Genomic DNA, 72,089 nt, shown 5'->3' on the forward strand with positions numbered 1-72,089 from the left:
GACATGGTCTGATACTGAACTGGAAGATCACTGTTTCTGCTAAGGTGGCTGGCCAGCAAGTGCCTAGGATTTGCCCATCTCCCCACCCCAGTTGCTCTCTAAGGTGGCTGCTTGGGGTTCAGTATGGGTCGTATGCTAACACAGCAAGTGCTCTTAGCCACTGAGCCGCGTCCCCAGCCCTCCAAACTGATCTCTACGTCTTCACAATTGTGCCTTCCTCCGCCTACAGTCTCTCCACTCTGTGCACCGTTCTATTATGGAACACTGTAACCTGTTGTGTGTAACCAGGTGATGTCTGCACTTGATGCTGGCAACTTATTTTGATTTGATTTATTTTCATAAAGGAATTGAAGTAGTTTCAGATGAGTACTACATGTTAGGTACCAATAAAAGTTCTTTTGCAGGATAAGAACTCATTTTATATGGAAGCCTTGCCTATTAGTCCTGCTGCCCTTCTGGGAGAGTGGGAGGTCACTCACACTGTGCTGAGGATAGTCTGGCTCTCCGAGGAGTAGCCACTCTCGGAGGCAGACCATGCTGGAGCTGCACAGTGCCGAGTTCTTAAGACGGGAGGAGATTGTGAAGTCTAGAGTTTTACTCAATAAATAGAGATATGACTAAAAATAATCTTTAAAGGTAAAGGACACATTTCAGGATTTGATGAAACTTGAGGCCGATTTCGGAAGGTAATTGAATATGTTCATATTATTAGTGTAAGCAATTCAATGGTTTTGAAGGCAGAACGGAGACAATAAAAATAAAGATGAAATAGAAGACTTTTATTTTGTGTGTTGTATTATTGGTGCTTGAACCCAGGACCCTATCCATGGAGGGCAATTGCCCTACAATTGAAACACATATTATTTATCCTTATACTATTTATTTTATTTTTGGGGTGACAAGGACTCTCCTTGAATTCCAGATCCACTTCTCTTAGCCTCCCAAGTACTAGGAGTGTACCGCCATGCCCAGCTCCGTAATTTCAGTTGTGAGCTGTGGGGAGGCAGTTTAAGACAAGACCTTACTATGTAGCCCAGGCTGGTGACCTTGAACAGAAGTGCTCCTACATTTGGATTCAGAATGCTAGGATTGAAGCATGCACTTCCACACTCAGATTTTATCTATCTGTCTGTCTGTCTGTCTATCTATCTATCTATCTATCTATCTATCTACCTATTTATTTATTTGTCAAGGTCTGATTACTTAGATTGGCCTTGAACTTACTATGTATCCCAGGGAGACCTTGACCATGTGATTTCCCCAGCTTCCAAAATAACTGAGATAACAAGTTTGTTCCCCAGCCCTGGCTGTATCTCTCTCTCTCTCTCTCTCTCTCTCTCTCTCTCTCTCTCTCTCTCTCTCTCTCTCTCTGTGTGTGTGTGTGTTTAAAAATGCAAAATGTGGTGGGTTTTTACAATGTCACATAAAAATCAATCCTTCTTGCTTGTCAAGGCAGTGAGCCAGAGTAGGAGATTTTCAAATAATGCCCCACAGACCTGGTTCCAATGGTTTCCAGACTACTGAAGTAAAGAGGGTCCAGCCGTGAGTTTCCACTCCACCGTGATGAATATGAACTTTGGATGACTCCCACCCACTCAGCACTCATCATGTGTCAAGCCAGGCCCATGTTATTAAATCCCCACAGGAGTTCTCAGTGGTGGATACCGTCAGTGTTCAGTTCTACAGATGAGATTTCTGACACACAGGAGGCCCAACAAACCTCCAGAGGGTGTGGTTCCTAAGTGCTATGTAGCCAGAATTTTAAATCTGAACTCTGACCCCGCTGCCAGGGGGTCTCAACTACCCGATATGCTCAGAGGGATCACATCCATGTTTCACCAGTGCCTTGTGGTTCTTATTAATATTCTGCTTACAGCTGGGCATGGTAGTGCCCGCCTGTATCTGCATAGTTAAATAGGTGAACATATATGTGCAGACTTAAGTTATGCCATACAAATGTAAGACTTGAATGTATAGATACAGGCCTGGAGAAAAGCCTTACCCGGAACAAAAGGAGAGGGGCAAAATATCAGTATGGATATTTATGTAGTAAATATGTGTATAATATGACAAATGGCAAGTACAAGCAGGTGAGTGAGTAGAGCTGGAAATGTCCTTTGTGAACAAGGTAACTAAGACCCAGAAAGAGAATACTGAATACTCTTTCTCATATGTGGAGGGTATATTTGAGTTTTTTTGATAAGCACCTTTAAATTGGAGTACCGATGGAAGGCAGGAGTAAGGGTAACTGGGACAAGGTTTTAAGGCAAGGGAGATAGAACTCTGGTGGTATTAAGGCAGTAGGGGAATAATGGAACAGGAAGGGTTAAATGGGGTGAGGTGGGAGGAAAAGGTAGAGAAGGGATTATGGGGGAAAGATAACCAACACTAAAGGCCTTTGAAAATGTCATAAGGGTATTATCTACTGTAGATGCTGCTTAAAAATATTCATACACATACATATATGCATATGTACATACACATACATACACACACATATATACACACACACAAACACATACACACATACATCCACACAGATACACATACACAGTACATATATACATATACACACATAAACATACATATATGTACATATAGATACACACATACATATATACATTTACATACACATACACACATATATATGTATATATACATACACAATACACGTATACACATACATACACACAGATACACATACACGGTATATATACACATATACACACACATATATATACATACATATACACATATATATATGTTTACATACACACATGCATATACATATATACGTACACATATACATACATACATACACACACACATATATATGCATATATATGTCTATAGACATAACATATATATATATATACACATACACACATACATGCACATACACACACACACACACATACATATACAGAGTATTTAAATGGAGTTATCCTGTAACAGGGAGAAAATGCCTCACTCAGATACCACATTCTACCAGACATGGATTACCTCCTTTTAAGTTGTTGGTCACTGGGGTCCCTTAGATGACCCCTTAATATTATAGTGTATTGCCATTTTTCTCAGTTATCCTCCAGAACTTGATGATACTACCCTATTGCTACTTATGTCATAGGGCATGAAGAAATCGAGTTGGGTCCAATAATGGAAACTTCATCCCTACTGGCTAGTTTTCATAGCGTTGGACGGTACCATGTTTGCTACTGCGCAGAAAAATAATCAACCGTCTTACTAACCTGTGGAAAGTGTAAACTGTAGCAATGATTTCCCTGACAAGATAGGCCCACTGGTACACTGATGGCACAGATGTGTGAGAAACTAACCATTCTGACTGGATTTCAGACCTGCTCTACAAGGTGTGACTCACGCTGGTACTGTAAACTGAGCAGAGCCAGGAGAGAAGCTAATACCATTACTCTGCTAAATTAGAATGGTAATGACCTCTCTCCTAAATCTCTATCTTTACAGCCATAGGCTAGTGAATCTGTCAATCCTCACATGAGAAGCTTCTTTTTACAACAGTGAGTGACTAATACGGAGACACACGCAACTAGTGCACGTGCAGAAAGTGAGAGGTGGTGGAGTGCTTAGTTCTAAATAGGGCAGCTGAATCACATCCCTGAGTTCAAGACTCAGGGATCACTGTGGTAGGAGGAGGTGGGCAGAAAGAGTGTAAGAGTCAGGTGTAGTGGACCTTGGCAGTATTTATGGAACGTGACAATACCCCTGCATGCCTGGACTCACAGCAGCTGTGCTTGAATATATAAAACGTGCATAGCATCAAGCCAGTCAAAAGCCCAGCACAGATGGGGGAGGGGCTTGAGCACTTCCTCCTGCTAGCTGAGGAACTGCTCTTAACCGATGGCTTGCTGGGAGAGAGAGAGAGAGAGAGAGAGAGAGAGAGAGAGAGAGAGAGAGAGAGAGAAGGTTTTCTTCAGGCATGTGGCCCCTAAGAGGATACCCATTGCATAGAGGGAACACTCAACAGACTCAGTGGAGTTTTTTTAAAAAAAATAATGTAGCATATGAAGTTTGGAAAAAGTAGTGGCAGCAGAGATAGGGGAAGAATTGGAAAGGATTAAAAGGTGAGTGTATTTGATGGAGACGAATGACATGTGCGCATGAAATTTGTAAAAGATAGAGAGACAAGAGAATAAGCTTATAAACTCAGAGAGATAATCTGTGGGAAAGTAACTACAGAATAATGAATGACCAAAATAGTATAACGATTTAAATCTACATGGAGTGTCTGGAGGTCTCCCCAACACCCCCTGAGTTTTCTGCCAGTTGGGGCAGTGTAAGAAGCTTCAGGAAATTAGCGTGACTAAGTTTCTTAGGCATTTGTTTCCTCGAATTACAGCCAAGGAGACAGTAAAGTTTTGGCTCATTTGTGAATAAGATCATTAGAAGCATGTCATTTTTTTTTCTTTTTTCTTTTTGGATCATAGATTACAAGGTAGAAGCCTTTTGAGCCAGTCATCTGAAATTTTATTTTTTTTTATTAATTTTAAGTTAATCTAGAAATAAGAGTTGCTCTTATCAAGGAGAAAAACTGGTCTGGTCATTACCTGAGTAGTCAGTAGCCTGCAGTTGCTTATGTAACCCTCATGGAGTCAATAAATATCTTCCAGTCTCGGGATAAGAAGTAGCAAGCTTGCCTTTATCCTGATTTATGGTGCTTAGTACTTACCCCCAAATTAACGTGTTCCCCTTACAAGGCTGTAAGAAAGGAGTAGTGGAAGACAGAGCTGCACAGAGAGTCAGCCTGGTTTCTCCTTTTGACCCAATCCTAAGTCTGGACATAGAAGTTCTAGAGGTAGGGGTTGGGGTTTAGCTCAGTGGTAGAGCGCTTGCCTAGGGAGCGCAAGGCCCTGGGTTCGGGTCCCCAGCTCCGAAAAAAAAAAAAAAAAAACAAACAAACAAACAAACAAAAACCCAGAAGTTCTAGAGGTGCAGCTGCAGGAGCTGGGTCCAAAGCCTTGAACTCACTGTCTACACAGCCGGTTCTCAGTCCACAGAACCCATCCAGAGGAGCATTGCTCAACGATCAACACACATTGCCTTCGACACCACTTTTAACCACTCACCTCATTTGAACATTTATTTCAACAACAACAAAAAATCACAGGACAAATTATTTAAAGTAAAACAGCAGTAGTCGCACGTAAACACATAAACATGAAATTTCAGATGTTAGGAATTTGTTAACCGAGAGCAAACTTCTACAGCGGGCAATATTCTACAACAATTCTTCATACAGAACTGTGATACAGATGCATGGTCACAGGGGAAAGTTGTGAAATGTCACCTGTATTTTTCAAAAACAAAATTAGCATGTTTTATTTATCATGTGTGCATATATCTCTGTATGCCTGTGTGCAGTCTACGGCATGAGTCGTAGGACAAGCTTCAGGAATGGTTTCTCTCCTTCCACTGTGTGTCCTGGGGATTAAACTCTGGCTCTCAGGTGCATTTGCTGAGTCATCCTACTAGTCGTAAGCGGTATTAAAAACAAACAAACAAAACCCTAAAATCAATATAACTATCGGCATTCTGCTATTTAAAAGATTGGCCCCAGGGGGTGAAGGTTTAATCCTCTGTGTGGATTCCCATATGTGTCTGATGCTCCTAAAAGAGCAATGACACATTTTTCTGGCCTTACCTCTCTGTGAGTACTGACTCGAGTATGAAGTGGGTTTTCTGGACCATCCGTCTCCTCCCCAGTATCATGTAGCAGCCTCTTGTCTTGGTTTGTGTCTCTTCTGTCTGTGCTGCTCTCTTTCCTTTCAATGATCGTTAAACACTTACTCGGCATCGAGGATATGTGATTAATGGAGTTAAAAACTTGGAACAACTGACTGAGGAAATCTTTCTCACAAGAATTTTACCAACACTACTGATGTCAGGGTAGACGGAGCCCAGGGGATGACGAAGATGTGACTGTGTATTTACATAAACCTTGAGCAAGCAGGAGTGTCTTATTAAGACTTTCTCCCAAGTATACATAATAAAAATGTCCCCTAAGTACTGTGGCATGGAGAAATGAAACGTGTGACCTTGCATTTGAAAGGGAACAGAAGCTCCTTAAGAATTTAGATTTCTGATTGGAAAGGTTAAGACTCACGACACTGTTCATTTACTCACTGAGGAAATAGCATCGCAGAATGTTCTCGGAGGAAATTTCATCTGAGTAGCTTCAACTTGTGTGGGCTTAGTTTCAAGCAGTTACGTTCACTTCCTGTAATAGATCACTGTCTTTAACCCGAGATGAAGAAACGATATGAACATCAGTTTCCATCATTAGCAATTTGTTCAAACCAGCCTGATTTAATGAATGTATCAGGCTTTATTGCAAGTGGGATTCTTATGGGCGGCCTCAAATTGTCTAGGAGTGTCACTGATATGTGTGGACTAACAGAAATGCCCTCTGCTGAAGCAAGTCTTTCTCTGTGAATTTGCGTGCAGTCAAGTAAGCGCCCAACTGGTCTGGTAGGCACAGGAGCCATTGACTGAATTTCACAAAAGCACACATGACTGGAAGTGCACATGCTAAGCATATAGACTTATTTTTGGGACCCCTGTCTACACCGAGGCACAGGAAATTATAGTGGATGGTTCTTTTAAATACATTTGGATATGTCCAGTTCTGTAACTGTTTTGTTATAGCCGCAACTGTTTCTATAATACATCGATATACTTACGTTTGTGTGTATGGGTGTCCACTTCTGTGTATGTGTGTGCACACCACGGTGTGCATGTGGAGGTCAGAGGTCAGCTTCTGGGTTTGATCCTTTCCTCACACCTTGAATTCAGGTCGTTAGGCTTAGCTGCAGAAGCCATTACCTGCAGAAAGCTGTAGCAGGCTGTGTTTTAAGTCTAATTTATGTCCAGATGGTGTTCAAACATACTGAATTCACTCAAAGTCAAGTGAACCTCGCCAAACACCCCTCTCCTCCACCCTCTTGGAGAAGCTCATACCTTAAAAGATGACCTCTGAAGTCTTCCATAGACACTTAGAAAGTTAGCAGTCCAACGATCTCTACGCTACTTGACCTGCCCTCCCTATTTATTTTATATTTATTTTTAGGAAGTCCCTGAAGTTATTGTGTTCTAGATACCTGGTGTCTTTTCTCATCTGTATCCTCCACTTTTCACATTTCTGGAGTGATTACTCCTCAATGCCAGCAAAGCAAAACCCAGAAATATTTGGAAAACTTAGTTTTTTCTAAACTTAAATTCCATGGGGCTTTGAATAGGTCTAAACTTGTTTTTTGTTTTTCTTTTTTTTTTTTTTAAACTGTTTTCTCCTTCTTGCCATCAACTTGTTTTATAGTCATCTGGACTTGATTTCAGAGAACCTGAAGACCAAAATTCAGCGGCACGGTTTGCTGCTAACTCACGACTTTACCGTGGTGCCCATGTGTCCATGGGGCGAGCTCATACATGTGTCTTAAATAAAACAAACTAGGTTAAAACTAGTGAAGCTCAAACCCGGTCTCATGCTCCCACTGCCCTAGTGCTCACTGACCCAGGCACGATGTTTCTACTGTCCCAGTACTCCCACTACCCCAGTGCTCACTGATCTATTCACAGTGCTCCCACTGGTCCAATTTTCACTGACCCAGTCACAGTTCCCCCACTGCCCCAGTGTTCACTGACCCAGTCATTGTCACAGTGCCCCCACTGCCCTAGTGCTCCCCACTCTCCAGTTCTCACTGACCCAGTGCTCACTGACCCAGTCATTGTCATAGTGCTCCCCTGCCCCAGTGCTCCCACTCCCCCTCCCACTACCCCAATGCTCACTGACCCATTCACAGTGCTTCCACTGCTCCAATTTTCACTGACCCAGTCACAATGCCCCTACTGCCCCAGTGCTCACTGACCCAGTCACAGTGCCCCCACTCACTCCAGTGCTCACTGGTCACAGTGTTCCCACTGCCCCAGTGCTCACTGACCCATTCACAGTGTTCACACTCCAGTGCTCACTGCCCCAGTCACAGTGCCCCCACTACTCCAGTGCTCACTGACCCAGTCACAGTGTTCCCACTCTCCCAGTGCTCACTGACCCAGTCACAGTGTTCCCACTACTCCAGTGCTCACTGACCCAGTCACAGTGTTCCCACTCTCCCAGTGCTCACTGACCCAGTCACAGTGCCCCCACTACTCCAGTGCTCACTGACCCAGTCACAGTGCCCCCACTACTCCAGTGCTCACTGACCCAGTCACAGTGTTCCCACTACTCCAGTGCTCACTGACCCAGTCACAGTGTTCCCACTCTCCCAGTGCTCACTGACCCAGTCACAGTGCCCCCACTACCCCAGTGCTCACTGACCCAGTCACAGTGTTCCCACTCTCCCAGTGCTCACTGACCCAGTCACAGTGTTCCCACTCCCCAGTGCTCACTGACCCAGTCACAGTGCCCCCACTACTCCAGTGCTCACTGACCCAGTCACAGTGTTCCCACTCTCCCAGTGCTCACTGACCCCGTCATAGGGCCTCCACTGCCCCAGTGCTCACTGACCCAGTCACAGGGCCCACAATGGGTTTACACTGGAAAGAACAGTATAAAACTGTCAAGAAATAGGTCCAAGCATGTCAGAACTTTTCCTTTTTTGGCATACTTCTGAAGACAGCAATCCATGCAGGAAGTTTATCCCTTCTGATTTCTTGGCCACAGCACCAATACCATTTTCTGTCCAGGTTATATGTACATAATGGAAATTGTATTTTTGATAGGTGCTTTTAGCAAGGACAACCATGATTTAATTTCAATGACATGAATGTTTGCATGAATGGATTCTCTTGTCTGTGAAGCTATTTGGAATTTTCATGACTAAAATAACTTTGAATTCTCTGATGAATAGGCTCTATTATGCATTTTTGTATAAAAATATATTCTTAGTTACTTGTTGATTCCTAAGATCAATTTAATTTTCTTTCTTCTTCTTCTTTTTAAAAAGGTTTATTTTTGTCTGCATTGGTTTTGTTTTTTCCTTCGTGTATGTCTGTGTGAGAGAACCATACCCTCCAGGAGCTGGATTTACAGACAGTTGTGAGCTGCCGTGTGGGTGCTGAGACTCGAACGGGGTTCTCTAGAAGAGCAGCAAGTGCCCTTAACTGTGGAGTCACCCACACCACCAATTTATTTTCTTTAAGAATCTGTTTAAAAGTGTGCCTTAGGTTGGGGATTTAGCTCAGGGGCAGAGCGCTTGCCTAGCAAGCAAAAGGCCCTGGGTTCGGTCCCCAGCTCCGGAAAAAAAAAAAAAAGTATGCCTTAGGATTGACAAAATGGCTCAGTAGATAGAAGTGCCTACATGGACAGGCCTGGGCAACCTGAGCTTGATCCCCAGATGCCAGAAGATATGGGAAAGAACTGACGCCAGACAGTGTCCTTTGACCTCCACACACCCCCTTGCCTTGGCATACCTCCATATATACGCAAACATATACATACGATACTTGATAAAACGAGTAAATAAATAATCTACAAATTATTGGTGAATATTAATTGTACAAAATATTTTGTCTCATTTCAAAAATAATTATAATAATATACAAATGGGTTACTGTATAACGTCATACATGTGTACGGCATGTTCTTCCCAAGTTCTTCGTACTCTCCCTCTTTCCTGACAGTCTTTCTTGTGCTTTGTGTCTTTTAAAAATATTTCTCACTCTTTCTCTAAGGCCTCACTCAGGTCTCTTCTACTCACACTGTAAGTCCAAGTGTTGATATTTAACAATATCTGTACTAGTTAGCTTCTGAAACTGACCCCAGCGATCCCCCAATACCTTTGGTAATCACACCTAATAAAGACTGAACTTTTGTCACCAAGAGATTACGGAAGAAACCATACAGGACTCTCAAAGTTGTTGATGATTTTACATATCCCTTTGATCTCATCTCCCAGCTTCTTTAAACTCCAAGAGAAGCTGCCATATATTATGGGAAGCCACTTGAAAAAGCTCATGTGGAAAGAAACCGAGGCACTAGATGGATCCACCCTGTCAGTGGACACCCAGGTGCCAGTCACCCCAGTCCTAATGTGACTGCAATTCAACAACAGCCCTAAGTGATAACTCACCTCTTCCTGACTCCTAAACCCAGAACTTGTCAGCAGAGCAAGTCATTATCAAACTTTGGGGTAATTTGTCCTGTAGACACAGTAACTAGATTAATATTTTTTGAGTTGAATTCTTGCTCTTAAGAGATTTTGTTTGCTTGCTTCATTAGATCTGGTTTAGTTTTAGTTTTAGTTTTATTTCATTGAGCCAGGGTCTCATGTAACCTAGACCTGTCCTAACTTTGCTATGTAGGTGAAGCTAGCCTTGAACTCTTGATCCAGCTGCCTCAGTCTTCCAAGTGCTGAGATTACAAAAAAGAGCACTATATTGTCTAAAAGTTTTGGAAGCCAGCAGTTTTTTTAAGGTCAAGGACAAGCTCCCTCTTCCAACAAGATTCCATGCAATTTTTCTCCTTAGAAATAGTCCGGTCTTTGAACATGTGATACACATACACACACACACACACACACACACACACACACACACACACACACGTGCGCGCGACTATGGTCAGCAGTGTCCTTTGGGTTTGAAGTCTACATCTGATGAATTCACCTATAAAGGGATAAAACAATAAACAATAAATATATGAAGCAATGGACAAAACTATCAGGTCCTGTTACATGTTTTCATGTGTCAAGCCTTATTTTTCCAGTCTTGTAAGCATTTTGATTCCATGTTCAGAGCCTTTTTATAGTACTTCAAATACATATAATCTTCCTGATTCACTCAATAATTAGGGAAGGGGAACAATCTTATCGACGAAAGGAATTTTATTAATTGTGCTTTTTAAAGAATTTACCATGTTTCTGACATGATTTTCTTGTTAACGATATAATCAGCCTTGGGTTTGTATAAAGAAAACCTACGTGCTACCCCTTGACTGTGACCTCTAACTCCCCAAGAGACATAAGACCTTCATTCAGAGAGCTTCCTTCTTGTGAGAAAGATTGCAATAAGCAGAAAGAAGGAAATTACTCAAGTAAGGCCTGTGCAGAGTCGTAAAATAAGGTTACGTGTTAAACTTGTTGCATGGGTAATTTAGATGACAGATAGAACGAGCTCTAACTCACAGGAGGAAAATGAAACGTGTGTCCCAAGCAGAGAAGAAGCTCAAGGTAGAAAAGGCTATACCAGACTTGTGGCAAAAGGAAGGCGTATAGGAGAAGAGCATCCAATGGTGAAATCATCAGGATGGGGTCAGCAGGTAGAAGACGCTGGCCAGGCATTCCTACAATAAATACAAAATGAAACCGTTTTCCTAAGGGCACTCAGAATACAATGAAAATTTTAAAGCAGTGATTTGACATATTTGTCAACCACCTTCTGGGTGTTCTGTCTCCAGAAAACAGGGTCTTACATGGGGGGCAGAAGTGCAAGCAAGGGATTGTTTTACATCGAGGATAGCAGCACAGGGAGAGGGTTGGTGGCAATAAAGAACAGAAGACGCCAACACATACAAAGCCTGCTTTGGAGGAGGACCCTTGGGAACCTGATGGATTGCATGTGGAAGGAAGGCTTCCTGCCAAACCTCAGCCCGTTTGGCACTGTCACCATCCTGGCCTGCCCTGCATTATGTATGCACTCATTCAAATAGTCATTGGCCTTTCTCTTCACGCTTTGTAAGACAATAAAAAAACTGGAAACGTCCAAACGTTAGTATTAGTGATCAAGTAGAGGTTTCACGAACATGATATCTCAATTCTAGAATGGCTGTACCATTAGGTATGCTTAAAGCAATGAATTCTAACGTGAATTGGTTTCTCAGTTAAATCGAAAGTAGTTAACGGTACATTCAATGTTGTTAGGGGAAGAAAAAATTAAAGATTGGGCATTAACTATAGAAATCTAATAATTAACTACGTAAAAACAAGTTTGAAGCTTGTTTTTAAAAGAAAGCTACATTTAGCATTTTTCTTTTTCCTCCAGATATTTGCTGATGTCAGCTAAGTCTATTGTTAAACTTTACCCCAATCTTGCCACTCTTTGTGGGCCTCTGGCGCCCGGGGCTCTCCACAGCAGCCTCTGGCTAGGTGCGTGGGTTCGGGCAAAGGGGGAGAGAACTCAGGCTTCCACCTCCCCCAGCTGCTGGCCCTTCTCCTTTCCACTGATGCCACTTCAGTTGCTTGTGCTGGGCTGAGCCAGCTTGAGACTGACGAGCTGGCGAGGGGAGCTTCTGGCGGCAATTACGGGAGAGCAGATCTCTTCCCCAAGTGGCGGTGTGGCGGTGTTACAGCTCGTATGACAGAAGCTCTCAGACGATGGAATAATTCATGCACACCTTTAATCCGAACACGACCCTTAAATACAGTTTTTGGATGGGACAGTGTCTGATAGCAGGTACTTCCTGTTGGTTTGGCCTGAGAGCTTGGGAAGACCTCATCTACATATTCAGGGGTGTGGTCCTGTCTCTATGACTGATCTGTCTTGAGCCTACAAGACCTGTGGTCACGTCCTCACCTGTGGAGGAGGGGTTTGGGGCATTGTTCTCTGTGACTGATCTGTCTTGAGCCTGTGTAACCTGTGGTCATGTCCTCACCTGTGGAAGAGGGGCTTGGGGCATTGCTCTACGTGACTGGTCTGTCTCAAACGTCTCTACAGGGATTTGTGGGGGGCTGCAGCTCGTGAGGCCTTGATCTGAGAGACTGGAAATGCACCTGTAGTTCCTATTAGGGTTTCCAGGGATTGGTCCTGTCTTGACCAGGAATTAGGGTACCTTTCACAGCTTGCCATCCCACAACTCTTCATGGCTTTGTGCTTTGAAATGCCACCAGCCCATCGGTACATACTGAGATCTAAAGGACTACATCGTTTATCGCAAAAATGCTTATATGGGCTTTTAAAAATATTTATTTGGTCACACTATATTCTAAGCACTTGCTTTCTGTTTGAGTTATAAAAACTAAGGGATTGGGTCAGATACAGCAGTTGCCTTTTTAGGGTTGATGATCTAGTGAGTGTCCATACATGCAAACAAGGCAACCAACAATAACTCACACAGCTGACGTGAGCCATGCTCAGGCCACTGCAGGGACACTGTTCAGACTAAGCAGGTGGAGGAGGTGGAGTGGGAGAGGGAATTAGAACACTCTCTGGATGGAGAATCCGCAAGCTGAGGTCCAAGCTTGACGTTTCTTTGCCATTGATGAAATCATTGGTAAACGGTGGCTACTTTAATTACAAGGAAATCTGGCTATTTACTCCTCGGGGGGCCACACCTTTTCTCTTTCTTTCTTTCTTTTTTTTTTTTCCCTGCGAGCTGGGGACTGAACCCAGGGCCTTGCGCTTGCTAGGCAAGCACTCTACCACTGAGCTAAATCCCCAACCTCACCTTTTCTCTTTCCAACAGGGCATGTGTCGTAAACCTCACAAAGATAGTAGGATTGTGATTATTTTCAAAACTGAACTCTAGGAAGAAAAGTAAACACTCAGGTCAAACACGGAAGCAAAGTGAGACAGTGTAAGAATAAAAACGGAAGTCTCTGACTCATTGAAAATGGTGTCAAGTTTGGTTTTACCGTGCCTCTCCTTTATGGGAGTGTTACTTATATATCACTATGACCAAAATATCTGAGAGAACAATGTAAAAGTCAGAAGGATTTCTTTGGCTCATGATTTCAGAGGGGTTTGCACATGGCTGCTTGGGTCTAAGCACTCAGACAGAATATTATTAAGGCAAGGAGCAGGTAGTCCATGAGCTTTCTCATTTACCCTATTACTCCAGGAAGAAGATGGGAGGAAAGGGGTGGGGACCAGACAGGCAGGCAGACACATACATAAATACGCATACATTAATACATACATACATACATACATACGTATGTACGTATGTACACACACAGAGACAGAGAGAGACAGAGAGACAAAGAGACTGAGATCAGATAACCCAAGGACTTGTCCCTCAATAACCAACTTCCTCCATCCCATTTAAGACGTTTCCACAACCCCCTTCTACTGATTAATTTTTTCCCCTACTTGACACAAGCAGGAGTCATCTGAGACGTGGGAACCTCGATTGAGAAAATATCTCCATCGTATCGGACTGTGAAGATTTATATGAGAAAGGCCCAACTCACTGTGGGTATTACTAACCCTGGGCAGATGGTCCTGGGTTAGTTGTTCAAGAGACTACATTGAGTAAGCTATGCAGACCAAGCCAGTAAGAGTTCCTCTTCGGCTTCTGTCTCAGTTCTGACTTCCGAGTTCCTCCCTTGAGTTCCTATTCTGGCTTCCATTCATGGTGCTGTATCATTGGGACACACAAGCCAAGCAAACCCTGTCTTCCTACATTGCTTTTGCTCAGAGTCTATCACGGCAATAGATACCAAGTTGAGACATTCCTCAGAGTAACTCCACGAGATTGGGATCAAACAAGCGAATGTGTCAGTGGGCAGGATTCATATTCAGACTGTAACAGTGAGGTAATTTAGCCCCGCTGAATTATATGCTGCATAGAAGCAAGAAAAAACAGGGAGCCAAACAACAGGAATGGCAAAGGCAGGAGCCAGCAACACACTGATTAACTGGGAGAAATAAATCATTGTGTCTGAAGAGGTTCATATGTGTTCTCTTGTGGTTTTGGCTTTAGCTTTGTAGGAACGTGGTGTAATCTGGTGAAATGTAAAAATCTGATCACTCGCAAAGGTCTCAGGATTTCTTCTCCGCAAACACGAAGGCCTGCGTCCCCTCTGAGTGGCTTCTCTAGAGAGACAGGCCTATAGAAAACACTGCGTTTGTATCTCAGGAGCGCTCTCTCACCACATTCTCAGCAAACCTGTCCACCGGTGGCCCTGCTGTTTGCTCCTCTCAAGCTCTGCTTTTCTGCATATGAAATGATAGAAAATCCACAGAGTTAGAAATCAGAAGGCTGATTTGCAAACATCTCAACTGTGAGGCGTGCAGTTAATTTGGTTTGCTCAAGCAATAATGCACACACCTGGCAGCGTTCGTGTTATAAATAGCTTCCAAGTTCATATCGCGCTCCACTTTACCACCATCCCTGTTCCCAGCCTATTGGGCAGGAGCTGGAAGGCTTATAACGGACTCCATACCTCCAGGAACTGTTCTTTTGAAGTTAGAACCTAGTTGCCAACCCGAAAGGGAGAGAGTTGACTGAGGACCAAGTGCAAATGCAGCGTAAATTGTCATCTCCGATGTTCTTCCATGTGCCCACGCTACAAATTTAAATTTCCGGTTCAGACTCCCATCCCTGGAAACTTTCTCTCTGTATTCAATTTACATTCATCACTTTTTTTTTTCAACCGAACACGGAACAGCACACTGTTCAGGAAATGGTTTTCTTTGGTGATTGTCGAAGCTACCACCTCAACGTAGATAGGAAGTGAGATACATATGAACAAGAATCTACTTCAGGACTAGGGTTGGAGCTCTGAGGTAGTATGCCTGCTGATCTTCCCCAATTCCTGGGAAAACCAAAGCTAAACACAATAAAACCCCATGGGAGCTAAATTTGAATCTCCTGGAATAAAGCAAACGAGGAGAATGTTCCACTGATTTCTTCATGAAGGTTGAAAAGTATTTAGCCACATGACAGAATAGAAGTTTCTGCTTTTTAAATGTAGGTATTTTCCTCTCATTTATCATTTGGCTAATGACCTCCTCAATGCTTACAAATTGAGCTGAAGGTGAGTTTGAACCGCTAACATGCCAGCTAGTATAAGTCCAGCTCCATCTTAACTGCTACCAGAAACAACTCAAGTCCTTTGTGTGACTCAGTATTTGACCAAAGGTATCATCTTGGTGACATGCTGCAAACTGAGACAGAACAAATCGAAACCTGATAAATGCATCCGGATAATCAATGCTGTGTGTTTTTGTTTTTTTTAAACGATGTTTTAGTTATTCTAATTACTCATTTATTCGTTTAATTTCATTTAGGTTGGTGGAGAAAAATGATCAGGAAATAAACTCCCCCATCTCCTGGCCCAGCCATGGGAGGTGAACCTTGGTGGACAATGTGTTTTTTAAATACATTTAGCTTAAGTCCCTTAGAACTCTGGCTCTTATCTGTGAAGTTTGGTAGTTGCTACACAAGCAGGATTCTATGTCTTCATCAAATTTTAATTAGGTAACTTCTAATCCCGCTCTTTATATTGTAGTGCAGCTTATAAAAAATGAAGTTATGTGGTACGGTTGTGCCTATCAATGCTGTTCAGGTGATGTCTTCAATGTTGTTAGTTCAGTTAAATCCCAACTGCCTCTTGCTTGCCGAGTGTCCTTTCCTGTGTGCCTTCCAAATTCGTGCAAATTTCAGGAAAATTTAATCCGTATGTTTCTAATTTATTCATTCTTAACTCATCGTATCGATGTTCTCAAAAACAATCTCATATCCAAGAAACTCGAAGACCATTAAGAAATACTTATAATCTGGTTTTGGCCACATTTTTCTTCGATGGGAGCGTATGCAATGTATATTGTTAAGCATTAGAGATTACTTCGCGGCGCCCCGCCCCCACTCCACTTTTAACTTCAAAATATACTGGTAAGAGGGAACTTCCAACTGCAGTCGAATGTAAAATGACTGTGCGTTTCTGCCAGCAGCTGCCTTGCCAAGCCCAGGCTGACTCAATCAGCACGAGTCCATGGAACAAAGCCAACTTCGCCTCTTAATCGACTTCAGTGTACTCGAGTCTCATATAAACTTTCTTCCCTGACTCACCACTTAAAAAAAAGAAGAAGACGAAGAAGAAGTTGCCTTCAAGGATACAAACCTGCTATTTGGTAAAAACTGCGAGGCAAAGCTTCTCTGAGCCCTTCTGGAACAATGAAGTATCACATTTGGCAATTATTTTGTTTGAAAATGGGAACTCCTTTCTTTCAATCTTGTACAACATTGCTTGGTTTGTTATTATTGTTTGTTTTTTTTTTTTTAAACATCATTTTGGGGACATCAAATCTCATTACAGAGGACTTTCAGATCCATTTAAAAAAAAATTACTCCAGATACCTAAGACATTAGCACGTAAATAACAAATACATGTTTATGCGTTGGCTCCTGGTTGAAGCAATCTGGTTGGCATTTTCTCAAGAGGATTATTTAAATTTTAAATGGAACAACATCTCATTTTGATTTCTACAAATATGCTAGGGCACAGAAGTAATTTATATGTACATGAAACTCTTCATTTAAGCACCTGGGTACTTGAGGATAATTAAAATACAAAGTACTCTTATTAGCTTTCTCTTTTAAGTTTCCACCCTTTTGCTTCTTCCTTGAGGACGAGAGGGGGTTTCGAGAATGGATTGCCAAGTACCTAGAGACTCTTTTCCTCCCCACCTATCCCCCCACCCACCCCACGCCCGTTATTGAATTCAGGGCTTTTGCACCTCTTTGCCTTGTATCCTTGGGAACTAAGGCTCCAGTCTTCCCTTACACACCCGTCTTCAATCTTCCTTTACACACCCATTTTCTTCTCAGAGTGTCTTTGTTTCCTAAACTTTCAATCTCATTCATTGCCACTGCCAAAGATGTTAGGCTTATTGACTTGAATGTCCACAGTTTAATTGAGGAAATGAATGCCAGAATGTATCAAAATGATGGACAGTGTTGTAAATCAGAAGGTTCTGTAACAGGTTCAACAGTAAGTGTGGATAATTCCCGCTCTTATGCCATCAGTCATCAATTTCATTCTTACCATCCATCGTTGGTTATCGTATAGGATATAACTAATTAATGGCTCTCAGAATGTCCCAGAAATGCAAACGCTGGACCCACTCTAGGCTTACTGAATTAGAAACTGAGCTGAAGACCTTTGCTCTGTACTTTAACAAGGGTGATTCTAATCTTTAGCCCTGAAGCATGTGTGCTGTATGTATGAGTGTGTTCTTATGTGCATGTGGAGGCCAGAGGTCTATATCAGGACCATGGTCAATGGCTCACCACCTAATGTTTTGCGTCTCTTGCTAAACCTGAAACTCGTTGGTTTAACTCACTTATGAGTAAGCCCTGGGGATCTTCCTGTCTCTGCTTTGCAGAACTGGGATCCTAGGTATGTTTGCCACGCCTGGCTTTTTACAAGGGTGATGGGATGTGAACTCAGGGCCCCGTGTTTACAACCCAAGTACTCTATTGGGTCTGCAGTCTCTGCCTACTACAATCTCCCCTCATTTCTGTTGCTGTTGTCATTGTCAGAGATGCAGTCTCATATGCGCTGGGCTGACCTCAAATTCCGAAGCTAAGGATGACTTTGAACTTCTGATCCTGCTACTTTCTACCTCCCAAGTGTTGGGATTGCAGCCCCTGACAAAATCATGAAGTCACCACCCCACCCCTTTTTATATCCATCATGGTGACATCTGTTCATTCTGTCATAGATATGTGCTTAAAAACTTCTTACAAACCAAAATTCCAACAGATGTCCACAGATGTCCTTTTTCTGTTCCTATTAAAAATTTTCTCATATGCAGATGTCTACTTTTCCCCAAGTTGTCCTATAATGGCCTTTTATTTTGAGCCTGAATCCAACATTCCTGAAGCAAGGGGCCTTCATCCTGTAGCATCTTACCTGTGGTTCATCAGTCTCCCTCTTCAACAAGCAACTCACACATTTTCTTCTTACCCACAGCGCCTTCCTTTTCCTCCCCATCATTCTTTAACCTCTTTCTATTGGAAAACCCAACCCATGTTCCTCAAATCAGGGTTCTAACTTAACAATACTTATTCTTACTCTATGATCACCATATTAGATTTACTCCAACATATTTCTTTTCTTTCCTGACACTATTTCAGGCTTGTATAATATACATACTTTTCTTTAGCCTTTTAAGGTTTGTCTTACTTAAGCTTCCCATTGTTGCAATGTGATAAGACACCATGTGCAAAAGCAATTTGGACAGAAATGGTCTCATGTTACCTTATAGCTTGAACATCTATCATTGAAGGAAGAGAAGGCAGGACCTCAGAGCAGGAACCTAGGTCAGGGACTGGAGCATGCCAGCATTTAGCACTTCTCATGGTCTCTGTATCCGTTTCTTAGCCAACCATAGACTAGGACTCAGCATATGGTCAGCTGACTTATAAATAGGTTAAATGAAATACTAGGTGATCAAATTACAAATTCTTAGTAGTGGCTTAGATTTATCTAGTATGACCTGGATATTCATAATTCATCTTCTATGCCATCAGTTTCTATGCCACTATCTGCATAGAACTACCCCTTACTGTGATTATATTTCTGGACATAATTTGTTGATCAAAATATATAAAATGGTGAGATCAATGTGTGTCCATGTGTGTATGTCTGGAGACATACGTCTTCTCTTTGTTGTACGGAAGTCCATTAACACTATGAACAGAAAAGAAATCCCAACATCGTTATTTCCCTGGCTTCCTGAAATAAAACAATCTATTTATTTTTAACACACACACACACACACACACACACACACACACACACACGATGTAGCAGTGTCCTGTACTTTTGTCTTAATTTTTAAAAGGCAGTGAATAATAGATGTGTAGAAGTCCCTGGAAATGGGACACAGTTTAGTGAGAATCAGTGAAAGTAACAATACCCAGCCAGGCTTCAGAGGCAAAGCTGGCTAGGAGGGACAAAGAACATTGACTGGAATCTATTTGTTCAATCCTGGCAGAAGAACATAGGGGTTTTACAATTTTGTTTCTTTTGGGGAATTTTACGTTGTTAGAGCGATGTCTTTATCCTCACCGCATCATTTAAGATTGCATTTAGAATATAAAGGGAAAGACTTTTGGTAAATTTAATTTAGCCCAATTTACTTGAGCAAAGAAAGATTTATAAAGTGGGCAGCTCTCAGAAGCAGGAGAGATTTGGGGGGCTCCACCCAGCACTGTAAGCAGGCGATATTCACAGATGGGAGAAGGCAGTACAGAACCAAATCAGCTTGATTGGCTGCATGGGCTCTGCCTTATTTTGGAATGGTGTGATGAGACATTTGCCTTATATGGACATGGTCTGATCAGTTGGTAACCTGTGATTGGCTGAAGTTCAGCTCCGGTTTCTAGCTAAAACTCAGCTACTTGTTTCAGAAATATGGTGTTACTTACACACTGAAGCTCACTCACACACTAAGTTGGATGGTAGTTTGCTAAGAACAGAAGCAGCTTTAGGGCAAATTGAAGTGAACAGTTAGATCTTCAAACATCTGCAGATTCTTATGACTAAATCTATACTGGTCCACAATTCCATATCAGTGATTTAAAATCTGAATGTTGTGGGAACTATTTTTATAGCCCTTCCTTATGTACCAGTATATTACCTGATCTTAGCTAATTTGTTGGGAAAACTAAGTTAAGATAAATATTTACAGACTATCCAATTGTGGCAACAGTCATATAGTGTCATGTTTGTAAAATATTTTTTTATTACAGAGTGAAATTCTAGACCCTTATCTATAATAGCATTCAAAATATTCTGACACTAGAATCATACAGGGCCCTAGTGACTTAGTGCTAGTAATTGTGGATCTGAACTCAATTTTCCTCCTTTTATGAGGTAGAAGTTCTCAATTATATACTATTGTCCTGAAAATATTTCTTGGCTATCTGAACTGAAGTTCATGATTGTCAGTAGCACAAAGGAAACAACTAAATTAGCTGTGGTGAAATGACAGAAGACGCAATTCAGAATTTAAACATATGAAGAGTCTTATACATTTTATCCCTTAGCTACCATATTGACTCTCACACAATGAATATGTAATCATCCCATAATGAATACATATGAAATAGATATTCATGCAACACGTGTAATACACAATGCCTATCTTTCATTAATTTAACAGTAAACCTGGACAAAAAAAAATGAAACTGGTGTGTGTGTGTGTGTGTGTGTGTGTGTGTGTGTGTGTGTATGTATGTATGTATATCATATGTGAACGTAAAATAGATCATAGATGTAGTGTGTTAGATAAACTTTTTTCATTGCTGCAACCAAATACCAAACAGGAAAGTTAACCAAATACCAAACAGGAAAGTTAAGGGAGGAAAATTTTATTTTATGGTTTGAGGGGACACAGTCTATCATGGGGAGGAAGATATCTCTAGCATAAATTCCACAGTGGTAGAAATATGAGGCATCTGCGTATAACCAGCAGCAATCGGGGAGCAGAGCAACTCAGGCCAGAACTGGGTCATAAGCCCCAACCCTGTGCCTATCAATTAGATATCAGGTCCCCAAAAGTTCATCTACATCCTCCCTATGGTGATTTGAATAGGGGTGGACCCCATAGATTTGAATACTTGGCTATAGAGTGGCACTATTTGGAGGTGTGGCTTTGTTGGGAGTAGGTGTGGCCTTGTTGGAGGAGGTGTGGCCTTGTTGGAGGAGGTGTGGCCTTGTTGGAGGAAGTGCGTCACTGTGGAGGTGGGTTCTGAGGTCTCCTCTCCTGTGATTTAGCTACTCCCAGTGGGGCATACAGTCTCCTTTTGCTGCCTGCAGATCAAGATGTAGAACTCTCAGCTCCTTCTCTAGTTCCATGTCTGTCTGCCTGGATACTGCCATGTTTCCCACCATGATGACAAGGGACTAAACCTCTGGAACTCTAAGCCAGCCGCAACTAAACGTTGTCCTTTATAAGAGTTGCCTTGGGGTTGGGGATTTAGCTCAGTGGTAGAGCGCTTGCCTAGCAAGCGCAAGGCCCTGGGTTCTGTCCCCAGCTCCGGAAAAAAAGAAAAGAAAAAAAAAAAAAAGAGTTGCCTTGGTTATGGTATCTCTTCACAGCAATAAAACACAAATGAAGACACTCCCTGAAAAACTACCCTCTGGGATTCAAGTCTTCAGACACATTAGCCTGTAGAGGGACAGTTCACATTCACAAGTAGCTCAAATGTAAGCTCAATTGTAGACGTAAGCATACACGCAAAGACCTAAAGTACAGGCCACTCACCACTTAATTTTTCCAATTATATTATGCAAACTTAGTGCTTTAAATATTGCCTTCGGAGACTGACTGAAGACAGATTAAAGTTGATTCCCAATGTATAGTGTCAGCTTCCCAAAAGGGTAGTATAAGGGTGGCTATTATTAACTGAATAATTCAGGTGAAATATGAACTTACTTGAAATGCTCTGGTATATTGGGAAGAAGCAATGAAAAGCTAAGTTTTCACTTTGCTCTTGGCTTAACTTCCAAGAGCGTTACCTGGCTTTATTATTATTATTATTATTATTATTATTATTATTATTATTATTATTATTATCAGAGCAATGGGTTTGAACTGTCCCTGTCAGCAACATCCACTGCAGGCTCGTCCTGTGTCAGAGTCTGAAGCAAGTCCTAAGAGTTGTTCCTGGCAGGCAGAAGAGTAGTATTTGTAAGAATTCACAGTGTTAGTTTAGAAGGAGACGAGTGTAAATTGAAGGAACCGCCTGGTGTACTAATAAAAAGCACTGACAATCTATTTAATGCCTTATGGTATTAAATTTATTAATATGTGCCTGTAAACAAGTCTTTGGACCAAACTCAGGCCCTTACTTATCAGGGCACTCATTGTAAGAGATGCTGTTAATGGCGTTTGAGGTAGCTCAGAATTGGAAAAGGACTGCAAGGCAAAGGTCATTCACCAGTTAAGTCATTACCACTCAAAGGGCAAGGTGATAAGTACCAGCGAATGAAGAATTGCTTCTGAACCCCTGGGACTCCCTGAACCCCAGAACTTCATCTTGGCAGTCAATGAAATACCTGTCTGTTTACCTTTTAACCAACAATGGCCACTGTCTTAAAGCTTCCTCGCGCGGTCAGAATTTTTTTTTTTAATCGTTTACCATAATGTAAAAAGACGAGTGATTTCTTCCTTTAGAACTTCTGTGTCCCTTGAGAAAATGAACCAGAAAGGGCCAGCGAAGCTTCGTCTGGAACAGCAGCGTCCTTTGGAGACAATCTCAAGAAGTCCTAAACGAAACCCATGTTTCTAAATGTAAAGCTTGAACCAGTAATTAATTACCCATCCTGGGGCGTAGGGAGGGGGACCCAGATCCCAGCCTATTCGCAGCCGTCCACAAGCCATCAACATATCTTCCAGATTAGACCAGACTACAGGCGGGACAGTCAGACGGCTAATGTGGATGTTCATTTTGGCACTCGGCAGCGTATGCGGGGCGCACAGATGGTTGCTGTCTCATTTGCTGTAATCCAATCACCCTGCCCGCCTGTGTCACATACTTAGTCTCCGGGAGTCCTTGCAGAACTTCAGCCACGGTTCTTCTTCCAGATGTCGCCTAGACGAGAAGTGTAGCTGCCATCACTCTCTGGACATACGGTGTCCTTATGACTCTTCAAGTCAGAGTTCCTCCAAACAAGGTAAAGAGATGACCCCTTTTTTGTTGTTGTTGTTTTAATTGGATTTATTTTTTACGAACAAGGTTTGACGCTGCACCGGTCAAGGCAGCCCCAGTGTCGGTCAATGCAGGAGCTCCCTGGATCGATGAAGACTTCCTCCATGTCCTCCACAGAACTAAGCTGTTTCTGAGGCCTCAGCGCATGCTACCATCAAGGCCTGAGGTGGGCGAGGGGGCTGCCTAATCGTCCTTCTTAAACTTGCCATTGATGTACAGCACCCAGTCCAGGACCAGCCGCCAGTCCGTGACCCACACCAGTCCCACGGCACCCACAGTGCTCCACATGCCGGCTGTGGGGATCCAGTTTTTGGCCAGTTCTCGGTAGCGCGGGCCTAGAAATCTGCTCAGCATCGCTGCGGGGTCTCAACACTCAGGGTCACCCTGTTCCGCTGCCCTGGAGCACTCTAAATTTGATTTTTTAATTTACATTTTAAATTTATCCCCCTTTTCGGTTTCTCGTCCAGAATCCCCCATTTCCATCACCTCTCCCTGCTTCTGAGGGTCCTCCCCCTCCCACCAACCCACCTCTTTTCAACTCCCCACCCTGACGTCTCCCACCCTGGGGGGGGGGTGGTGTCCAGACTTGGCAGGGCCAAGGGCTTCTTCTCCCATTGGTGCCCAACAAGGCCATCCTCTGCTACATATGTAACTGGAGCCATGGGTCTGTCCATGTGTACTCTTGGGTAGTGATTTAGTTCCTAGGAGCTCTGGTTGGTTGGTATTGTTGTTCTTATGGGGTTGCAAGCCCCTTCAGTTCCTTCACTCCTTTCTATAACTCCTCCAATGGGGACCCCATTCTTAGTTCAATGGTTGGCTGCGAGGGTCTGCCTTTGTATTTGTCAGACTCTGGCAAAGTCTCTCAGGAGACAGCTATATCAGGCTCCTGTCAGCATGCACTTCTTGGCATCAGCAATATTGTCTGGATTTGGAGACTGTATGTATATGTGCTAGATCCTCAGGTGGGGCAGGCTCTGTATGGCCTTTCCTTCAGTCTCTGCTCCACACTTTGTCTCCATATCTCCTCCTATGAATGTTTTCATTCCCCCTTCTAAGAAGAACTGAAGCATTTGCACTTTGGTCATCCTTTTCCTTGAGCTTCATGTGGTCTATAGATTGTATCTTGGGTAATTCAAGCTTTTGAGCTAATATCCACTTATCGGTGAGTGCATACCATGTGTGGGTTTTGTGTGTTTGGGTTACCTCACTCAGGACGATATTTTCTAGTTCCATCCATTTGCCTATGAATTTCATGAATGGCTCAGTGGTTAAGAACACTGCTCTTCCAGAGGTCCTGAGTTCAATTCACCAACAACCAGCTGCAGTGTACTCGTATAAATAAAAATAAAGAGATGACATCTTAACACTGCCTCTTGCTTTGCCTAGAGGTACTGAAAATGACCGTGTCTCAGAAATGGCCTCTTTGTCAGGAGGTAACTTGTTTCTCTTTTGGCTAGGTACTTTTGCACTGCACAGTCATTATGGCAAGGTAGAGAGGCCTGAGCCCAAGGAAAGATCATGAAACATTTCACTATGGCTGTTTCCAAGGCACCGCGCTACTCAGAAGCTGGCTTTTAGTAGTAACACCTGCACTTCTGTTACCATTTTTTGAAATCTTGACGATTTGTCCTCAATCTTTTTCTCGTGCATGGGTGGCCTTTATTTTTGTCCCTTCTAAAGGATGTGCAAGATTTTAAAGGCAGAGCATTGAAGCATTTTAAGCTGTAGGGTTGAGAGTTTTTCAAGGCTAGTAATAGTTATGTTTTATTTTAGTGTAAAAAAATCTCCTGCTAAAAATCAAAAAGCGTAAAAAACAAGAAAATATGCGAAGCCTCAAAAGCAGCTGTGTAAATGTACAGAGGTTTGTGGACTATAAAAAGCCAGGCTTGAAGGGATGGCAATGGGGAGAAATCAGAGTTTATTTAGAAATAAGTTATGATTTTAAGTTATTGCTCTATTCTTAGTAAAATATCAACACCGTGTGTATTTCCTCAGGCTTTTTTCTGCTCACTGCCATCAGCGCCATATAGATCATCAAAATTATGGGGAGTATGGCAATGGTGAAGAAAAGTTCTAGCTCGTTAAAAAAAATGATTTTGGGAAGAATATTTCTAATAAACTTGTTTTAAAGAATTTTTTTAAAAAACTGTTCCTAATTTATACATACCTTTGAATCACTTCTCTGCCTTTTGGCTAAGATCAAGTGTAGTATACAGACCTCTGAAGTGAAACTAGCAATAACAACTTTTGCAGGTGAGATTAAAGAAAATGAAAAGATTATGTTCTTTCCGTTGAGTAGCTTAACGCAAAGAATAAAGATCATATATTTAGTCTAGACAAACACACACATACACAAACGCCACCCTTACAGGGGGTGGGTGGGGGAAGAGCATATTTACTGTAGATTACAGAAATGATCTGTAATTACAGAAATAATTTAGAATCTCAGAATTTTTGTGTAGACTAACAACCTTAGAATAGTAAACCAATGTGAAGATGCTCAAAACAGGGAAGTGGACTGTTGGATTCTCAACAATGGATCAGTACAGCTTAAGAGATAAGTCTTTTCTCATTGTCAATCTTATCAACACAAAACCGCCAATGTCTTTGTAAGTTAATAGTCACGAAAATAATAGTTTATCCAAATATAACTCTAAGACGGCACAAAACTCTCCTAAGTGCACATTGATGTGCCAGGCATTGGGTTAATTGAACTCCTCCATCTCTACAATTTAAATGATTAAAAAAAAAAAAAGGACTCTAGGCCAAGTCCTAGCCAAAGGCCATTTAATTAATTTGCTGTCTGGGAAAACAGCACACAAACTGGGAAGAAAGCCCGACCGCTAGGTTGTTGTTCACAGCACAGTGGTTCGTTGCCCAGAATGCATGGCATTCTGCGTTCTCCATCCCTGCATTGAACTGATGCAGCAGGCTGTGTGTCAAGAATTCCTAGCCACTCCGTGGTGTTCATTTCTTTGGCATTGCCACGTCCCCTGGAGTACTTCATCCATGCAGGGACTTTGGGACGGAGATGCTTTGAGTAGGTTACAAGTTCTGTCCCACGAATCCAAACAGGCGAGAGAGTCATATCGTATTATTCCCTGAAAAAGTTGTGTGAACTCGACAATACATCTATGGGCAGCAGTGGGAGAGAAACAATCATCAATTGAGCACATGCAGTACTTAAGGTGAACTTCACATCGTGTTTGTATCAACCTCCATGAAAACTAACCATGATGGCCAGTGTCCTCTGGTTTCTAGGGAGAAACTGAGATAGAAACAGTATCCTGACCGTAGGCTCCCCATTCTTCATTTTTCTTCTTTTAAAATGTGTGTGGTTGTTTTGCCTGCGTGTATATCTGTGTACCACACACTTGCCTGGTGTCGACGGAGGATAGATTTTGGTGTCAGATCCTCTGGAACTGAAGGTATAGATGCTTGTGAGCTGTCATGGCGTGGTAGGAGATCCTTTGGAAGAGTTTCCAGGGATCTTAACCGCTGAGCTTTCTTTCCAGCTCTGACTCCATATTCTTCCTTAAGACACTATGATTCTCATTGGACCTGGCTTTCACTTTTCTTCTTTTCTCCATTATTATTCAAAATATATTTATTAGGTATTTACTCAGTAAATTTGAATGCTAGAGAATTAACCATGACTAAAGAAGTATGTGGAGACTGAGAAATGAGCGCCTCACATATCAGAAGATATGATACGAATGTGAGCAGATTTGAAATCTATCAGTAGTATGAATTGTCACATAACGTCTGGAGCAGCTGTGAGGCGAGATCTCGAACATACATATCATGTTCTAACACAGCTGCTCTCAACCTGTGTATCATGACCCATTTGGAGTCAACCAACCCTTTCAATGGGATTGCCAAAGAGCATTGGAAAACACAGACATTTACATGATGATTCATAAAATCAGCAAAGATAGTTATGAAAGAGCAACAAAAATGGTTTTATGGTCAGGGGTCACCACAACATGAGGAGCTGTGTTCAATGGTTGCAGCATTGAGAACATTGAGAGCTATTGCTCTAACACGGGGAAAGATATCATCAGCAAGGAGAGCATCTACCCTGCAAAATCACAGAAGGGATTCTGGTTCTCACAGAAGTGAGGAAAGTAATTGTAAAAGGACTATACCAAGATTTCCTGGGGAAATCTCCTAAACCTTTGAGGAACACATGGCCCTGATGCTCCTCAAATTGTTTCTGAGTTTGGAAAAAGAAGAACCATAAGACCTTTCAATGAAACAGGGAGCTCATGACCTCCGTACATGTAAAAGTGAGCTCAACTAGGGAGATCATATTATTTCTGGGTAGCTTGGGCGAGCATAGAGCTAGTATTGATTTGCACCCTAATAATAAAGTTACAGTGGAATAACCACAATAAAAATATTTAGATTGCTTCGTGGAGTCAGCCAACTAGATTGTGATGTTTCTATGTAATAAAATTAAAACTATCAAAAAAGAGTCTGAAAGCAAGGAGGTAAGAAGAAAATAGGTTCATTTAAAAAAAAAGAGAACAGGTTTTATTTATGAAGTTTAACAAGGTATAATTACAAAAATTACACATGCAAATGTTTACTGTTCCACGAGTTTGGAAGGATTCACCTATGAAACTGATAATCTAGACAATAGACTGGCTTGTCCCTTTCTCAAGGGCTGTGTGTGTGTGTGTGTGTGTGTGTGTGTGTGTGTGTGTGTGTGTGTGTATGTGTGTCTGTGTGTCTGTGTGTCTGTGTGTGTGTGGCCAGATCTCCTAAAGTGAATTCAGTCTCCTAATGCATGCCTTACTACATACTAGAACATATGTGAAGCAGCGATAGCTGAGGGTGTGGTGTTGATTCATGCGTTCGTAGAGGGATAAATAAGAGAATAGAGAACTCACAAGTGGAGATGCCACAGGAATATGGCAAAAGGTGTCTTGCTGGAACCATGTGACATGGAGCTAAAAGATGATGTCATGTGTAGAACAATACAGATTACAAACCTGTCGTGTTTAGGATAGTTTAAATCAATAAGGAATGTAGTGTTCTTTTTCTTTTTCTTTTCTTTCCATTTTATTTTTGTGGTGTTGAAGATAAAACCCAGGCCTCACATAAGCTAGACACGCACTTTGTCAGAAAACTCACTACAGCAACAATGTTGATAGGTTGATTGTGACATAAAGAAAATAAAAATTATAGTGTAGCACAAATAAATGAATAAATAATAAACCGGTAACTTAACACCCAGGTAAAGGAAGCCTTTGCGTGGATGAACGCCTACAAACTGAGGCACAAAAGTGAAATATTGTCAGTTTTCAACACCCGAGCCAACAACTGATGCCCCCAAGGTATTTGAATGGTTGCTAAGATCACTGAGTGATACATTTGGAGGGAATTCCACCTCAGCAATGACTTCTTCACAAAGGGTCACAGGGTCTTTAAGTCAGGAAGATTGGGCAGACATTGCCCTTATCAAACCATCAAACCGACCATGGCTAATAATGAGGTAACTGACTGTTTTGTATCTTCCTGCATGCAAAGCTTTTTACAACGGACGGTAGAGGGAACTTGTTTGGTTTATGAAGGTTCACTCCAGCCTGGCAGAGAAGGCACAGGGGAGAGCTCAGTTCACATCCTTGCAATCCAGGGAGCAGCGAGAGGAATTCTGGAGCTCAGCTAGCTCTCTGGCATCTGGGCCCTCAGCCCCTGGTACAGCACCACTCACATTCATGGTGGTCTCTACTCCCATGTTCCCTTGAGCTAATCATCTGCAGAACAACATTCACAGATACCCCATCTCCTAGGTGATTCTAAATCCAGTCAGGTTCTCAAGGTTAACCACCACATTCCTCATGAGATTCAGTGAGAGACACACGGTATCGCCTTTGTTGAGCCCTTTCCAAAGACTCTAACCACAAGGAATCCATCAGAAAAATTCAAGTATGGCATGCAAGGCAATGACAAACAAACGTACATGTTGAGACTTTGATCAATCCTGGGATGCTCAGATTTTGGACAATTGGAGAAATATAAAGTGGACTCTATGCAAATAGCATTTTACATCCACATACAACTGCGTGTGTGAGAATTGCTTTGTGGTTTTCTGGAGTGGTCTTGTTTTTGTGAGACGCTAGGGAAAGTACTTAAGTTCTTTGAGAAATCTGTCTTTATTTTCTGCCATTGAATAATAAATGTGTTCTGTGTTACAATTTCACATAAATATTGTACTGTATACTTTGCCTTTTTCTTTTTGCAAAGACCGTTGTTAAATTTTAAAGCATTTAAAGGAGGAATAAATGCACATCAGGGTAAAAGAGCAGATTTTGAGAGTAAGCATTCTATACCATGAGATGTGTGCACAAACCGATGTTAATCTATGTCCTGGTAGCTGTTTGTTGATATCTAAAATTCTTTCCTTTGAGTGGGTCTTCGGAAAGTTAAGCAATACTGTTATTGAAAACTATACCAGAGTCTTTGTTAATAAACATTTTTAAAAATGCAGTTTTCCCTGATGGAAGGAATTTTGTTCAAAAGGTGCAAAGTTGAGCAGGCTTCATTATCCACACAGGAGTAAAATACAAGAATTCAGAAAGCCCGGTAGCCCGAATACAATGAGAGATGCTCCTTGTTCTTGACCCTTGACCTCCACGTCCTGTTCTCACATAATTTTCTGGAGAGATCTATATCTCAGCTTGTGGAGATGACTGATCTTGACTTCAGGATGCCATTCAGCGTGATCCTGACTTCAGGATGTCCCAGAATAAACCTGACAAACTCAAGGCCATTGTAAAAGTGCCATCAGACAGGGGAGGAGACCTGACCACATTTAAAAAAAAACAAAAAAACCAACAGATTGTGAGAGTAGTTTTGTGCCTGTAATTTAATTTTAAGCAGGACTTAAATATGACAAATTTCACTACAGATTTAAGTAGAATTTGTTAAAACGGTCAAAATGCTTTCTTTTTCTCTCCTTCATTTGGAAGTTGAAAAACCATTTAATGGATGGGAATTATCTGCGACATTAGCATAAAAATACAAGCACGTTTGGGGACTGTATGCCTTACTGGGGTTCTATTTTTGTAGGCGCTGAATTAAGGAAAGCAACAGAGAGTTCCCCCCTCTTATTTCTGGAAGCTCCAGGAGTAGAAAGGAGCCTGAGGGCTGTGTGTCTGTATGTCTGTGTGTCTGTGTGGCTATTGGGGCTGTTTGGGGCTGGTGGAGCTGTGGGGCTGGTGGGGCTGGAGGGACAGTGGGGCGGTGGGGGAGTGGGGCAGTGGGGCTGAGGTTGGTTTGTATAAGGAGCCTAGCTCTGTTGTCTGAGTTGTGAGGTTCTGGAAGGCTTTCATTTTGTCTTTCACACTGTTGTTTTTTCGAAATTTCCACAATGGCTGTTAACTTGACAGTTAGCTGTGTTTCTCTTTCACCTTTAATATGGTACACTGTAGAGACCAAACTTATTTTCTTTCTTTCTTTCTTTCTTTCTTTCTTTCTTTCTTTCTCTCTCTCTCTCTCTCTCTCTCTCTCTCTCTCTCTCTCTCTCTCTCTCTTTCTTTGTAATTTGGAAGATCTAAGAGAAAACTGGATTTCTGAGAGAGAACCTTGCTATGTAGCCTAGGTTGACCTCAAACTCCTTATTCCTCCTGTCTCTGCTCCTAGGCATGTGCTTAATGTTGGGGGATGGAAACAAAACTTCGGAAGTCTGGAATTTACTGATAACTGCTATCCAATAGCTGAAAAGAGGGAAACTAATTTCATTTTGCTCACTTCTCGATGTAATCTAACTTTCAGAACTAGAACAATCATGCCTGTTGCAAGAAAAGCTTATATCTGGCCTGTTGTCCTGATGTGTGTTCACAAAGGTCTAATGAAAGCAATATCCTGAACACAGCCCTATGTTTCCGGCCATTTAAAAAAAATTTTCCGGGCTCTCTCTCTCTCTTGCTTTGCTTACCGTCCTTCTGTGAGTGTCCTTTACGTTGGTAAACCATATGCTGTGTGGGAGAGTCTCCATAAAGTGAACACCTCTGTTCGCTTTAGACAAGTGCATTTAGCTCACAGGCGGCCGCCGGCCATCTTGTCAGCTGCCTAGCAGCACCCATTGACAGAACTACTCCAACGCGATGCCCCGTACAGATCATGGTTGGTTCATGTGCTCCAGTTCCCCCTGCTCATGTATTTGCATAAGAGATGTTGGGTTGTTGCTCGTGGAGTTTAAAGAGAAACCGTAAGAGAAAACCAAACTGGAAAAATTTATTAGTGGGTTACAGGGAACCAGTAACCCATGTACCTAACCACGGAGTTATTGTGTGTCTTGGCCTTCCAGCTCTTTCAAGGCAGGTTCTTACTGCCTTTAGCCACTGTGTATGACAGGCCTGCTGGCCTTCAAGGTTCTAGGGATTCTCTTGTCTCTGCCTACATCTTATGTAGGAGCCCCGTGCATCCAGCTTTTTTGTGCACTCCAGGGATTAGAATTGAGTTGCTTGGTAAACACTTTACCTACTGCACCAGGTTGCCATGCCTTCAAGGTAAGTTTTAAATGGAAACGTATCTTGCTAATTTGATAGGGGAACAATGTTGTAAGGTATGTGGGACCAAGTAACCAGACATGCGTAAGAATGATAGGGTTGAATGAGCTCAAACCTCAGAATTGTGAACAGTAGGAATAGAGCTATTCCCTACCTGCCTCTACCTGATCTGGAACATTTGACCATAACTTCCCACTGAGGACCATGGGCACTGGGTGAGGTAGCTTAAACACTTGGGAGTTTTCCATGTTCCCAGACTCCACTGCTTCTCCTTCCAGTCTGGGGAAGGAGAACATGGACTCTGAACCACCCATTTTGGACTTTATTCTGTCTCCCCTGAGCAGTGTGCCAGCAGCACCCAGCTGCCACCAATAGAGAGGCAGGACATGGTAGGACACAATGCTATACATTTCTGTTTCAGTGTGCACCAGTGGAGTACAATACTGCATTTGTTCATTTCGGATGGACATTTGTTTCTTTCTGTTTTAGTTTAGAAACACTAATCTTCTACTTGTCCATCCAATTCCAGTTTAAAATGTCTGCCTGTTTATCACGTGGATTACCTCCTATGTGTTCAGCAAACGTCACACTGCAGTAATGGAAGAGATTCAGTAAAACAAAGATGCCAGGGTTGAAAATAAAAATAAAGCTTGAGAAAGGACCTGTAGACGGACACCAAATATGACAATCATAGACCAGTGTGACTTCAACTAATAGGCTGGGATCTTGTGGAGTCTAAGTTGCCTCACTTCTTGAAGGTAGTTTTGTCCCTGTTGTTAGAAGTCTAAACCATTATGTGAGCAAAAGAAAAAATGTTTTAAAAAATAGTAGCTCTTCTGACAACCAGCCTCTCGAAAGTCACATACTTTGTGTGAGCCCTGCTTCTTCGCTTAGGAGGGCAAAGTTAACCCTGAAGGCAAGCAGCCTGTCCAGTGTGCTCGACCATGTCATGAAGGGGCTAGCTACAGCTGCTGTTTTACATTGTTTCTTTGTGTGGATATTTGACCCTCTCAACTCTTCCCTCCCAGGAAAGCATGAAACTGCTTTGGGCAAAATGACTTTCTTTTCTTTTCTAATTTTTATTAGTTCTTTGAGAATTTTCTGCAATGTATTTTGGTTATACTCCCCCCCCCCCACATGCTCCTCCCAGATCCTTCCCCTATTTCCAGCCCCACTTGGGTTCATGTACTTTTTTTTAAAAAATTCACCCAGTATAGTCTGTGTTACGTTTACATTCTTGGATATATGATCACCATCAGTGGAGAATAGTCAATCCACCAAGGTTACTTCCTTAAAGAAAACGGACTCTCTCTTCTTCCTGTGACCTTCCCCACTCTTGACTTCAGCCCGTGCATGTCTCGTTCATGCGCTCTCATTGCCATGAGTTCATATGTGCAACTTCCCAGCTGCATCCAGAAAACAGTTTTCTTGTAGCATCCACCACCTCTTGCTCTAAGGGTCTTTGTGCCTCCTCTTTTGTGATTGCCCCCATTTAAAGCTGAGCACTCTCAAGTTTCTTATTCTTTGTACCTTGACCAACGGTGCATCTTGGTGTTAATTTCCATCTACTATGGAGAGAAGGTTTGATGGATGCACTAAAATGGGATTACAGCATATGAGGAAACAACTTTTCTAATGATTTGATTTATTGTGCCATAAAGGTGGCCTTTACCAGGAATGATGTTCTGTGCTCAGGACTCTAACCAGTCACAACGGGTGCTCCTTAACTTGAGTGTCCTGGAAGTCTGTGCTTCTGTCAGTACTGAAACATATACAGCCATCCAATTTGCACTCAGTGAGCACCTACTATGTGCCAGGAATCATATCAGATAACTTAGATATGTCACTGAACCAAATAGGCATATCCCTCCACATCCACTACCTCCTTAGTAAATGCATAACACTTAGGTCTCATATCTTTCAACATGTATTTGAATCACTATAAGGGGAAGACATCTGTGCTGCATTATTAAATCTCACAAGAGAAATTGAAGACATCCATGAAAGAAAAGGTGACTGTTGTAGGAACCATACCCAGTCAAGCCAGGGTAGCCATTGAATTAGAGTGGGTCATACAGTTGGAGTAGTCAGGGTTCCCTAAAGCCTCGTATTGTCAAGTCAGAACATTTGTACATGCTCAGAATTTGTTGGGATTCCAATCCATTGACTTGTTTAGGTTCTGGTGGATTCAGGACTCTCACACTAATGTAATTTCCCTGTAGTCTTTCTCTCTGAAGGTATGGGGATTCCTTAATTCCAACTCAATAAAGATGTGCTATTGTTTGTAGAATGGAAGAATGTTGACATTGAAAGACTTTGATCAGAAAGGATGCAAATAGTCCAAGGTGTAGAAATCAGTAAGCACACTCCTGATTGGGAGGCATGGAGTCTGAACTCCCGCATTCTGTTTTATCCTAGAAAGCCAACTATGTAAGGACTGCCCTCTAGCAGTTTTGTTAAACGTCTTGCAAAGCCCTGACGGTGTCTCAGACTGTCACAAGCTGCAGACTGGTACATACTTACCCCACTTTTGGAAGAGTTTTACAATAGTATGAAAGGAAAAGAGTGCAGAAGCCTTGGAATTCTTGTGTCTATTTCTGTGCTGGGATTTTGTCTGTCTTCGGCCTATGTATGTTTTGTGCACATTTATATCATTCTGCATTAGGTAGAATATGACACACTCAGCTACAGTTGAGTGCTTCCCATACATGTTCAGACCCACGAGGGCTACATTTGACAGCCGATAGGGTGCTAGAGAGCACCCAACAGAGAATGCTAAGTCCTGCAGGGAAAGTTCTTTAAGGAAGTAAGGTATCTTCCAAGACTTGAAACAACAGAGAGTTAGTTTTCCGAAGCAGGGACCAGTTTCTTCTTGTAAGGGGAGCAAAATTACCTTACTTTAGGGATCAGAATGAGTTTAAGTAGGACCCATGTTCCAGAGGAGAGGGGGACTCTGAAGAGCCCTTCAGAGACCAGGGACACACTTACAGATCAAATAACACTGTGAAAGGGTTTTGTGTTTTCTTCTAGTCTGAGACCAAGTCATTGGTTGGGGCACATGGAAAACAGCGTTGATAAAGGTAGACTACCTAGACTGTTCCTTTGTTGCTGGTGTCATGGGGGCCATTGGTGCTGTCCAGGATGAAGGGTACACTGAGAATGCTTCTTCTTCCTTCTAGCAGGCATAGCTAGCAGCCTCGCCATTATCCATGTATTACGTGGTGCTAAAAGATGCTTTCTGGACCCTGAGGTTTCGAGTTCACTATTCTACGATCCTCTTCCCCACCTCCCACCTTATTTGAATACCCCCAGAGAACTTTAATTCCCCCTGAAACTGTGAGCTATGACTCCCAAGGGGCACATGTTTCTTATCAAAAGTGTGAATCACAGTTCTTCCTTGGTAGCATTCATTACTGTAAGAATGAAAGGCAACGTGATTGCAGAGTGTCTACTTGGCACCTTCCACACATGGGTGTTAAACAAAGGTTGTAACTCCTTCCACTGGGAATTGAGACACTCCTGTAAGTTTCAACTATCACAATACAATCAACTATTATAAAGCTCCCCACTGATTAAATCCATTCATTAATGATTTTTTGTGAAAAATAAACATGTATTAAATAAAACAACATAAAGAATTTCATTTATGTCTCACCTAACTTCACAAATATTAATCTAGATCGATCTTACCTACATTTCTTCCTATTTCATATATGAAATATATGTTCTTTGCAATCTTCATTTTGAAACTTTTCCAAGTTTTATGCTATTATACCTGCAAATATCTCTCCATATATCTTTAAAAGTAAAGATTTTTAATACACACTATGCATGAGCTAGAATGTGTTGGGCTAGAATTGATTACTTGTGTTCTTTTGAGTCTACCATGTAGGAACTCAAACATCATAGGAATAAGTAAAAGAGAGCTGAGCCCTGTCACACACAGGCAATAATCACATCTTTAAAAATTAAGAATACATTAATCCCTAAGTATTCAAATGACAAATGTCTTATAAATGCCATTATATATTTATAGATTGTTTGATATATTTCTAAAGAATAATAGACAATTTGGCAGCAGCTAAATATCTAGATTGCTACAAATTCTGATTCTTCTGTATTGAATATTCTTATGATGCAGTGAAAATACTTACAGCAGAGTAGAGTTATGTGGTCAGTTGCCAGGGACCAACCTTGGCTTGGAGAGGGGGTCCCAAGGAAGGTATGTTTAGGAGCGGCAGAAGTGACTAAAAGTCAGTGACAGGTACAAGCAGACAGCTCTGTCTTCTGCTCCAGAGAGTGCTCTAGATAGTTCATTTAGATAGCTCAGCTCTTGTAGACCAAAGCCCAGTCTTTTATTTACATATCAATTCAATCATTACCGCAGGTTCCCTTTTGATTAACCCACAAATCAGCATTTTATGACCTGAGTCCTTTGATTCTTAAAAGAAAGCACTTACTTTTTTTTTTTTTTTAAACATAGCAAATGAATTTAGAGATCTGCCTGCCTGTGTAAGCACAAACAGTAAGCTAGTTGGGTGGGATCCTGTCCTGAGATCACCACTACCTCACTACCTCCTGGTATTCCTTTTGAACCATGAGCCTTTTTTTTTTTTTAACTACTTTTTTCTTTTTTACTGACTCATTAGTGCAGCTGCCCCTATTCTTTTGGGTCTGAGAAGCAATTCATATTGTACTCTTATATTTTGCATAGTTGAGAAATCCTGTTTACATATTCTTGAACTCATGTTTTCAGATTTTTTTTCCTACAGCCTTAAGAGCTATCCTGAAGGTCCCAGCATTCACCACCTTGCTAACAAACACCAGACACATTCTTGTTTTCTTGATTTGTGTTGTTTCTAACTATCATGGAGTCGTTAACCATGGCAGGGAGAACCTTACCTTATAACCTTGCAGGGAGAATATTTCCTGAAGGAGGAACATGAAGTGAAATACATATACTATGATAGCAACTCTCAACACTTGTGGAGGCACATGCCCTTCTGGCTTTGTTCCAGGGATGGGAATTGTGTCACAGTATTCCTTCCACATGCACGCAAGACTGGGCATCCAGTCTTTGGATGGAGTTACTAAGTTGCTTCCTTTGTTAATTCAATATATCTATATATGTATGTGTGTGTTGTGTGTGTATGGGTGCATATGTGGTATATGCAAACATAAAACAAGGTGTCCAAATGTGCATTCCCATGCACACATATGGAAGCCAGAAGAGTCTCAGATTGTTGTTCTATCAATTTACACCTTATTCCTTTGAAACAGGATTCCTCATTGAACCAGAAGCTAGGCTGGCAATCAGCAAGCTCCCACGATCCTCATATCTTTGGCTCTGGTAGCACTGGAGTTACAGGCACATGTATGCTCACAGCTTCTTTTTATGTGGGTGGTGAAGGTTCAAAGTCAGGTCTTTGTGCTTCTGCAGCCAGTGTTGTTATGTACTGAACCATCTCCCCAGCCCGAGATTTTTTTTTTTCTAATTTTAACTATGCCACTAAAACTAATGGTTATGGTCCATTTGCTCAAACTATCTAAATATCAGTTTTCTGAATTTAAAGAAGAACGTGTGGAGCTTGACTTATTTGGCTTTTATTTTTGAGTATGTTATGTAAAAATTGGGATAGGACAAGGCTAAGTAAAATAGATCTGAACCCTGTTAAACATGAGCCACATGAGTTACGATCTCTTTCTTAACTGACATTCACCTTGGATTCTGAATCTGTGGAATATAGTCATCAGTTAAACCTGGAGAGATTTCTGTGTGAGCACATAGTGGTGAGTTACAGGGAAAGCTGAAGAAAATAGGAGCATATGGCAACACTGATGACTGCATAGTAATCCCCCATAGTAATCCCCAAACTGTAGTAAATATAGCTTGCCTAGCAACTGTTGGTGAGGATGAAGCTAGAAGAACAGGCAGTGACTGGAGCTCCATTATTTGCTGAGGTGCTTGTTAGCTACATATGGCATATGAAATATACCTACCCCATATTGAGATATGTTACATGCAAAGAATATTCTTGATTCCTAAGCTGTAGTATGAATAGACAACATGGTAACTGTCAATGCCTAGTACATGCTGAAATCATATCATGACTATGTTGGGTTAAGTAAGTAAGCAAATATTATGAAACTTAAGTTCACACTACTCTTGAGACAAGCTTTCCTATACAGTTCAGGCTGTCATGAAAGTTGCCACATAGCTCAGGTGGGCTTCAAATTCCTGATCTTTCTGCTTTGACCTTCTGAGTATTGTGAGTACAAACATAAAACAGTATGTGCAACTGTCACTTTTTATTGTTTTTTTTTATTTTGTGAATGGCCTTGAAACAACTTAAATTACATATGTGACCTTGCATTATTTCTTCTAGATAGTACTGGAATATATCAACAATTACCATTCCTGTCACTTCTCTTCTCGATCCAGTCAAACAAGTCTGGAATTGGGTGAAGTAACCACACCCTTACTCTACAGAACTTTTCAGGTCCCTTAGTAGCTTCTATTTCTTTTGTAGCTCATACATCTGCCCTTGGTCCAGCTCTTTGCTGGGCCTAGTTATTATAAAACCACTTAAATGCTTTCCCTGTCTAATGGTTCCTTACTTCTATACTGCTCCTCCAAGCTTTTAATCTCTCCACAGTCTTCAAAGACTCTCAGATTTCTCCAATGAGGCATAAATCACAATTGATCTCAACGTGTGTGTGTGTGTGTGTGTGTGTGTGTGTGTGTGTGTGTGTGTGTGTGTGTGTGTGTGTGTTGGGGTAGGGGGTGCATGCATACATCAAGGTAAACCTCAGATGAATGATTGACATCGTTTTATGAAACAGTCTTCTACTGGGACCTAGCTAGAGCTTGCTGATTAGATCAGTTTTGCTGAACACTTGTCCAACATCTCCCCATGTGACACTGAAGACTAGATTTTTATGTGGTTGTTGGGAAATGAGTTCTGATCCTCAAGTTTGCATGATAAGCACATTTCCTCAGACCCTGATGTCAACTCTAGATTCTATCTACTCTTCAGTTTGTCCGTAAAGGGTTTTTTCTTAGCACAGCAACTCCTCATCCCTGGTCCAGGTAATCACAAAGAGCACAATGGTTATAATTTAGAGAGCATGGTTGGGATCTGGGTTCTACAATGTACCACCAAACTTTAGAAAAGTTACTACGCCTCTTTAAGCCTCACTCTTTCCCAAAGAAAGTATAATACAACTTCTTACTGGGAAATTTTGCAAGGCTTGAATGAGGTAAAGCACACATGGTACCCAATCCAAAGTGAAACCATGATAAATGTTATTGTTAAGTATTTTCTGCAGAAATATCCCCTGCCTCAACACACACACACACACACACACACACACACACACACACACACACACACACACAGGTCTACCCTCAGTTTCTTGCACAGATGTCTGCACTACTGTGAACACTCCTCAGTCACAGCTCTTCCATCTGCGTTGAGGTTCTCTGTTTCCTTACAATTCCCTTTCATTACTGGCTTTCTAAACACGAAGTGCAGACCTGCAGTCTCTGGGAATTCACTGGAAGTGTGAATTCCTGGGGCTAAGTTCAGAGCCACTGATTCTGTAATTGTAGCCCCCAGATCTGCATTTTACAGTTCTTCAAGGTAAGGTCCATGCTTGTTCATTTGAGAACAATTACTGGGCCTAGGGATATATCCAATTTTTCTCATACTGCTACCCAAACTGAGTGACTATTTGTCAAATGTATAAGGTGTTTGAATGAAGCCTAAAGACAGCATGGGGCCATAGACAGACTTCAAGTAGGAGAATGTCACAGTCTGATTATCTTTTAGGTTAGTTCTTAGACGATGTGAACAGTAGAACTTATATGAAGTTACTGGAGGCAAATGAATCTGCTAGTAATATTTACTATTTGAATTCACAATTTAGGTAGAAAATAGTAATTATTTCTAAAAAAGAATACCTTGTTTTAAAAGCTTACATATTCACAGAAAATGTATTCTTTTGATATTATGATTGTATATAATGTTTTATAAGTTTGTTAGGAAAGTAGGTATTTTTGTATACAAAATTTATGGATAAATATATTTTTCACACAGTATGATTTAAATTCTAAAAATCAGTTCTAAAACATATGGATTTAACGTTTGTCGGTTTTCTGTGTAGGATAATCTGATGAATTATGAAAGCAAATTTTCATAGCAAGTGGGTTACATTACAAGATTAAAATATATTTAAACTTCATTGTTAATATAGAAATAAGTTTTGTGCTGTTTGAAAATTTATTAGTATAAAGTACATACATTAGTCATTACATTTTGTATTACAATGAAATAAAGCAATCACTTAGAAATATTTCAAATAGATAATAAAATGAAAAGAAACAAGTTGATATAAATATATAGTATAATAATTACAGCAAATCCAAATTCACATGACTCAAGAGAATTATGGGCTGAGGAAGCCCCAAGATTGCTCCATGTCATATATCCCTGTCCCATCCACAGATGAGCATCTCAAAAGTTGGGAGCGAAGTAAGCCAGTCTCCATGAGGACACAGTCAAATGCCTCACGTTATCTTTGTCACAATACCATCTCTAGGAAACCAGAGCTTTAAGCTGTTTTTGCATTGAGTTCTCCATGTGGGTGACCCTGATAGTTATCCACTCCTATGGCAGCTTCCTCAATGATAAAAATTAAGGAGATGCTGCCATGAAAAGTTTATAATATTGTGACTTAACCCCTCGAAATAGGCTCTAAACTACCCAACAAAATAAAATCTGGGATTTTACCTTTGCAATCTACTGTATAGAAGGATGAAACTAGATTCCTGTCTCGTGTCTTGTACACCAATCAACTAGAAATGCCTTAATGTAAGACTTGTAACTAGAGAAAAGACTCGAAACCAGAGAGAAAAAGAAGAAACCATTCAAGATACAGGGTCAGCCATATTCTGTAGCTGCATAAAGAGTAGAAAGAATTAGCAGAGCAATCAGATCACACACAGGAGACGCAAGAATAAAGATACCAACTGCAGAATAGGACTACATCTTTGCCACTTATTTGGCTGATGGAATTAATATCCACAATATATAAAGAACTCAAAAAATGAAAACTCATAGGAGCAAAAATATCTAATTAATAAGTAAACAAATATGAAAGCTTTCCCAGAGAAGTACAAAAGACTAATAAACATTCCTAAGCAACCCAAAACTGTGTTCAGATTCATTTCGCCAAGATCAGAATGGCAATCACCAAAAGGAAAATAAAAACAATCCAGGGAAGTAAGAACGCCGAATACTGGCAACCCTGTGGAAGAAATGACTGTTTCTCCCCAGGCAGGAATGTAAATTAGCACAGCTGCTGTAGAAATCACTTTAGAGAGTCTTCAAAAGTGTAAACTAGAAATGATGCATGTAGTTATGCCTTCCTTATACACAAAGGATCCAAATTCAGCACTCAGGGTGGATAGCTGGGTGCACATTGGTTGTGGCACCGCTCATGTTAACTAAGTTATGGGATCAGCTTATTGACCATTAATGCATGAATGCATGAGTGGTTAGAGAAAACGTGGTACACAAATACAACGAATGAAGAATTCGTTGCAGGAAAATTGAGTTCGGATGAACTGAAGTAAATTCAGAAAAAAAATTCCTTGTATCATCTCATATATAATCTAAGATGGGTAGAGAAAGAAAAAAAGCAAGAGAGGAGAAATAATGAAAGAGGTGGAGGAATACCATTAGTGAAGAAGAAAGGGGTCATAGGGAGAGGGATAATTGTGAGAAATGACATGAATACGATCAAAGTTGGTTCTATGTGAATGTGATGTCAGCATTTTATACAATTGACATGTACAAACATGTTCAGGGAGCTGGGGAGCTAGCTTAACTGATCAAGTATGTGTAGTCGATGCATTAGAGCCTGAGTTCAGATCCCACCCTAAGTAAAAAGCCAAGCATGGGTGTGTGCACTTGTAACCCCAGCAGAAGGACAGAGCCTGGTTGGTCCCCAGAGCTAAGCTAGCTAACTAGTGGATTCAGTGACTGTCCCTTTCTAATAAAATAAGTTGGAGAGAGATGGAATGTTGTTTTTTAACAAAATCTCACTTGTTTGATTTTTACCAATGAAGACTAGGGAGGCAGATGCGGAATGAAAGCCCATTAGCTCAGAAAGGCAAAGAAAGAGTCCAGCTGGTCTACCTCCTTAGTGAATGTCCCACCAGCAAGGCCCCTCTCACATAGCTTCAAACAGCCTCCTTCACACTCAATGCTCCTCCCTTCTACTTCCTGTGTGTTTCTCTATCTGTCCTCCTGACTCCCTCTTACTCTGTTTTTTTCTTAATAATCCTAAATTCACTTCCTGTCAACTGATTGCTTGCTCTGACTCTTGACCCATGGCTGACTTTATTTAATCCTGTTTACAACATTCAAACAGAAAGCTCTTAGACTGAAGGTGTCTGCTAAGGCTGAGCCATACCTCAACTAAAAACAGCTTTTTCTCGTAAATAACATGACCTCTGGGTCCACAGGATGTTCATCTATCCTGTAACAGATGGAAGAAGACGCCTCACAATGATTTCTGGCCTCCATGTGCACATGCGCATGCCAACATGTTCATGCATGTACAACACATGCACACATACACTTGTATAAGATGTGTCCATCATGTATCCACGTCAGTGTATGTCTTTTACAGAGGGAACAATGAAAGAAAATGAAGTGCTGAGGAAAGAGACTGAGAGTGGAGAACCAGGAGGCATCAGGGATAAGATCCGAGGATAAGGATGGGGATGACGTGGGAGGCAGAAGAAGAGGTCTGGTGGGCAGAGACTAGACGAGGCTGAGAAGGATACAGAGAGTTAGGGTGGGGCAGGCCTCTAAAGGTCCTAGAACTTTACAGTCTGGGTCTCCTACGACCTCTTACTAAAGGTTGCTCGTTCAATTTCAGATAGTTGAAAGAGGTGAATCTTCGATACATCTGTGAAGTCAGTCTATTATGAAATTCGGTGTGGTGTGCTACACAAACTGTAGTCCCTTGCCTCTATACTCAGCTACATTAGATTAGATCTATCATCCAGGGAAAATTGATTCCTAAAGTATGGTGTGTGGCAAGTGTGTGTGTGTGTGTGTGTGTGTGTGTGTGTGTAACAAATTCAAAAGCAGAGAGAATAAATTGAAAGTTTCCCATGTGAGATGTTGACATTTGTTCTACATTCTTAAGAATGTACTTTTAAGAGACATATGACGAGTTCAGCAGGTTTTTTTGTTTCTTGAATAGGTGTTTCTTCAGAGGAAACACCCATTTATGTACTTTGTTCATTTTTCCATTCATTTGGGTCTCTTTTCTATTTGTAGGAATGTATATGGCAGATATCAAGCCTTTTCCTGTGATACACGTCTCAAATAGTTTCTTCCAATCTCTTCCTTGGCATTTAATCCTTTAATCCATTTTGAAATTTATTATGGTGTTTGGTACAAGACTTGAATGTAATGGGATTTCTTTTTTCCTAGCTGGAAGCCAGACAGTTCTACATCATTTATTGAATAATCCATTGGTCTCCATTAATCTGTATTGCTTTTTGGTGAGACCCACATGTGGAAGGGTCTATTTCAAGATCACCTATTGTGTTTTAATCAATTGCCCTCAAAATTCTTGCAAATAGGCTGAGTAATTGCAATATTTTATGTATGGTGGGGGTGTTGTTTCAAAACGATTTTGTCTCATGATTTTAGTATGATATCTGTGACTTAGCATGCTTTCCTCAAGTTAGAATATAGTATAATGGTCTACACGATTACCAGCTTGGGAAAAATCTAGGATTACCTTGGAAACAATTTATTCATATGCCTGTGAGGGGGTTTATAGACTGTTTTAACTGAGATGGACAGACCCACTGGACATGCTTGCAGTGCTGATCCATGGGCTGAGATGTTCGGCTGGATTTAAAAGAATGAATGAGCTGGGAGCCTGTGTTCTTCCATATCTCTTTCTGACTACAGACAAACTATGACACACCAGCTTGCTTCACGCTTCTGTCACTGAGCTTTCCTCATCCCACATCCTTGTACCTCAAACTGTGCCTCCAGACCAACCTTCCTTAAGTTGTCATTCTGTCGAGTATTATTGTTACTGTAATAAGAAATGTGACCAACACAGTCAGCATGTAGGAATTTGGTTCCAGTGAACGAAGGGTGAGGGGTATGGATCCATGCAGTGCGTGGATCCTGGGTATAATGCTGTGAAGTGGCAGCCCATTATGTCTGCAACACTAGCACAAAGTGCTTTGAGTCCCTTTCATCCACAAGTCTCCAGGAAATACGTAGCTGACCAATGCTACACGTTATCTTTTCTTTTCTAAGCCAGTTACTGTGTGCAAAAGCTCAGATCGTTGGTTCTCTAGGCCTGATTCTCCACAGGTGGCGCTGCAGAGCCTTCTGCTGTGTGTCATCTTATTCTACAGTGTTTGCTACTTGTCCCTGAGCGTGGGCTGCCTGGCACTCGAGTAAGTGGCATATTGATTTCAAACACGAACATGGAATGAATGGAGTTTATACTTAATACTCGGCATAGATGGCTTCTAGCTTGTAGATTCTTTATGCATTTAATCTCAGACTTGGACTCTGTTGCCTAACTTTGGATCCCTTTCCCCTAGCTGGACAGCCTTGTCTAACCTTAGTGGGAGAGGATCACTTAATAATGATACAACTTGGTGTGCTAGCGTGGTTCCCCAGGGGAGGGGAGGCTCCCCTTCTCTGAGAAGTTGAAGGGAGAATGGGGGAAGTGCAGGGGGGTGTGGAACCGGGAAGAGAGGAGGGAGGGGGTCATGATCCAGACATAAAGTAATAAAAAGAATTATTTATTAATAAATTAATAAAAGAAAAAATAAAATGCAAGAAAAAGAAGAAAGGAAATCTCATAGACATTAATTACTTCAATCCACCTTTATTCTATTAATAGTATTTATTATTCTGTATATGTTCTTATTTTAGATAATATTTGAAAGCCATTTAAATAAAAGAATATATTTAAAAATAAAATATTTTTTATTATTGGGTATTTTATGTATTTGCATTTCAAATGTTATCCCCTTTTCCAGTTTCCCCACCAGAACCCACCTATCCCATCTCCCCTTCCCCTGTTTCAATGAGGATACTCCCCTACCCACCCACTCACTCCTACCTCCCTACCCTGGCATTTCCCTACACTGGGGAAGCAAGCCTTCACAGGACCAAGGATATCTCCTCCCATTGAAGCCAGACAATGCCATCCTCTGCTACATATGTGGCTAGAGCCATGGGACCCTCCATGTGTACTCTTTGGATGGTAGTTTAGTCCCTGGGAGCTCTGGGGGGGGGTTAGTTGATATTGTTGTTCTTCCTGTGGGGTTGCAAACCCCTTCAGCTCCTTCAGTCCTTTCTCTAACTCCGCCATTAAAATGTTGTTTCTAAAGTAAATATCAACTAATAGTCTACCTTTAAAAATGATCAAAGTCACTGCCGTGAACAAAGGTAGACCCAGGCAGAATTATAATCTGTCCAGTCATGCTCTCAAGGCTGGTGTTGGATCAGAGAGAGTTTGTGTCAGACAACAACTGAGAGATAGTTTACATTCATTTAAGTATTCTTTAAACAGTGATGGACATAGCTTTGGAGTGTAAGCCAGGGATGCAGTCTAGCCCAGGTTATTTATAACTAACTTCCTGATTCATTTCTTTTTTTTTCTCCATCTTTATTAAATTGGGTATTTCTTATTTACATTTCAAATGTTATTCCCTTTCCCGGTTTCCAGGCCAACATCTCCCTAGCCCCTCCCCCTCCCCTTCTTTGTGGGTGTTCCCCTCCCCATCCTCCCTGATTCATTTCTTAAAGGATCTAGTGATTGGTTTTATTTGTGTGTGTGTGTGTGTGTGTGTGTGTGTGTGTGTGTGTGTGTGTGTGACAGAGAGAGAGAAAGAGAGAGAGAGAGAGAGAGAGAGAGAGAGAGAGAGAGATTTTATGCATCATGTATAAACAGGTGCCTGCAGAGTATTGAAGAGGGAAGCTGTCCTAGAACTGGAGCTACAGGCAATTGTGAGCCACCTGATGTGAGTCCTGGAACCCGAACAAACCTGGGTTTTCTACGAAAGCAGTGAGCATCCTTCCCTGCTGCTTCACTTCTCTAGTTCCAGTCTTGATTTCGTTTTAATGAGCCATACAAGTTCTCTTATTTCAATACCCACATTTGTCTAAAGGAAGTCATTATCCAAAACAGCGTTATCATGAAGAAAAAAATGGGATAATTCCTGTGCTTTAACATTACGTTTGTTTATGATGTATGTATGTGGGTGAATGTACCCCACATGCAAGCCAAGGCTTTCTCTTCCCAACCAGGATTGTTGGAATTCAAGGAATTCAACTCAGGTCTTTGGGGTTAGTGGCAATTAAGTTTGCCCACTGAGCCATTTCTCCAGCTCAATCCATGCGTTTTCCTGGTATAATTTGTCAATTTGAGGCACCTTTGCCACATAATTTTTTATCCTATTCTGGTTGAAATTTTTCTCTACAAACTTTTAAGTTGCTCACACAATTTCCTTGAAATAAATTATGTATATTTACAATTAACTTGTTATAAATTGAGTATTTATGCAATTTAACTTCATAATGAAAGCACAGAATTCCATTTCACTCTGCAAATTGATTCCAAAAATATATCATCTGACTTTTGCAATGGAAAGAATGCTATTTGACATGCTTGCTGACAAATCCACAGAGGAAAGTCCAATGCATACACATAATCTCAACTGCGGCCTGGCGCTAGAGATAGTAAAACACAATTCCTACTCTTCTGGCTCTCTGAGCACAGGGCTTTTGTTGTTGCCTTTAAACAAATACAATTCAAATTATGTGCAGACTTAATGTCCTATTTGGTTGACTATTGTTTCTTGTTTGTTTTTGAGACAGTCTGGATATACAGCTCATGCTATCCCCAAATATTTAGTCCTCCAACCTTAAATTTTTAAGAGCTGAGATTCTGGGTGAGAATATACCATTCCCAGCAGTTGTGAAGAATATGAAGTTAAAGTTATCGGCAACAGCTAACTGGTTGACCAGCTGCCCATGATTTTAATTCTCATTATGGTCCAGTCTAGATATATAACTTTAAGAATAGAAAAGGGCTGGAGAGATGGCTCAATGGTTAAGAGCTCTTCCAAAGGTCCTGAGTTCAAATCCCAACAACCACATGGTGGCTCACAACCATCTGTAATAGGATCTGATGCCTCTTCTGGTGTGTCTGAAGACAGCTACAGTGTACTCACAAGCATAAAATAAATAAATCTTTAAAAAAAAGAATAGAAAAGAATCTCACAGATTACTCTTTTTACTTTATGGTTAAGAACTGAAGCCCAGAGAAATTCGATAATTTGTCCAAGTTTCGGTCTTTGGGCTTTCAAAACCCCATTCTCTCCATCTTAAAAGTTTCCTTTACACATTGGGTAAAACTGCCAAGTTTACAGCTGAGACCTCAGAGATAATAAAGATTTCTAAGTGATCAAAGTGGATATAAATTTTATTATCATTATTATTATTACTATTATTTATAGGTGTGTATGAGTGTGTGTGCTTGCATGAGTTTTTATGTACCATGTTTGTGCAGGAATCTACTGAGGCCAGAGAGAGGTCGCTGGGATGGGAATTGCAGATGGCGCGAGCCACCACATAAATGCTGGGAACTGAACCTAGGTCCTCTACAAGAAAAATAAGCACTCTGAAGTACTGGGAAGTCTCTAGTCCTGATCAAGTAGACTTAATTGAGCAGAGAATGTGAAATGGACAACATCTTCATTAGTGACTCTGATGGTTTGCATGTGCTTGGCTCAGAGAGCGGCACTATTAGAAAGTGTGGCCTTGTTGGAGGAAATGTATCACTGTAGGTGTGGGCTTGGAAACCCTCCTCTTAGCTGCCTGAGGATGCTCTGTCTGTTCCTGGCTTCCTTCTGGTGAAGATGTAGAACTCAGCTCCTCCTGCACCAGGCCTGCCTGAATGCTACCATGTTCCCGCCTTGATGATGATGGACTGAACCTCTGAGCCTGTAAGCCAGCCTCAATTAAATGTTGTCCTTGTAAAATTTGCATTGGTCATGGTGTCTGTTCACAGCAATAAGACCCTAACTAAGACAGTGGCCATTCTGCTAGCCAGTGTTCAATGTAGGTAAATGAAATGATCTGTCCTCATATGTGAATCGTGAGCTGCCAAACTTTGATGTACAGTTCAGTATGATCTACCTCAGAGCAAACTTTTTGTCTGTCATCTTTCAGGGTGGGTGAGCTCAATATTCTGACACCATTTGTCTTCAAAACCTCCTTCATGGCTCAACACAACTTATCAAGGTAATTATTTTTTAATTTTTAATCCTTATCAATAAGTAGACAAGATGCAAACCAAAATAAAATAGCTTAAGTAGCTTAAGTTAAGTAGGAAAAATGAAAACATTTGACTTTTCTTTTGATCATTAAGGATGTTACATCTGACTTCACCAGGAAAAAAAAGCTTCAAAAATTTTAAAATGGAGCCACTGAGGTAGCCTAGTGGGTAAAGTTTCTGGAAAATAAGCCTGAAAACCTGAGTTGGAACCCTGGAACCCATGTGGTAAGAAAGAAAGACTAATTCCTTTCCTGTTCTCTGGCCTTCACATGCCAGCCATACAAAGAAATATCAGTGAATGGGAGATGAAAAAGAATGGCTTAATGGTAGGTAGGGAGTGGGAGTTCTCGCATTCTTGTGAGTTTTTATGTCATTTCATTTTTGTGAACACACATACACACAAACATATATGTAAGCGTTGTATTATTTTCATACGTGTCATTGTAATTTACTCTGGTTTATCCCCCACCCCACTGCTCGCCCCCTTTCCTTCCTCCCCATTGTTGGTGTGCTTCTCTCCTTAATCTATACCTTGCTTTCATGCTGCATGGATCTCATTGCAGTGAAATTATTTTAAGGAAAAGCAAGAGAGATGGCAACACACTGGCGTACAGTATTTGTGAGCTATGGAAAGAATGAAGAAGAGCTTGGACAGTGTTGTTTCATATTTTTTAGGAATAGACTCCATGGTGTCCGTGGAAAGAAGCCTAGAAAACATTGTAGCAAGACACGCTCTCCCAGCAGTGGTGGCCGCAAACCTTCATGTCTGTTTTCCCACATTTCTGCTTGGTTTTATTTTTCTTCTCCAAACATTGCAGACCTCATTCCAAGGGAAATGTTCTCTAGCACAGAACAACGGCTCGGGTTGGTAACAATTAATTGGATATTTCAAAGTAGGTAGAAAACAGATCTGGAATACTCCGAACACAAAGAAATAATATATATCTGAGATGGCAGATACACCAGTTAGCCTGAACTATCCATCACACATCACATACATGTATCGAAATGCCACACTGTATTCCATAAATAGATGTATTTATTATGCGTCAATTAAAGGTTTAAAAAATACACTCCATTGCAGGGGGAAAGATTAAGAAAGAAAATACCTGAAAAAGTTGTTTCTTTTAAATTTTGTATGCTAGCACAATAAATAACTTGCATCTCATAATTTTATGAGCATGGTGGGTTAGTAGGTGAACTCCTTTGTTCCAATCACGCACAAAGCACACTTGTTTGGAGGCATTCATGATTAGTTTGTTTCAATTTTTAGAAAATTCAAGTTTAAAATAATTTTTCATTGTAAAACAAACCACATTGTTTAAAACAGAAAAGCTTTAAACACTTAGTTTCAGGACAGGAGAGACCCTGTCTCAGAAAAACAATAACAACAACAACAATAATAATAACAATAACAAATAACCCACCTAGATACAGAAAGGAGAAAAAGAAATGTTACAAATTCACTCTCATTGCAGTTATTTCTAATATTCTGTAAATTTTTCTACCTTTAAAAATATATTGTCAATGCTTTAAACATTAAAATTCACTTGAAAAACCATGGGATGATCTTTTCTGGGGAAACTATGAAAATGTACAAAATTGCCTGAAGGTAGAAAAAACAAATTTCAAATATGATTCATATAGAAAAACTTGGTCAGCTAGATTTACTAAATTCTAATAAAAAGTCTCAAGATGCCTTCTTCTGATGGATAACCTTGTTTGGGGGACCATTATTGGATTCAATTTTGGGTAGTGAGGAATCTGTGAGAACAAGAGATAGTTATTGTACTAACAAGTAAGATGTCAGGCATGATATTAACTTTTTATCCATGCAATTTTCCATTGAACTGAGTTTGTTCTTACACTGAGACTCTTCAAAAATAATTTAAAACAAAATCTTAGTTACAGAAAAACAAAGTCAAGTATGGACCTCCTGGTGTTCGGAGTAGTAAAAATCAACTCTTCCTGTTTATTCTTGTCTTTAATGGGGCACCATCAGCTGATTAGAGGCCATTGTTTATGTAAAGTAGGGTCAGGGGCTGGAGAAATGGCTCAGCGGTTAAGAACACTGGCTGTTCTCCCAGAGGACCTGAGTTCAATTCCCAGAAGCCACATGGTGGCTCACAACCATCTGTAATGAGATCTGATACACTCTTCTGGTGTGTCTGAAGACATCAGCAGTGTACAAAAATACAGAAAATAAGTAAAGTAGGGTCAGTGAAGGTCCTGGGGCATCGAATGCATGTTCCTTTTTTATTTTTTGTCAGGATATGTGAATATTTGCTCGAAGATGTCAATAAATCCTTAACCTATTCAATCTTTAATTGAGGGGCCTTTGGGGATAAATGTGATAACTCTTTAGTTCTGTTGCTTTGAGAACCTAGACTTCTATGACTTGGGAGATGAGCTTTACTGTTAATCTTAAAGCTTTGACCTTGGATTTAGGGTCAAGTTTCTGGTATGTTTCAACAATTCTGTTACCCAGAAGATCAGACTTAGTAACTACATTGGAAAATGTGCATCCAGTTAGATTATTCTACTACTAACATCTTTCTGTTGTACTGTGCAGGTTGGTTTAGTTAAAGCAGTATTCTATTTCTAACCCTGCTCAATGTCCTTGAACACTTAACCTGTGAAGATGATACTGAAGTGCTGGTACCCTAACCTCAAGTTTTGTACACTAAATTGTGTTTTCTTTCTAATCATAAACAAAGCTTAAGGGTTCGTTATCAAAGTGTGTAAATACAGCTTGTGCAAGACTAAATTCACCTTCTCCAAAAAGCTTTACATTCATTAAAAAAAAATCTCCAAATGTTGCCAATAGATGTGTCTCTAGAATCTGGAGTGTGGTGCCACACACCTTTAATCCCTAGCACTTTGGAGGCAGAGCAGATGGATCTCTGTGAGTTTGAGGCCAGCACAGACTACATAGCAAGTTCTAGGACAGCCAGAGCTTCATAGTCAGACCTGATCTTCAAAACAAAACAAAGCAAAACAAAACAAAAACCAAACAAACAAAACAAACAACCCAAGCAAAGGAAGGAGGATGGATGTGTGTTAGGTGACTTCAGCAGGATGCAGAATGGTGCTTCCTGCCTTGGTTTCAGTGTGCAGGACAGGCTGCCATGTTGTATAAGTTGACCTGATTTGCATGAGTCAAAGGGGTTTTCCTGCCACAGAAAGAGGTGTTGATGTGAATTCTCCATCCACTTTTCAGAAGATACTGCCTGGAACTCCCTAGATGTCTTTCATAGTTTCCTTTGCCAGTTAAGTTAATAAATTACCTCCACACGGCAGGAAACAGGATGATTATTTTACTTTCCACTCTGCAATATCACATTTGCCTGACTGCATCTATTGATTCCAGGATTATATGAATACAACAATCATTTGATGGGTTTTCAAGTGAAGGAAGAGGAAAATTTAGGGGGAGCTGGTATTATTTACAGAGGGACTGGGGTGGCATATTTGAAACTAGTATCATGTTTAAAAGCCATCAGAAAGGCAAAAAGCAAAAGGCAAAAGGCAAAATCTGCCCCCTCACAAGCCCAAGGCACCAAGAATTGTAGTCCTGGCCCGTAAATCGCTATGCTTTGCTATTCATTCAGGGAAACCCCTATGTGACAACCATTGCATCTAGAAGTGTTTCCAGCCACACCTGTCATTGATGGGGTTGATTTCATCCATGGTAATAATAAAACATTCTCAGATGACTGCTTGCACACACCAAACGATTCTGCAAGCACAACAGAACTTATTTCCAAGTTAAGCACTGTGTGTACCAAAAGAAAAGAAAATTATCATTCAATAAGCCCATTCATTATTTTTTTCTAAAGACTAAGAACTGATTCCTTTCATCAATTTCATTAGTGTTTAACACATTTAAAAATCAGATTTACAATTCCATAGCAGGTCTGCGTGCATGGATTGCGTTGTAGCTTTATTTTAATGCTAACTACAAGAAGTGTGAAACAAATAATATTTTGTTATTTTTTGAAAAAAAATTAAGGACAATGAAGATATAAATGTTAGAGGTTCTCATCTTGGATAAGAGCTTAGATAAGAGAACATTTACAAAGCTTTTATCAAAAATTCTTTGCACACATGTGCATGTGTTTAGAAGTGACCACTTGAGCTTGTTGGGTAACCTATGAGGGACTCTTTCTGTGAAAGATGGATTCTCCCTCTCCTAGGAGCCATTACTTGCCTATAACTCTCTGTCCATGGTGGCTTGTTAACTGGGATTGCTCTTGCGTAGGCCTTGTTTAGGCAATCATATGAGTAACAGTAAATGGATTCTTCACACTGTGTGTGTGTGTGTGTGTGTGTGAATTAAAAAAGAAGAGTTCATGAATTTCAGAGGAAGCCTGGGGGGAAAAAGTAGAAGTTGGGGGGATAAGAAGGAGTGGAAATGATGAAAACACAGTATGTGAATAGAAAATTCTCAATTTTTAAAAAATCAAATTTAAAATGTATTTGTTTTGCATACTAAGATTTCATGATATTGTGTTAATTGTATTTCAGGACCATTAAGTGTTCTAAACAACAAATAAAGATCATACTCTTTCTTCTGTTTGCAGTTCTTTTAGTCTCAGTGGAAGTCACCTACTTTGTTTCTGGGTTGCTTTTTGCTTTGATTGTAGAAGAATGGGTTGGGATTATGATATTTCCACGACTATACTTCATGTAATCATCACATCATCTGGTAAGCAAGGTAGGATAGTGAAGAGAAGAAATGTGTATTCCATGTAATGTACCCAAAACATCTGAAAGGGTTAAACTTGCAATGCGTTAAGGGAAAGGTTTTGACTGATTTTTTCAGGATAGGGCTATACTGACATGTAAATGTTCCTATTCTTTTCACACTGGCCATCAGCTTACATAGACTTTGCCTCCTTAAGAAATATTTTTCTTCCAAAATCTTCCTCTGAGACCAAAGGCAGAAGAACTAGAAAGACTAGTGTATTCACAAGTCAATGGTTATTATTAATAGTTTCTGTTCTAAGACCGCAAGATGGCTCAGCATGCAAACTCGTTGGCCACCAAATCTGAAGACCTGAGTTCAATTCCTGGAACCCACATAGTAGAAAGAAGAAAATTAACTCCCACGAGTCAGCTTTGGACCTCCACACGTATTGTGTGTTGTGTGTATGGGTGTATTTAAAATTGTGCATGTATACAAGTCCATATGTGCTTGAGTAAACACACACACACAGAGAGAGAGAGAGAGAGATAGAGAGAGACAGAGACAGAGACAGAGAGACAGAGACAGGCAGAGACAGAGACACACACACACACAGAGAATAAACATTAAAAACAATACCATTTCTAAAATGTCTTTGTTCCTACCAGTGATCTTGGAGGTCAAAATAAAATACACCAGCTATACCATTCTACCTTTTGCTAAGAGGGTAGCCATAAGTAAGCCATACCTCTCGTACAGATTTCCTTTTACTGCAAGTGGGAAGAACTGGTAAACGTCCAGTGAGATCCTGAGAGACTGTCAGAATAGCAGTTAGCACATGACAGATACTTGGTGCATGATAGTTACAAACACCCATCAGTCAGTCAGTTCAAAATCTACTCTTCTCTAATCCTTTCTCCTTTTCTCTCTTCCATTATTCTTGTGAAAAGCACATTAGGCAGTGTGGATCCTTTTCAAGCATGTTAGAGCTCAGTGTTAACTGCTGTTTATCACCAACTCAAACCAGTCTTGTATCTCTCACACTCTCCCATCTCAGATTCTCCATTTTACCTTATGGATCAGAGGGTTTTATTTATAAGAGGAAACATTTGGGGGGCATCATATGGTCTTATTCTTAAGTTTAATATGAGCTATAAACTCCAAACAATTGCTTTGGAATTGTCTAACCCATAACATGTAGAAACTGTTTAACCAATGCTTGGTGCGAGCAGCTCATCCAAACCTAGAAGTGTGGTGGTGCACGTCTCTAATTGAAGCTCTAAGGAAGCAAAAGTGGGTGATCATGAGTTCCGGGTCAGTCTGAGATATGTAGCAAGACTCTCGAAATAATGAAAACCCAAGAGAGATGAGTTCAGGGAAAAGTCATTGAGAATCCATGGGATGCAAGGCTCTGAGAGCTTAGGACAGTCTCAGAATTACTATCATGGCTTAACCCTCCAGATCATCTCTGTGACACCTCAGAACAACTCTAAGTATTTGACTTAATAGATAAATGACAAAATACAAAATAATGTTGAATTACCTTCTTAATGCTGTAACCCTTTAATACCGTAGCTTCTCATGTTGTGGTGAACCCCTAGCATCAAATTATTTCATTGCTACTTCATAACTGTAATTTTCCTACTGTAATAAATCATAATATAAATATCTATATTTTCTGATGATCTTAGGGGACCCTTTGAAAGGGTCATTTGGCCTTTGGTGGGGTCATGACCCACAGGTTAGAACTGCAGCTCTATAGCATAAAAAGTTAGGGCTACCTGGTATTACAAATGTGAATAATAGTGCTTTTTGTTGTATGAATATGGTTTGGCCAAACATAAATATTTCTTGGTAAGTTAGTAAAATTGCATGGTTTTATAAATGAACTTCGGCATCTTTTTTTTTCTATTGCAGTTACATTGGAGTTCCCCCTGATGCCACATTGGTGGGCTGCTTTAGACCCAGGAATGCCTTGAGTTTAGATCCTCTAATGCACAAAAACAATGTTTAGTACAATAAATGCTAGAAGTAGGCATCTGAGGCATACATTTTGTTACATTATTCTTTTTCTAAGATAATCGGGATGGAGATGTGTAGATAATAAAAACCGTATAGTTTTTTTAAAAGATAGAGTACATTGTCTCTTCTGGACAGTACATACTCCCGGAAGAGCCCCAGCAAAGTCTACACCAGAGAGGTTGCTTTTTTAGCATGTGCTTGTGTCTATTATAGATCAGTAAACACACACACACACACACACACACACACACACACGCACGCACATGCACATACACACACACAAACTCATACACTCACACACCTATACTCTGCTTTTTCTGTGATATAGTTTGACTCTATGAAAGAATTCCATAAGTATTACTGTTACATAAAAAAATACCACGCACAACACATAAGTCATATAAGAAAGATGACGGGAAGGTGAAGCAGTGCAGAACAGAACTCATTCCTGGCCATCCTGAGCGCCTGAGTGCAACACAGGTGATCCAGGTAGGGATCAGGTAGTACGGCTATTGCTGGCTCACAGAGGTTCAAATCCAGAACAGCCTAAGAGCTTTTAATTTCATTCAACACCTAACTTAAAACCAAAGACACCCACCCATAGCTCTTCCTTAGTTCTAAACAAATGAATCTAAAATCTATTTGTGTCTTAGAGTTAATATACCATATTATATCATAACTAATATTATATTTTTATATTTAATATTTATATAATTAATATTATACCATAATTAGCATATATTATGTAATGATCAGAAAGTCAGGAGGGAGAAATAGAGTCTCAGCTCTACCATTTGTTTATACTGATAAACGACCATACAAAGCAAAGCTAGACATCTCTAAACAGATTTCAGTGTTTGTCAAGTATGGAAACTATTTGCTTATAAATCTGTTGCGTTTGGCTTCCAAACACAAAGATTATGTAATTTTTAAGAAATATTATTATTCTGCTTGACTTGGCAATAATCTCATCTAATATTTTCAATCTGTTTTGCAAACAGCAGGCAAACCCAAACATATTCTGGTACTGCTATTCAGTTTTTAATGGCCCACGCAGAATTAAAATACTTAGGCTTATTGATTACTTAATATGAGCCAGGGCCCTTGTATATGTCCCACTAACCTTTACTATAATTCTGTGGAGCGTTATAGTTTAATTTTTCAAATGTGGAAAGCAAAGCTTATGGAGTCCAGTGAGTAGAGTTTCTGCCCCACTACAGTAGGCTGTATAAGTAGCATTTTCTTGTGTGCGAGCTGTACATAACCAGCAATGGTTCCTTCGCATAGATGCCCAGACGCTCTCCTACAGAGAACTGTCTGATGCACAGAACAGGATGTACAATACTGTATGAAAACAGCCACACCCAGGCATTGGAAAGTGCTTAAGGAAGCTCAAAAGAAGCTAGGCTGATTACTGGGAGTCTCGTCTCTGAAAGGGCTTCCGTGTCTCTTTCTGATTGTAGAGCTGTTTCCCCTCGTCTAGTCAGACAACAGAAATGTCTAAGACAGGACCTGGGAAATAACATGTAAAGGCCAACGTATTTGTTTCTAAACTCAGTTGAAAAAATAGCAAATTCTTATTTGCATTTTTTGACAAGAAAGCTACTGAATGGCTTTTTACTTTCAACTCTTTGAAACGTCTTTTAAGAGCTACTTATAGCGTATCCAGGATACAAGCCCAGCATAACACCTGACCCAAAATAGTGCTTATTTGTCGTGTAAGTGTAGACAGAATTGATGATGACAAAAAGTACCAGAGATTTTCCTTCAATGTAGTAAGAGCATTTGTGTTTCAAATAGGGAACATAGGTCAGCTGATTATAAGAGAGGCTGTTGAATCTTCACCCAGGATAGTTAAAAAAAAAAATGTGTAATTATTTTGGTGGATTATTATAAATATTAAATGTTTAATGTGATTATATTACATGGCATTTCACTCTATAACATATATATATATATATAATTGCATATAAAGTGGGAGAATAAAGATAATTTTGATGTGTGTTCAATGGTTATCATCCCGAGATTATACAGAATCAAGCCCTGGACATGTATTTGTGACATACTCTCCTCTCTTCAAAAGAGTCCTTCTTTCTACATTAGCACAGGAGGGAATCGGGCTGTTTTGACCAATGTTTTTCTGTCCAAACATGAGGCTAAATACCTTGATCATATCTGTAAAAAGAAAGCCAAGAGGCTGGCAATATGGCTCAGTGGTTAGGAGCAGAAGACCTTAGCCCTGTTCCAAACAGCCACATGACAGCTCACAGTCATCCTTGACTTCAGTTCCGTATGATCTAACACCTTCCTCTGGCCTCTGTGGGTCCTGGAAGCATGGGGTACAAAGACTCATATGTGTTCAAAACACCCATATACATAAAGTAAAAAGGAATACATCTTTAAAAAAATAAAAAAGTGAATTAAAACTTCTTTTTTCACTTCGGACAACGGTCACCAACAATATTCATTATCTCTAGTGCCAATATTATCTTTATTCAGCACTTATTGTCATGTTTATAAGTCTGAGGTCAGGGAGAGGGGGTCAGGGTTCAAGACAGGGTTTCTCTGTGTAGCCCTGGCTGTCCTAGAACTTGCTTTGTAGACCAGGCTGGCCTCAGAGATCCACCTACCTGCCCCTGCCTTCCAAGTGCTAGAATTAAAAGCATGCATCACTACTGCCTGGCAAGTCTGAAGTCTTAACTTTCTTTTTTTCTTTTTTTTTTCAGTATTGTTTGATAACACACATAGAGAGTAGTGAAGTTTCATCTGGCATAAACCTTATGTAAATTTTACTAAGCTTCCAAGAGAGCTACTGAAATGAGAAAAGGGGCTGGGGGACAGTTGTTCATGGAGGTTACGGGTATGGCATAATCGTGGGGTGCCTGCCCAGCCTTCACAAGGTCTGTGTTTTAGCCCCAAACAGGAAAATAATGCTATGGAATCTTTTCCTCTGGGCTGCGTCTACAACATACAAAGTCTACTGCGCCCCGACCATCACAGGCACACGCAGAATGCCAACTCCATGCCTGAGAAAGTTGCCTGTTACACATACCAAACTGGAATTTCAGTGTGACTAGCTGGGGATGTTTTAATGAGTGGGGTTGTTCAGACTACAGCCACAGCAGGACACTCAACACAATCTTCTTTGTTTTCCTTTGAGCAAAAATGTAGGTGGCAGGCTAAAATGGCTAAATATCTTGGGAAGGTTGTCCCAGAGTCTCTTACTGGACACTGTGTTCAAGGAAGCCAGCAACGCTCTGGGTTTCTACCTCAGGGAACCTTACCTGTTGCAGGCACTGTGCTATCCCTGGTAAGAAGGAGCAGCCGACTTACGAGAACTTTGTAATTGGATTGGTAGTGGTCGGATCTCCATTTTAAGGCAAACAAATGAAACAAGAACTTAAACTGTTTTCATGAAATCAAATAGCACGGATAGGTTGAATTCTGGCTTTGAAAACTCTTCTTATACTTAAAGTTAATGGGGATGATTTCCCACCAAATACACAAAAGTCATTTGTAAACACATGTACGTGCACGTACACGGTGCATCTGTGTTGTGCAGTTACACTCATGATAGTAGCAATAATATCATAAGACACAAATAACAGCGAGGATGGGTAAACACATCTGAGGTGTTACTACCTCTGAGACAGAGGAATGGGGTTTGCTGAGTCTATCCTGGGCTACATAGCATGACCCTGACTAAAACAAGAAAACAGTAACCACACAAGCTCACAACAGGCAGAAAAGCTGAAAGAATCAAGAACTGTGGGTAATATGGCCTGAGTTCTGACATCACTACGTCCGAACTGCTGAGTTTTAAGGGCTCCTTACTATTGATTTGTGCTATTCCCTGAGGGAGGTTCTAAATTTCAATGATGTGCCAGCCCCCCGAATATATGCTACTCTCTCTTCACTGATTCTGTAAATGACTTCATTGCAAATGCTGTGTCAGTTTCTGGAACATTATTTTAGTGATGGCAATTGTTCTTATAATCGTACCAATGAATTATTCATTACTGCCAGTTAACCAGAGCTTCCCTTTTTTATTTACTTGCAGTTTCCGGCTTAATTTCAGTGGTACGTGGAGGCCAGATTTTAGCATACTGTTTGTTCAAAGACAATTTTATCTATCCGGATCTGGATAATTTTTAACGGTACGGCTGGATTCATTTACCTTGGGATTGTTATGCTATAAATATTGTGTCAGAGCTGTATCCCAGGATGAATCACTCAGCATACCTTACAACTATAAAAAGCACAGAAGTTAGTGGAGAACCGAACGAGCCTAGTAAAGAATTTATGAACAGACTTTTACAAAACGTCTAAAACATGTTATTTCTGAAAATGTGTTCCACAGAATATTAGTTCTGAAGAATGTTAATGCTAATTGTTTAAGAAAAAATGTTTACTATTTAAGAATATTTGTAGAGTCTTGGGCTGGAGAGATGGCTCGGGGGTCAGGTCCTTTCCTTGAGGAGGACCCATGGTCTGTTCCATGTTGTCACCATGTCAAGGTGATGACAACGTCTGTAACCCCAGTTTCAGGGAGGCTGATGTGCTCTTCCGGCCTCTAAGAGAATCTACACACATGTGGTACACAGCACATATTCAGGTACACACACATATACACACAAAATAATTAAACTCTTTTGAAAAAATAGAGTCATTTGACTCTAGGAGTTTAGTAGAACATTTCTTATTTATTTCTGCACTCTAGAGTCTCGCACGCTATTGTGAACAAGTCAATACTTTCCCACCGATGTTGATATGTTATGCTAATTCCACAGATTCCAAGTAACCTTCCCCAAACTCGGCTGTAGTGATCTGTTACTGGCTGAGAAAATTTAAAGTGCAATGTACTCCGGGCACTGTTTCTCTAGCATATGTAGGTGGAAAGCAATTGCAGGAGAGGGTAGATCTGAAACCACTGCAGATCTCCACACCAAAATTAGATTCCATTACTGCAGCACAGTATTCTGGGATAGAGAGCTTCTTATGAAATTATTGCTTTCAAAAAAACAAAACAAAACAAAACATCAGTTTCTACTTCTGTCATCAACACAGTGCAATTAATGTACATTCGATTCACCTGGGGATCCTGTTACACTGCAGATTCTTGCTACAAAGGTATGGACTGAAGCCAAAGATTATGTACCTGTAAAACTGCCCATGAGATGCCTGTGTCATGGGTCTGTGGGCCATATTTTGGGATGTGTCTCAGTGGTTTGGGGCCTGTGTTTAACTGCACACAGCTCATTATTTTCAGGTCTACAGTTCTTACGTTATTATCCTTCAGTGGACTCTTAGTGAACTGAGTTTAGTCTCAGATGAGTTGGTTCATTTAGCTGTCTTTAACATTTACCACTTTTAATAGAGGTAAAACATCCCCTAATATAAAAGAAGTAATTCTAAGATTACAACTGAAACATGAGTAAAGGAGGGGAGGCAGAATGCCACTTACCCATCCCCCCACACATGAACTTGTATTTGGGGGCAAATTTAAAAACTAAACTTGTGGGCTGGAGAGATGGCTCAGAGGTTAAGAGCACTGTCTGCTCATCCAGAGGTCATGAGTTCAATTCCCAGCAACCACATGGTGGCTCACAACCATCTATAATGAGATCTAGTGTCCTCTTCTGGCCTGCAGGTGCAATGCTGTATGCATAATAAATAAATCTTTAAAAAAAACCTAAACTTGTATTTGGGGGCAAATTTAAAAACTAAACTATTTTTATATAAAAAAAATTGTCTCTATGTTTTCTTTCTTTAACCCAGAAAATTCATTCTTATAAAACCATTCTTTTAGTCACTAAGAAATGCTGCTCTAACTTTCTATATCTCACAAAGTCTTCTGAAGCCTATGCTGTGTTGGTCACGTTCAACTTCCCCTGCATCTGTGAACATGCCAACACTATTTCCCCTTTTCCTTCTTTCTCAGTTTTTTGTATTTCCATAGACTTTGACTTTATATTCAGTTTTCTGTTCTTCCCGCTAATTTCTTCTACAGTGTTTGGTCATGGAGATTGCAAAACCTTTTGATGAGGAGATGGCAATATGGCTGAGAGTACTGACTGCTTTTCTAGAGGACCTGGGTTCAATTCCCAGCACCAACAGGGCAGCTCAACAACACTTGTTTAATTCCAGGCCCTCCTTTGACCTTTGCCAGCACCAGGCACACAAGTGGCACACAGACCTGCAGACAAAACACACCCCCCCACAATAATTCTTTACCAAAGGGGTGTGGAAATGAAGCCCACTGGAGATATGGTTCAGCATTCACAGCTTCTGTAATACCAATGCCAGGGTTTCTGAGGCCTTCTTCTGACCTCCCCAGGTGCTACATGGATGTGATATACATATGTGTATATGTACATATGGTGTATGTTTATGTGTATGTGTACACAGACACAGAGAAAGAGGCAGGCAAAATATTCACGCACAAAATAAAATAAATAAATCTAAAAATAAATTAAAACCTGAAATGAAGTTTTGTTTCTTGTAATCCTTAATGAACGCAGCCTACAGTAGCAGCGAAAGCCCCACCATAATGCTATTTGTCGCCTAATTAAAACTCTATTGGCAGCACACAGAGAAGTGACTTGTCACAGGCACAGCAAAAGTCATCCGTGCTGCAGGAGAAATGCAGAGAGACTAAGCCACCCCTGAAGACACTGAGAGCACCTCCAAAATCTGCACTCACAGAAGGAATTTGTAGAAACAGTGAAAGCGCCTAAATAAATTTGTTAATTAAGAAAGATTTGGTGGATTGAGTACTTTTTAATATAATGAGAATTAAGTTCCACTAGTAAATCAGTGCAGCAGTCTCTCCAGACTGTGATCTTGATATCTTCCCGCTCTGCAGTGCAGCTTAATTGCCATGTTTGTTTCGAGGATTGGGGCACTGGCTGCTCAGGTAATCACCAGTGTTTTCTTTTTTTTCCTGATTCCAAGAATAATGGCTTTCCTTTTCCCTTCACTAACATGATTTCATGACATCTTTTAGATGCACAAAAATTAAAAATAAACTACGATGTATGTTTTTAAGTACACACAAAAAAGTATATTTCAAACATATCAATTAAGAATCTGCTTGCCTTATACTATATATACAACTTCCTGGGAGGCAAAAATTATACTCATTTTTATTATTTCCCCAGTATTTCATTGCCATAACTGGGTGGAATCCTTCCTGGTGTTTTGATGTAAATTTTCAACATTTCGAAGAAAGATAATGTTTTTATGTATCATATTTTTTTTCAGAAATAAGCTTCTAGATGATATAATTGTATTATTTTCTAATGTAAACCCATACAGATGGACTTTTAATTACTTTTCACATAACAGAATTGGTGTTTAATTAAGTTTGCTGTTAATAACAAAATATATAGGAAGACCATTTGGTCCATTCCAGTCTGCCTGGAACTCTATCGAAAGCTTTATGGGATCCGTTCACTGGTTCACCTCAGTGACTGGCCTGGGCTGTTTTCACTTCATGCTGTTCAGAATCATTGCATCTGTAGAGACTGTCCCATAAGAGTGACAGTAGACATGCTCATGAGGTGGTTTTATTTTTGTCAAATATCCCAAGCTCCCTGAAGTCACTGCTCTATAAACTTCCGAACCTAAGCAGCTGGAAAAGAAAAGCACAGCAAAGGCATCTGTGGGTAATAGCACAGGAAACAATGGGCAAGTACACACACAGAGGACCTTGCACTCCTCCAGGAAACTCCTACTGCCAACAGAAAGGTCTCAGAAAGGACTCAGAGACAGAGAAAGGTGCGCACTTTTCACAGAGGACAATAAACTTACAATTTCTCCTATTTATTATTCCTTCTTAGTCACCTGATGTTTCTTGTGTATTTTTAGTCTATGTGAATATTCCCAGTTATTTGACAAGAAACTCAAATAAAAACAGAGTTAGGTATGATGTGATTTTTTTTTTCATTTATTAAAGGAACAGGTGAGTAGAAAATGGAAAGAATATCATCAGGATCGTAAGGCAACATGGTTCCATCCAGTAACATACAATGTTGTGGTGACTTCTGTGTTGGATCCATAACAGAAAGCTAGTTTTTTCTTTCTCCCTTTCCTGCATTATTATTCATATATATATATATATATATATATATATATATATATATATATATGTGTGTGTGTGTGTGTGTGTGTGTGTGTGTGTGTGTGTATACACATATATATTGAGGTCGACCAGTTGTCCTCTTTAACAGATATTAAAAAGGAGGTTGACCAGCAGACCTTTGAATCTTACATATGAAAAATTATTGACTCTGAAATTCAAAATGGAAAATAATGATTAGTTATGAGTGATTTTAATCTTGAAAAGCAATTTTGTAATCTTGACCATCTCTGCCCTTTTTCTTTGCCTTTTATCACTACTTTATTATCCACTGATCAACTGACATCGTGCTCACAGCCTCAAAGGATAATGTAGTACAAGCCTTTGGTATCTAGGGTTATTAGGTCAAGGAAACAGTGCATGGGAACAGAAGGAAGTGCTGCTTTCCTGCAGAAGCAATGCTCTCCTAGATTTAGTCCACAGCCTTGTGGTTTCAATGGGTTGTGGTCTGAGACATTTTCTATGCTTAGTGCTCCCAACAACAGCACCTCCCTACACACACTGCACCCCAAGAGTACTTTTCGGAAACTTCTATTCAAGTGAGGCTGGGTATGATGGTTAGCTTCAACTGTTACCTTGACACAACTTAGAATTAAGTGGGAAGAGAGCTTCATTGAGGAATTGTCTAGATCAGGAGGAGAATGTCTGGAGTGCCTTAACAGATGTAGAAAGGCCCACACTAAATGTGGGTGATGCCTTTTGTGCCCAGAGGAAAAGGAAGAGAAGAAGTAATTCTTTCTGATTTTGTTTGTTTGCTTGCTCACTTGCTTGGACTTCACGCTCACTGGGCAGTTTCTGTATCTTATTGCTGTTGTTGCTGATTCTGACACTCATGGTAGAACCAGCTGCTCTGGCTTCCCACACCAACCAAAGACAAGTAGCTGTCCAGGAACCCTTCAGGCTTGCTTGATGTCTATATGCTGACACATTATTAGCTTCATGAACCAAGCAACTACCAGATTCTCAGAATGTCCACCATGAGACAGCCATTGTTGAACCACTCTAACGGAAGTGTCTAATCCAATTTAATAAATATCCTTTTAATATAGATACATTCTCTTGATTCTGCTGCTCCAGAGAGCCCTGACTAACACACTGACTTAAGCATGAGAAAGAATTTTAGCACAAGTCTGTATGAGTCAGAGCTGGAACTAATTAAGATAAGACTTAAACAGAGATGTAAGCATGGGAATTTACAAAAAGAGAGGTCACACCCAACATTGTAAACTGTACCCTATATCCTGAGCTGCAGTTCCAATACCACAACACCACAATGCTGCCTGCTTTCCTAGAGGTCTGAAGGTACCAGGGACCCCAAGTAAGCCCTTCCTCCACCCAAAAGTCCCTGCCTACCTGTTCCCCTGAAAGCACATCCAACAGTGATAAAGTGCACCTGGGAAGGCTAGCAGGGACCTGGTAAGCCCTGCTTTCCTCCCAAACCCTGCCCTCTACTCCCCTCAGAAACTATATTCTGTACTACATTTTCTAGCCAACAACTCCACCTGCTTTCCTCGATAGCCCCTGGCAGCAGGGACCATAGGTCACACTGGTACTAAGGATCCCAGAGGCAAGGTTACCATCCCAAATCACATAGGACACACACACACACACACACACACACCCACACACACACACACACACTAAACAAAAAAAACCAGGAAAGACACCCTACTAGAGCTGAAGACTCCCTAGATACCAGAAACCAAGGCCATTCAGGACAAAAGACAAAGAGAAAACAGAAACTAAGAACCCCTCCCCAAAAAAGACAAAAAAAAAAAAAAAAAAAAAAAACCAAAAATAACATCCAACAAAAATAAACCCAAAACCCAGCATCTCAACCTACAAAATCCACAAAGCCCAGATGATAAAGTCCAGTGTAAGAACATAATCAACAAGAGCCAGGCCCATATGACATCACTGGAACCCAGCTCTCCTACTGCAGCAAGCCCTGGATATCCTAACAGAGCTGAAGCACAAGAAAATGACCTTAAATCCAACCAAATAAAGATGATAGAGGCCTTTAAAGAGGAAATGGATAAATCTCTTAAAGAAATACAGGAAAATACAATCTAATAAGTGAATGAAATCAATAAAACTGTTCAAGACCTGAAAAGTGGAACTAGAAGCAACAAAGAAAATACAAACTGAGGGAATCTTGGAGATGGGAAAACCGAGGTAAGAGAACGGGAACTACAGATGCAGGCATCACCAACAGAATAAAAGAAATGGAAGAGAGAACGGCAGGCATAGAAGATCCAATAGAAGAAATCAATGCATCAGTCAAAGAAAAATTTGAATCTAAAAAATTCCTGACACAAAAGCTACAGGAAATTTGGGACACTATGAAAAGACCAAACCTAAGAATAATAGGGATAGAAGGAGATTCCCAGCTCAAAGTTCCAGAAAATATATTCAACAAAGTAATAAAATAAAATTTCCACAACCTAAAAAAGAGATGCCTATAAACATACAAGAACCTTACAGAAGAGCACCATATAGATTGCACCAGAAAAGAAAATCCTCCTGTCACATAATAATCAGAACATTAAATATACAGAACACAGAAAAAATATTAAAAGCTATGAGGGAAAATGGCCAAGCAAAAGGCAGATCTAGCAGAAGTATACCTGAATTCTCAGTGGAGACTTTAAAAGCCAGAAGGGCATGAGCAGAGACCATGGTCTAAGAGACCAAAGATGTCATCCCAGACTATTATACCCAGCAAAAAGTTCAATCACCATAGAGGAAGAAAACAAGATTTTTCATGATGAAACCAAATGTAAACAATTTATATCTACAAATCCAGCCCTTCAGAAAATACTAGAAGAAAAACTCCAACCCAAGGAGGCTAACTACACCTGAGAAAACACAAAAAATAAGTAATTCAAGACCAGCAAAACCAAAAGAAAAGAAGTACATATATATATATATATATATATATATATATATATATATATAACCACTGTAACATCAAAATGATAAGAAATAAGAACAATTGGTCTTCAATATCTCTCAACATCAATGAATTCAATTGCCTAATTAAAAAAAAAGACATAGGCTAAAAAAATGGATACGAAAACAGGGTCCATCATTTGGCTACATACAAGAGGCACACCTCATCAATAAAAATAGACATTACTTCAGAACAAAAGACTGGAAAATGTTTTCTAAACAAATGGACCCAAGAAGCAAGCTGGAGTAGCCATTCTAATATCTAATAAAATAGATTTTCAACCAAAATTAATCAAAAGAGATGAGAGGAACACTTCATATTCATTAAGGGAAGAATCCACCAAGATGACTTCTCAATTCTGAACATCTATGCCCCCAAAATGCAAGGGTACTCACATTCATAAAAGTAACATTACTAAAGCGTAGATCACACATTAAACCCCACACATTAATAGTAAGAGACTACATCATTCCACTCTCACCAATAGAAAAATCATTGAGACAGAAAGCAATAGACAAATAATGAAACTAACAGATTTTATGAATCAAATGGCCCTAAAAGCTATCTACAGAACATTTTACCCAAACACAAAGGAATATTCTTAGCACCTCATGGAACCTTATCCAAAATTGATCATATACCTGGTCACAAAGCTAGTCTTAACAGATAAAAGAAAATTAAAATAACCCCTTGTATTTTATCAGACTGCCATGGATTAAAGCTGGACTTCAACAACAGAAACAACAGAAAGTCTAAAAATGTATGGAAACTGAACAATCCTCTCTCTGCTCATTGATCTCTATATCAGAGAAGAAAGAAATTAAAGTACCTTTATAATTCAATGAAAATAAGGGCACAACATACTCAAACATATGAGACACTATGAAAGCAGTGCAAAGAGGAAATTAATAGTACTAAGTGCCTCTCTAAAGAAATTGGTAGGATCTCTTATTAGGGATCTCTCTCTCTGTCTCTCTGTCTCTGTCTCTCTGTCTCTCTCTCTCTCTCTCTCTCTGTCTCTCTCTCTCTCTCTCTGATTATTTTAAATTTACATTTCAAATGTTATTCCCTTTCCTGCTATCCCGGACATAAACCCCTTATCCCAACACCCCCCTTCTTCTATAAGTCTATAAGGATGTCCCCATTCCCCATCACCCCCAGACCACCACCCCTGGACATTCCCCTACACTGGGGGTCCAACCTTGGAATGACCAAGGGCTTATCCTTCCATTGGTACACAACAAGGGCATCCTCTGCTATATTTGCAATTGGAGCCATGGGTTAGTCCATGTATAGTCTTTGGGTAGGGGTTTAGTCCCTGGAAATTGTGGTTGATTGGCATTATTCTTATGGGGTTGCAAGCCCCTTCAGCTCTTTCAATCCTTTCTCTAATTTCTCCAATGGGGGTCCCATTCTCAGTTCTGTGGTTTGCTCCTAGCATTTGCCTCTGTATTTGACATGCTCTGGCTGTATCTCTCAGGAGACATCTATATCTGGTTCCTGTCAGCATGCACTTCTTAGTTTATTCAATGTTATCTAGTCTAGTTATATATATGAGGGGCACATGTGGAGCAGGTTCTGAATGGCTGTTCCTTCAGTCTCTGTTTCAAACTTGCCTCCATATCTCCTCCTATGAATATTTTTGTTCTCCCTTTTAAGAGTGAAGAATCCACACTGTGGTCATCCTTCTTCTTGAGCTTCATGTGATCTGTGGATTGTATCTTGGGTAATTCGAGTTTTGGGGCTAATAAGCAATTATCAGTGATTGCATACTGTATGTGTTTTTCTGTGATTGGGTTACCTCACTCAGGATGACATTTTCTAGTTCCATCTATTTGCCTATGAATTTCATGAAATCATTGTTTTTGATAGCTGAGTAGTACTCCATTGTGCAGATGCCACATTTTCTGTATCCACTCCTCTGTTGAACAGTATGTCGGTTCTTTCCAGCTTCTGGCTATTATAAGTAAGGCTGCTATGAACATAGTGGAGCATGTGTCTTTGTTATATGTTAGAGCATCTTTTGGGTATATGCTCAGGAAAGGTATAGCTGGGTCCTCAGGTAGTTGAATGTCCAATTTTCTAAAGAACTTCCCGACTGATTTCCAGAGTGGTTGTACCAGTTTGCAATCCCACCAACAATGGAGGAGTATTCCTCTTTCTCCACATCCTCACCAGCATCTGCTGTCACCTGAGTTTTTGATCTGAGCCATTCTGACTGGTGTGAGGTGGAATCTCAGGGTTGTTTTGATTTGCATTTCCCTGATGACTAAGGATGTTGAGCATTTCTTTAGGTAATGTTCAGTCATTCACTATTCCTCAGCTGAGAATTCTTTGTTTAGCTTTGTATCCCATTTTTAATAGGGTTATTTGGCTAGCTGGAGTCAAACTTTTTGAGTTCTTTGTATATTTTGGATATTAGCCCTCTATCAGATGTAAGATTGGTGAAGTTCTTTTCCCAATCTGATGGTTGCCATTTTGTCCTAATGATAGTGTCTTTTGACTTACAGAAGCTTTGCAGTTTTATGAGGTCCCATTTGTCCATTCTTGATCTTGGAGCATAAGCCATTGGTGTTTTGTTCTGGAAATTTTCCCTAGTACCCATATGATTGAGACTCTTCTCCACTTTTTCTTCTATTAGTTTGAGTGTATCTGGTTTGAAATGGAGGTCTTTGATCCACTTGGGCTTAAGCTTTGTACAGGGCAATAAAAATGAATCTATTTTCATTCTTCCATATGCTGACCTCCAGTTAAAACAGCACCATTTGTGGAAAATGCTATCTTTTTTCCATTGGATGGTTTTAGCTCCTTTGTCAAAGATCAAGTGACCATAGGTCTGTGGGGTCATTTCTGAGTCTTCAATTCTATTTCACTAATCTACCTATCTGACTCTATGTCAATACCATGCAGTTTTTATGACTATTGCTCTGGAATACTGCTTGAGGTCAGGGATGGTGATTTCCCCAGAAGTTATTTTATTGTTGAGGATAGTTTTCGCTATCCTGGGTTTTTTGTTATTCCAAATGAATTCGCATATTGTTTTTTCTAACTCTATGAAGAATTGAGTAGGAATTATGATGGGGATTGTATTGAGTCTAGTGATTGCTCTTGTTAAAATGGCCATTTTTACTATATTAATCCTGCCAATCCATGAGCATGGGAGGTTTTTCCATCTTCTGAGATCTTCAATATATTTCTTCAGAGACTTGAAGTTTTTGTCATACAGATCTTTCACTGGCTTGCTTAAAGTCACACAAAGGAATTTTATATTATCTGGGACTATTGTGAAGGGTGTCATTTCCCTAATTTCTTTCTCAGCCTGTTTATCCTTTGAGGAGAGGAAGGCTATTGATTTCTTTGCATTAATTTTTTTTCCTTATCTTTTTTTCGGAGCTGGGGACTGAACCCAGGACCTTGCACTTGCTAGGTAAATCCCCAACCCCTGTTTGCATTAATTTTATACCCAGGCACTTTGCTGAGGCTGTTTATCAGACTTAGTAGTTCTCTGATGAAACTTTTGGGATCACTTAAGTATACTATCATATCACCTGCAAATAGGGATACTTTGACTTCTTCCTTTCCAATCTGTATTCGTTTGACCTCCTTTCATTGTCTAATTGCTCTGGCTAGGACTTCAAGCACTATATTGAATAAGTAGGGAGAGAGTGGGCAGCCTTATCTAGTTCCTGATTTTAATGGGATTGTTTCAAGTTTCTCTCCATTCAGTTTAATGTTAGCTACTGGTTTGCTGTATATTGCTTTTACTATGTTTAGTTATGGGCCTTGAATTTCTGATCTTTCCAGAACTTTTATCATGAAGCGGTGTTGAATTTTGTCAATGCTTTCTCAGCATCTAATGAAATGATCATGTGGTTTTTTTCTTTGAGTTGGTTTATATAGTGGATAACGTTGATGGATTTCCACATATTGAACCATCCCTGCATGCCTGGGATGAAACCTACTTGATCATGATGGATGATCATTTCGATGTTTTCTTGGATTCAGTTTCCAAGAATTTTATTGAGCATTTTTGTGTCGATATTCATAAGGGAAATTCGTCTGAAGTTCTCTTTCTTTGTTGGGTTTTGTGTGGTTTGGGTATAAGCATAATTGCATCTTCTTTTTCTATTTTGTGGAGTAGTTTGGACATTATTTGTATGATGTTTTCTATGAAAGTCTGATAGAATTCTGCACTAAACCTTTCTGGTCCTGGGCTCTTTTTGATTGGGAGACTTTTAATAATTGCTTCTATTTCTTTAGGAGTTATGGGGTTGTTTAGATGGTTTATCTGATCCTGATTTAACTTTGGTACCTCGTATTTGTCTAGAAAATTGTCCATTTCCTCCAGATTTTCCAGTTTCCTTGAATATAGGCTTTTGTAGTAGGATCTGAAGATTTTTTGAATTTCATCAAATTCTGTTATTATGTCTCCATTTTCATTTCTGAGTTTGTTAATTTGGATATACTCGTTGTGCCCTCTGGTTAGTCTGGTTTATCTATTTTGTTCATTTTCTCAAAGAACCAGCTACTGGTTTTGTTGACTCTTTGTATAGTCCTTTTTGTTTCTACTTTGTTGATTTCAGCCTTGAGTTTGATTATTTCCTGCCTTCTACTCCTCTTGGGTGCATTTTCTTCTTTTTATCCTAGAGCTTTTAGGTGTGCTGTCAAGTTGCTGATATATGCTCTCTCCTGTTTCTTTTTGTAGGCACTCAAGAGGAGCTATGAGTTTTCCTCTTAGCACTGCCTTCACTGTGTCCCATAAGTTTAGGTATCTTATGCCTTAATTTTCATTAAATTCTAAGAAGTCTTTAATTTCTTCCTTTATTTCTTCCTTGACCAAGTTATCATTGAGTAGAACATTGTTCAACATCCATGTATATGTGAGCTTTCTGTCATTTTTGTTGTTATTGAAGATGAGCCTCAGTACTTGGTGATCTGACATGATGCATGGGATTATTTCTATCTTTCTGTATTTGTTGAGACCTGTTTTATGACCGATTATATGGTCAATTTTGGAGAAAGTACCATGAGGTGGTGAGAAGAAGCTATATACTTTTTTTTAAGGATGAAATGTTCTATACATATCTGTTAAGTCCATTTGGTTCATAACTTCTGTTAGTTTCTCTATGTCCCTCTTTAATTTCTGTTTCCATGGTCCGTCCGTTGATGAGAGTCGGGTGTTGAAATCTCCTACTATTATTGTGTTAGGTACAATTTGTGCTTTGAGCTTCAGTTAGGTTTCTTTTATTAATGTAGGTGCCCTTGCATTTGGAGCATAGACATTTAGGATTGAGAATTCATCCTGATGGATTTTTCCTTTGATGAATATGAAATGTCCTTCCTTATCTTTTTGATGACTTTTGGTTGAAAGTTGATTTTGTTTGATATTAGAATGGCACCTCCAGCTTGTTTCTTTGGACCATTTACTTGGAAAGCTATTTTCCAGCCTTTTACTCTGAGGTAGTGTCTGTCTTTGTCTCTGAGGTGTGTTTCCTGTAAGCAGCAAAATGCTGGGTCCTCTTTATATATCCAGTCTGTTAGTCTATGTTTTTTCATTGGGGAATTGAGTCCATTGATTTTAAGAGATATTAAGGAATAGTTATTGTTGCTTCCTGTTATTTTCATTGTTAGAGGTGGGATTATGTTTGTGTGTCTCTCTTCTTTTGGTTTCATTGCAAGGAGATTACTTTCTTTCTTTTTCTTGGATGTAGTTTCCCTCCTTATGTTGGACTTTTCCACCTATTATCCTTTGTAGGACTGGATTTGTAGGAAGATATTGTGTAAATTTGGTTTTGTCTTGGAATATCTTGGTTTCTCCATCTATGTTAATTGAGAGTTTTGCTGGATATAGTAGCCTGGGCTGGCATTTGTGTTCTCTTAGGGTCTGTATGACATCTGTCCAGGTTCTTCTGGCTTTCATAGTCTCTGGTGAGAATTCTGGTGTAATTCTGATA

At 40.3% G+C, this 72,089-nt stretch overlaps 2 protein-coding genes across 2 annotated transcripts; one reads left to right on the forward strand and one right to left on the reverse strand.

Annotated features, from left to right (window-relative positions):
* Positions 1–23,433: 23,433 nt before the first annotated feature.
* Positions 23,434–23,810, reverse strand: LOC116894687 (cytochrome b-c1 complex subunit 10-like). The gene has a single exon (XM_032896388.1). The coding sequence runs from the start codon at positions 23,762–23,764 to the stop codon at positions 23,594–23,596; it is 171 nt and encodes a 56-aa protein (XP_032752279.1). The 5' UTR covers positions 23,765–23,810; the 3' UTR covers positions 23,434–23,593.
* Positions 23,811–28,895: 5,085 nt separating this feature from the next.
* Tmem244 (transmembrane protein 244) lies at positions 28,896–54,999 on the forward strand. The gene is given in 7 exon segments (XM_032895269.1): positions 28,896–28,910; positions 44,292–44,434; positions 48,228–48,269; positions 48,271–48,299; positions 52,917–52,985; positions 52,988–53,041; positions 54,938–54,999. Coding segments are annotated over 7 exon segments (414 nt in total).
* The last annotated feature ends 17,090 nt before the right edge of the window (positions 55,000–72,089 follow it).

This window comes from Rattus rattus, chromosome 2 (assembly GCF_011064425.1).
Source record: "Rattus rattus isolate New Zealand chromosome 2, Rrattus_CSIRO_v1, whole genome shotgun sequence".
Taxonomy (NCBI): Eukaryota; Metazoa; Chordata; class Mammalia; order Rodentia; family Muridae; genus Rattus; species Rattus rattus.

Bases quoted from the DNA above. Each gene is read 5' to 3' on its own strand.
- LOC116894687 (XM_032896388.1), bottom strand. From the start codon at position 23,764: ATGCTGAGCAGATTTCTAGGCCCGCGCTACCGAGAACTGGCCAAAAAC.